Consider the following 71,187-nt stretch of genomic DNA (forward strand, 5'->3'; position numbering starts at 1 on the left):
CATACTATGTTATCTACAATATAAATTAAATGAACAACTACAAACAAATGTAGACAATTTGACCAAATGTGATTCTTTATTCATAATGAATGTTTACAAAGCTTAGGCTTTCAGTATACACTCCAACAATCTCCCACTTATACTAATGACTAAGCTGTCATATCTTCTACCATACATCTGATTCTCATTCCCTCCACATGCCGATCGAAAGCTTTCGCCGGAAGGGCCTTAGTGAAAGGATCTGCCAGGTTATCTGCTGATGCAATCTTGGCGATGACAACTTCTCCTCGCTTCACGATATCTCGTATCAGGTGGTACTTGCGCTCTATATGTTTACTTGCCTTATGGGCTCGTGGTTCCTTCGAGTTTGCAACTGCACCGCTATTATCACAATAAATTGTGATGATTTTGGGCAAACCAGGAATCACATCTAAGTCCATTAGAAAGTTCCTGAGCCATACTGCTTCTTTAGCTGCCTCAGAGGCTGCTACATACTCAGCTTCCATGGTTGAGTCTGAAACGCATTTCTGCTTAACACTCCTCCATGAAATGGCTCCACCTCCTAAAGTAAACACATAGCCTGATGTAGACTTACTATTGTCCCTATCTGATTGGAAATCTGAATCGGTGTATCCCACAGGGAGCAAATCATCTGCTTGGTAAACTAGCATATAATCTCTAGTCCTTCTCAGGTACTTTAATATATGTTTTACCGCAGTCCAATGTCCTTGTCCAGGGTTACTCTGATATCTGCTGATCATGCCCACGGCAAAACAGATATCGGTCTCGTACATAGCATTGCATACATTAGGCTTCCTACAGCTGAAGCATAAGGAACTGCTTTCATGTCCTCTATCTCTTTCGATGTCTTTGGAGACATCTCTTTAGATAGAGCTACTCCATGTCTAAAAGGTAAGAAACCTTTCTTGGAATCCTGCATGCTAAAACGAGCAAGGATTGTATCTATATATGAAGCTTGGGACAAGTACAACATTCTTTTCTTCCGATCCCTTTGATCCCAAGAATGTGTGCACAATCTCCTAAGTCCTTCATATCAAATTGTTTGGACAACCATACCCTTACGTCTGATAATACCTTGACATTGTTGCCAATTAGCAAAATATCATCTACGTATAGTACAAGAAATACCACCACGTTTCCGTTACACTTCTTATATACACAAGACTCATCCGGACTTTGAATAAATCCAAATGCCTGGATTACTTCATTAAACCGGATGTTCCAAGATCTTGAAGCTTGCTTTAGTCCATAAATGGACCGATTGAGCTTGCACACTAGATGCTCTTTGCCTTTTTCAATGAACCCTTCTGGTTGCTTCATATGGATGTTCTCTTCAAGACTTCCATTAAGGAAAGCTGTCTTGACATCCATTTGCCAAATCTCATAATCCATATGAGCAGCAATGGATAAGAGTATCCGGATAGACTTAAGCATGGCTACCGGTGAAAAGGTTTCCTCATAATCGATTCCCTCTTTCTGAGTGTACCCTTTTGCAACAAGCCTAGCTTTGAAGGTTTCTACCTTCCCGTCTGTCCCTCTTTTCCTTTTGTAGATCCACTTGCATCCAACGACTTTTATACCATCAGGTGGTTCTACAAGCTCCCAGACCTTATTAGAGTACATAGACTCTATTTCAGAATTCATTGCCTTTTGCCAAGATGCTGCATCTATATCTTGGAGTGCTTCGTCATATGTTCGTGGATCAGGTTCATGTTTACCCGGGATCAAGTCCGAAGACTCTCCCAAAAACATGAATCTATCAGGCTGCCTTACAACCCTCCCACTACGACGAGGCATTGTCTGTGGTTGTGTATCATGTGTGACACGTGTTGCAGTCTCTTGTGGTACTTCATCTTGTACTGTTGGTACTGAAGTAGACATGTCCTCTCTAAGTTCTTCTAAAATAACTTTACTACTGGGCTTGTAATCCATTATATAGTCTTCTTCTAAAAACTGGGCATTGGTGCTAACAATGACCTTCTGGTCTTTAGGACTATAAAATAAACCACCTTTCGTTCCTTTAGGATATCCTACAAACATGAACTTCATGCGGATTCTAACTTATCGATCTGGTTTCACATGTCTTGGACTACTAAATCGAATATGTCTTAGGCGGGTTTCGCCCATTCCACAATTCTATGGGAGTAGAAGAGACGATTTAGAAGGTACTAAGTTTAGAACGTATACTTCTGTTTCAGAGCATATCCCCAAAGCAATTTGGTAATTCGAATAACTCATCATCGATCTAACCATCTCCATGAGAGTCCTATTCCTTCGTTACGCTACACCATTCCATTGGGGTGTTCCAGGTGCAGATATTGAATCCCGGCCTCTGATAAGCAATTCCTAAACTCTCCTAAGAGGTATTCGCCACCACGATCAGACCGTAGTGTCTTGATACTTTTACCTAGTCGTTTTTCCACATCAGCCTTGTACTCTTTGAACTTATCAAAGCACTCGGACTTGCGGCGCATTAGGTAAATATATCCGTATCTTGAATAATCGTCTATGAAAGAGACAAAATATTCAAAACCTCCTCTTGCCTGGACAGACATAGGACCACACAAATCAGAGTGAACCAATTCTAACACTTCTTTGGCTCTATACCCCTTTGCCTTAAAAGGCCTCTTGGTCATTTTACCTTCCAAGCAAGATTCACAAGTTGGAAAATTTTCCAACTCTAATGAACCCAAAAGTCCATCGGCTATAAGCCTCTGAATCCTACTTAAGTTAATATGACCAAGCCTTAGATGCCAAAGATATGCTTGGTTCATTTCTGAAGGTTCTTTTCTCTCATTTGAGTTAGAAGATGAATTATAAATTTCCATGTTTTGCTTTGTGGAAGAAATTGGATTTAAAGTATACAAATTGCCAACTAATGCACCAGAACATATAATCACTTTATTTCTTTTAATAACTACATCGTTACTGAAAGAAACTGAATATCCATCTAAAAACAGTTTAGACCGAAATTAAATTCTTTCTAAAGCGGGTACATAAAGACAATTTCTTAAAATCAAATTTTTATTTCTACTAAAAGATAAGTAGCCGTCTCCCAGACAACCGCCACCTTAGTAGCATTGCCCATGTGACGGTAATCTCTCATTCATTAGTCGTCGGGTTTCCTGGAACCCTGCAGAGAATTGCAGACATGATCGGTGGCTCCGTATCTACACACCAGGTGTTGGTAGATAACACCGCTAAACATGTTTCAACAACTAGAGCATGAGATATACCTTTGTTGGTCTAATTCCTACGAGGACAGTCCGCCTTCCAATGCCTACTGTTTGCAGATGAAGCACTTGCCCTTCGGCTTCTTCACTCCAGCTTTAAATCCCGTACTCTGAGATTTATTCACTTTCTTTGCTGAGCCAGCTTGTTTCTTCTTCTTCTTTCCTCTCGGTTTAGAAGTAGAACCATTTTCAGCAAAGTGAATTTGAGAATTATGACGAAATAATCCTTCTGCTGCTTGAAGTTCTGTCAGTAGTTCCCCTAATGAATAAATTCTCTTATTCATATTATAGTTCAGGCGGAACTGCTCAAAACTTCTAGGTAGCGTTTGGAGGATCATATAGATCTGGGTTTCCCCAACAATTTCTCCTCCAAGGATCTATATCTCGTTCAGATAAGTCATCATCTTTAGGATATGATCCCTTACAGGAGTACCCTCTTGCATGGTGGCTGTCATTATCTTTCTCATAGCTTCTTGTCTAGAAGCCCTATCCTGATGACCAAAGAGTTCCTTGAGATTGTTCATAATATCATAAGCTGTTGGTAAATCTTTATGCTGATGTTGCAATACATTTGACATTGAAGCCAAAATGTAACACCGCGCCATCTCATCTGCCTTTACCCATCTCTTATGATATTCAATCTCCTCTTGGGTAGATTCACCAGTGGGTGCATCAGGACAAGGTTCAGTCAGTACAAATTTATAGCTTTCAGCAGTCAGAACAATATCCAGGTTTCTTTTCCAATCTATGTAATTTGGTCCAGTAAGTCTATTTTGTTGAAGTATGATGGACAGTGGGTTGAAAGTCATCCTAAGAATCACAAATAACTTTTGGTCAGAACTCTAAATTTAGAATAATATTGATTCCTCAAACAATACTATTTTAAATTAACCAACACCTTATAACACCGTGAATTTTGTATGCCACGTTAGTGTGGACGTATACAATTTCAACATTTGTAAAAGGAGGGTTTTAACCCATTAATTTTATTATCTTGTCAACCTAACTTTTTGACAAATAAAATTAAAAGTTGGTATTATTTGGTCACACAAATAATAGCAGTGACTCCGTTGGAGAGGATACTATTAGATGTGTCTAAGTGTATACCATTACTTGACACTAAGTCCATTAATAAGATTATGCCCCTTCCGTTGGGGAAGATCACACGCTCTTAATTAACTTCCTATAGTCATCCAAAAATGGAAGTCTGTTCTAGTGATCCGCAAACAAGCTCATCCGTTATGGAGGAAGGCACTCAGAGCCAACGCGCAAGCTTGTTTGCATCACTTACAAACCAGTAATGGAGACCATGGGATTTACTTAAAAAATCCCTCTCCCACTTAGTTATTTATAAATGAGGAATTTTAACTATGCTAGCCTACTAAACTTGTAAACTAACATGCACACACAATATAAAAGCAATAAATAGAAAATCTAATTTTCAACTATTATGGCTTTTATCTTTAATTATCCTCCGTGTGTTGTCATCCGAAGCTGCTGCCATATTTGGCCACCGCCTGTCGCATCCATCTTGCTCCTAGTTCCGCTGCGCCTCTGGTCCTTAGAAGGTTCCACGCTTTGCAAGATTCGATCCGCGACATAAATAGAATTTTACATTTTGATCCTATATTCCATAAAAGGAATGTACATGTATCTAGATCAAAAATAAAATCCTAATAAAACTAAATACAGCTCCTGCTATATTTTAATACAATCATGCACACACATATAAATGCCCTTGACATGTCCAAGGGTCCAATCACACACATAATAACTAAAAGCCATAATAGTTGGATCCTGCATCCACAAAGTTAGCACATCCTACTATTAACCTGCCTAAATTATGTATGACATGTGCATAATTAAACTAAATACCAAATACACAGAGGCAAAACCCTAGCTCTGATACCAATTTTTGGTTGCTACTCGGAAAACCTATAGGTTCCACTGTACAAAAATTTTGTACAAAGGTCTGAACCTTTTCCTAGCTACCATGTGTTCTTTTAAATTAAATTTTGGATCGCCTGCGGAACTTAACACGTTTAATCCAAAACTTAATCTATTTGTTCTTTTAGGTTTTGACTTGGATCTCCTGCGAAACTTAACACGTTCGACCCAAGACTCCTTAAGTTATTAATTCCATTAAATATTAATTTCCATAAAAGGTTCCCAGTACTGACGTGGCGAGGCACATGGTCTTCTTGGATATGGGAGCAACCACCACCGACTAGACAACCTTTAATAGAAAGCTAATATTTAATTTCCTAAAATAACTTTAGGTTAACCAAAGAGAACAATCAAATCACAAGGAAAAGAAAGAAACAAAAGAACACAACATCGAAAAACATATTCGAAATACTAGAACGTAAGCCTCTTGTATTTGGTATTATTTCCATAAATAACTAGCATGATGCGGAAAAGGAAAAAACTACTAGTTATACCTTCTAGAAAGACCTCTTGATCTTCTACCGTATTACTCTTCTAACCTCGGACGTTGTGTGGGCAACGATCTACCAAGATGAGAAAACACCAACCACCTTCTTCTCCTCCAAGCAAGGTTCGACCACAAAGGAAAAACTTCACCAAGGAGGAAAACTAAAATACTAACCAAGCTCCAAGAGATGCTAGCTTTCTCTCCTTCTTCTTCTTCTTCTCCGAGTAGTATCCGGCCACCACAAGAGCTCCAATGGAAGAGGGAGATTCGGCCACCACAAGAGGAAGAGAGGGAGAGGTTGGCCGGCCACACCAAGGAACAAAAGAGGGAGAGAAATAATAGATGTTGTGTCTCATGAAGGCACCCTCACCCCTTCTTTTATATTCCTTGGCCTAGGCAAATTAGGAAATTTAATTACAATAAAATTTCCTCAATTTCCTTGATATGATTTAATTGAGAAAAATAAAATAAAATTTCCCCAATTACAATCACATGGCCGGCCACATCATTGGAGAACAAATTGGACAAGTTTTAATTAACAATTAAAACTTCCTAATTTGTTTCCGGAAATTTTAAAAAATAAAATTTCTCTTTAAAATCTCTTCATGGTTGATAAAAGGAAATTTCTATAATTTTAATTTTATCAACATGTGAATAATTTTTAAAGAGAAAATAAAACATCTCTCTAATCTACAAATAATGAAAGAGATCTAATCTCTTTCTTTAATCTTTTGTAGATCTTTTATAAGAGAGATATTTTAATTTTAATTCTCTTTAAATTATATCTTCCACATAATAATAAAAATTAAAATTAAATTTCTCTTTTTTTTAATTTAATTTGGCCGGCCCTACTAGCTTGGGTTCAAGCTAGGGCCGGCCACCCAATTTTATACCTAGGCCGGCCCTAGCTTGGCCGACCCCTATTGGGTGGGTATAGAAGGTGGGTATAGGTGGGTATAGAACTCTATAAATAAGAGGCTACGATAGGGACCGAGAGGAGGAATTGGTTTTGGTCTCCCAATAAAATTAAGTATCCCGTGTTTGCCCCGAACACACAACTTAATTTTATCAATGATAATTCATTCCACTAGAGAACTATCATTGAACTACCGCACCAATCCCAAATTACATTTTTGGGCTCCTTCTTATTATGAGTGTGTTAGTCTCCCTGTGTTTAAGATATCGAATATCCACTAATTAAGTGAGTTACTGACAACTCATTTAATTAATATCTAAGTCCAAGAGTAGTACCACTCAACCTTATTATCGTGTCGGACTAAGTCCACCTGCAGGGTTTAACATGACAATCTTTATGAGCTCCTCTTGAGGACATTATCAACCTAGTATCTCTAGGACACAGTTTCCTTCTATAATCAACAACACACACTATAAGTGATACCATTTCCCAACTTATCGAGTTTATTGATTTATCGAACTAAATCTCACCCATTGATAAATTAAAGAAATAAATATCAAACATATGTGCTTGTTATTATATAAGGATTAAGAGCACACACTTCCATAATAACTGAGGTCTTTGTTCCTTTATAAAGTCAGTAAAAAATAAACGACCTCTAATGGTCCTACTCAATACACTCTGAGTGTACTATTGTAATTATATAGTCAAGATAAACTAATACCTAATTACACTACGACCTTCTAATGGTTTGTTCCTTTCCATTTTAGTCGTGAGCTACTGTTTATAATTTATAAGGTACTGATAACATCATCTTCTGTATGTGACACCACATACTATGTTATCTACAATATAAATTAAATGAACAACTACAAACAAATGTAGACAATTTGACCAAATGTGATTCTTTATTCATAATGAATTTACAAAGCTTAGGCTTTCAGTATACACTCCAACACCCGTGACCTGGATCCAACGGTGGAGGCCGCTCGGCCTCTGCCATATAAAATCTTCGTTCTCCCCTATTCCCCTCATTTGCTTTCGCGACTTCTACCTTCGTCCCCGGTGTTTCGGTGCTCCGGCGATTCCATTCCTGCTCTCCGACGCTCTCCGGCGCCTCTTCCTTGATCCTTTTCCTCGCAGTAAGGTTCTATATCTTTTCTTCCTTGTTTCCGGTGTTTGCTCCGCATTTATTTCCCCAGTTTCAATCCTTGGGGCCTCTTTTTGCTTGCTGCCGTCTTTCTTCTACCTTTCTGCCTTTTTGATTTCTCCCACTCGGATCATGGCTAGTTCTTCTCATCCTGAAGACTAGTCCCTCGGCCCATGGTACACCACCATGCAGTCCCGATTCGACCAGCGTGATTTTGATGTTCTGACAGACAATTTTGACATCCCTGGTGATTTTGAACTTCTTTTAGCCGGTCCCTCCGCTCGGCCATACAGGCCGCCGCGCGGAGCTTTCTGTGTCTTTCGCGATCAGTTTACCGCCGGTCTGCGTTTCCCTGTATATCCCTTCATCATAGATGTTTGCAACTTTTTTGGTGTTCCGCTCGGCAGTCTAGTACCCAACACCTTTCGCCTTCTATGTGGTGTTGTTGTTTTGTTCAAAATCCACAACATCCCCCTCCGACCAGACGTCTTTTTTTATTTCTATTACCCCAAGCAGTCCGAGTCGGGCACCTTCATGTTCCAAGCTCGGCCCGGCCTAGTCTTCTTTAACAAACTGCCTTCTTCCAATAAACATTGGAAGGAGTATTTTTTCTATATCCGTATGCCCGAGCAGGCCAATTTCCGGACCAAGTGGCAGGTCGACCTACCCCCCACTCCTGAGCTGAAGAAATTCAAGACCCGACCGGACTACCTCCATGCTGCAAATATGCTAGCCGGTCTACGGCTCGACATCAATAAGCTTCTTCACGAAGGAGTGATGTACATCTTCGGTCTGAGTCTCATGCGGACTCCCCTTCCGAGCAGCTTCGGTAAGAATTTAACTTGGGCATATACTTTGATTGCTAACTGATTTCTCTTCTTTCCTATGCAGCGGACATCGTCATGGAGTCGGTAATGGTCGGCATTTTGAAGAGAAAAGCGGCGGCGCTCGAAGCCGCGGCAGCCAAGGAAATGGAGACGCTCGGCATCCAGCCGGTCGGCTCGCACGAAGAAGAGAGCGGGACACATGCTGGGGAGTCGGCCGCTCAGGCTTCTCTCCCAGAGCCAGCGGCTGGGGCAACCCTCAGCCAGGAGCCCTCCGCTCGGGGTGATGGCTCAGCTCCAGAAGAAGAGCAGCCTCATCCGAAAAGGCGCTGAGTGGAGACTCCAATCCGCTCAGCCACATCTGTTGTTCAACCCTCCGCCCGAGCCACTGCAAGTGCTCGCGGAAAGGCTCCAGAGATCGAAGTCATTTCGTCCGATCGGACTCCTTCGGAATGGGACGAGCCGGAGGCCCCTATTGAGGCTATTCCGGTCATCACCCTTCCGCCCCCTCAACCAGTCAGGCGTTCAACCATCCACTCTCAATTTTCGGCGCCGGCCTCTGATCCTCTTCCGGAAGCCGGTCGGACGACCCAAGGTCATGGCCGTACAATACGAGTCAGTCTTCATCTTCCAACGGAAGAACTGCTGCCAAAGGCTGACCAACCAACAGCGCCCGAGCATACCATCACTTTGAAGGGTCCACTAGCTGAGATGTGGGCCGACGCTCGGGCACGCGTCGCGCTAATCCCCCTCCAAAATTTGGCCAATAGCCATATGCAGCAAGCCACGGGGGTAAATTTATTTTCTCTTTTTTGTGTTTTGTATGCATTCCTTCCGATCGGCTAATAACAACTTCTTATTTCTTTTGTCAGAGATGGGTAGAGGAGATTGCTGTCTCCAACCGCCTGGTCTTAGTAGATGAAGAACTAAGGCAACTGAAGGCGGCCGTCGGTCCGTCCGGCTCTAAAGGCCCCTCCTATTCTGAGCTGCAAAAGGAGCTGAAGAGAGCTCAAGATTTATTGGCGGTCGAGCAGAAAAAGACGGCCGATCAGGCCCATGCCTTGGCCGAGTCCGAGCGACAAGTCAAGTCGCTCGACACAAAAATAACCTTGGCCACCACTCGAAAAAACACGGCCATTTCCGACTTGGAGAAGAAGAACGTGGAGGCTCGGGGCCTGGAGCTGAAGGTAAAGGAGCTGACGGAGCAGCTTGATAGAGAGAGGGCGGGTCGTTCGGCCGACGCGAACAAGCTTCAAAATCTAAAGGATTCCCTTACTGCGTCCCAGGCGGCCCTCAAAGAATATCAAGAGGCCGAGCCGAGTCGGGTCACTGCCTTAAGACAGAGCTACATCCGGTCGCCTGAATTCTCGGAGAAAATCTGCGAGCGGATGTACACAGCCTTCGACTTGGCTATGACCGCCACCACTACGTATCTGAAGTCTAAGGGTCTTCTTCCGGAGTCCACTACTATTCCGGCCGACGATCAAGTGGCGCTCCTGGACAACATTCCCAAGGATCTTTACGATTATATAGAGTAGATATTTTTGTATGTAACTCGACCGCTCGGCCAAAAATGATCCTTTTTTGTACTTAGGTTGCTCGGCCTAAAGTTTTATTTTTAATGCAATGCTTTCCTTTCGCGTACTTTATCCTTTTGCTAGTCAATGTGTGTTGTTCGCTCGTCTCTTATCACACCTCTAGTATCCGAAAGGGATTTTTACGAAGTAATTGGCGTGACCCTTCCGCTCGACTAAATATGTAATACTCCAGATACGTAACATTCCGCTTTGATAGCAGAGATCATTCGTTAGATGCTAATGAAGTACCTTTGGGTACTGAGCCGAGCGAAACGCAGAGACGGTCGAACAATACTGACAGCGAGTTCCTTGGACACTCGCATCCTTTTTATTGCCCTCCTCCGCTCGGTGGGTTTATAGACGCCGGCTCGTCTCTCGATATTTAACGTCGGAGCTCGAGGGTCTTCCGCTCGGATGATTTATAGACGCCGGCTCGTCTCTCGATATTTAACGTCGGAGCTCGACGGTCTTCCGCTCGGATGATTTATAGACGCCGGCTCGTCTCTCGATATTTAACGTCGGAGCTCGACGGTCTTCCGCTCGGAGGGTTTATAGACGCCATCTCTCGATATTTAACGTCGGAGCTCGACGGTCTTCCGCTCGGAGGGTTTATAGACGCCGGCTCGTCTCTCGATATTTAACGTCGGAGCTCGACGGTCTTCCGCTCGGAGGGTTTATAGACGTTGGCTCGTCTCTCGATATTTAACTTCGGAGCTCGACGGTCTTCCGCTCGAAGGGTTTATAGACGTCGGTTCGTCTCTCGATATTTAACGTCGGAGCTCGACGGTCTTCCGCTCGGAGGGTTTATAGACGCCGGCTCGTCTCTCGATATTTAACGTCGGAGCTCGACGGTCTTCCGCTCGGAGGGTTTATAGACGCCGATTCGTCTCTCGATATTTAATGTCGGAGCTCAACGGTCTTCCGCTCGGAGGGTTTATAGACGCCGACTCGTCTCTCGATATTTAATGTTGGAGCTCGACGGCCTTCCACAGACGGCGCCAAATTGATCCTGTCCGAAAGCTGAATCAACGGACGCTGGGCACGTGGCACTCCCCGAGTCACTGACGTGGATCTCCGACCGGTCGTACGGTCCTCCGACGAACCTACACAGAAGTCGGGCCGGGAAGGGGTTCCCGGCGGCGACCCTCCGACGCTCAAGTCAGGCAAAGCTCAACAAGAAAGTGGCTCCAAGAATCGTAGAATGCGTACCTCCGTCGAAGGATGAGAGCCTTTATATAGGGCTGTGGAGAAGCGGGTGCACACATACCGAGGTGTACACGTGTCCTTAGCCCATACCTAAGTAAAGGCTTGTCAGTGAGCTTACCTGACCCCATACTGCTACAGTCCAAGCACGTCTTCGATGGGACAGCGGAACCCCTGGTCGTAAGATTTGGAGTATGGCCGAATTATAGAGCATGCCCGCTGTCAGAAGATGTCCCTTGTCCTTTTCTCCTTACTCCTTGTCGGGCGTCCGACCGGCCAGCATTCGCCTTACGTCCGGCCGGTCATATATAGTGGTCTACTTGGGAGATTCTTGATAACGTGTTCTGTGGAGACTGTTAGCGGTATGCTACCTTACGTCTTTGGCCGAGCGTGACATCCGCTCGGCCCTGCGATCCCGTTCAATGAGCGTCGGAACCCCGACTCCTGCCGGGGCGCCTTTTGTCATCAGTCAGACACCGGTCGATCGGCCGGACGGTCGGTCCACCCTTATCCGGTCGGCCTATCGATCCACCCTTTTCTTGGACTTCCGGTCGGGCCACCCTTCTCCGGTCGGCCACCTGGCCTTTTGACTTCCACGTGGCGTTGACTCCCCAGAACGGGGGTCCCCTGTTCTTACCGCCGGATCACCAATGATTCTCATGCTTTTTTGCTAACCACTCATATGCATTACGATCAATCTCCTTTAACTCTTGAATCCTCTTACGAAATTCATGGACTGTTGTCGTCTTTGCAGCATCCCACAAAGCATTTTTAATGGCTACACTTTTATATCCATCGTTTTTCATGTTGCTATGCATATGTCGTACACAAAATCTGTGCTCAGCATTTGGAAACAAACTGTCCAAAGCAGGAATCAATCCTTTCTGTTTGCCTGACATAAATGTTCATGCACAATCATTTCCTAAGTTTATGTCAACAGCTAACAACTGCAAAAATCACATCCAAGTATCTTTTGTTTCTCCCTCTACTAAGGCATAACATATTGGAAATATATTATTATTTGGATCCAATCCAACAGCTGACAATAACTGTCCACCTATTTTTTATTTCAGAAAACAACCATCAACACCAATGACAGACCTACATGTATCCTGGAATCTTAACTTGCATGTAGAAAAGCAAACATACATTCTTTGAAACCTCGGTCTAACTTTATCCTCAGTTAACTTCAAAATAATAGTGACATTTCTATCAGTCCATTTCAACTCAGCACAATAATTTCTAATTTTACCAAATTGCTCCTCAACACTTCCCTCGACCAAACTCAATGCCTTTCTCTTCGCTAAGTAAGCCACTTTCCTAGAAATCTCTGCATTCATCGATTCACGAATCTCATTCTTGAACTCAAGTCTTCCTAACTTGGGATTTGACATGAATTTTTTGACAAATGTTTTCCCTAACCAACTTGAGGTAATGCATTTATTTTCAATCGTCCAAACACAATTGTTGTGTTTCTCTTCGAAAGTTTTAACTTGCCAGCACGTGTCATTGGTCATCATCGAAACATGAATTAACTGTTGATACAGTCTGACCTGGATGTTGTTTTGCTGTTAACACTGATTTAAGTTTGTATCAGATATTTAACTCAGATTGATTACTAATCTAGGTTGACTTGGTTGACCTGATTGAGAAAGTCCTAACTGGGATGTTAGGCAGTTGGAAATCCTGGTGAGTGAAGCCAGGTAAAAACCCTAGTGAGTGAAGTTAGGTGAAAGTCCTGATGAGTAAAGCCAGGCAAGGGAAATCTAGAGGGTCAAGACATCTGGTGAAAAGTCCAAGCAGGGAGCTTGGCACGGGAAAAGTCCAAGTATGGTGACTTGGCACGGAATGGTCAGAGAGGGCTCGGTAGCTCGTTCTCTGGACCGGACGAAGTCGGAGAGGGCTCGGTAGCTCGTTCTCCAGATTAAGTCAGAAAGAGACTTAAGTGGACATTCCATGGCACATTGGATCGGTCGGTAGACCGATCCAGTGACACATGAATCAGTGGATCAGTCGGCAGACCGATCCAGTGAAACTGAGTTCCATGGATCGGTCTGATGACCGATCAGATGACACTCAGTAGCACACTGAGTGCAATCTGATCGGTCAGGGAGACCGATCAGGAGAAGAGCCTGCAAAAGAAAGAAAGAGGTGGATCGGTGCGTGGACCGATCCACTCAATCGATCGGCGGACCGATCGAGAACACTCGATGCACCGCGGTGCAATCGATCGGAGACCGATCGGAGAAGAACTGCGAGAAGAAAGAAAGAGGTGGATCGGTGCGTGGACCGATCCACACTCAATCGGATCGATCACTCGACCGTCGAATGGCCTCGCCGTCGGTTAGGTTGTTGTTCGACCGTGATCGGTCCGGTGACCGATCCACACTCGATTATTTGTTCAGCGATTCCTTCACTGCTTTTGATATATCTCATTCATTTATGTGATGTAATCCTCTGTGCTGTTAGCTTTTGAGTTTGCAGGTTAACAGGTATCATTCCAAGCCTAATTTCAAATTAAGTTCATAAGAGGAATGCGACAAATGGTCTTTCTGCTGGTTTCAGCGGCGCATGGTGCATTTCAGGTATCAACGGATACTGCTGTGATCTGGCTGCGATCTGCTTGACTCCTGGGGATTGGTTCGAGCTCAGAAGACGCCAGTGTTGACTGTGATATCATTGGTGTGAATTCAGGGAACCAGGTAAGGAGGAAGAGGGATTGGCTGCAGCGCTGATTTGCGCAGTTTGGACCAGATCTGTGACAGTAGAGATCAGGTTTTGAGAAGCAGTAAAAACAGCGAGAGGAGAACAAGAACAACAACAAGAAAGCTTGAAAGAAAAGGCTGTGCAGTTGTGCGAAGTTCTTGAGCTCTCGGGTGAACTGCGATCTCTGTTTTCTGCTACTAATCCTCGCGTGGTTGTAAGCATTTCTATTCTCCTTTGCCACCGAGCTTCTGTAAGTCTCGTGCTTTAACTTAGATCTTTCTTGAGACGTTGTGGGGAGGTTGCTCCACCGAGAAGGAGGATTTGTAGCCGGAAGTTATCCGGGGTGCGATCTACCGAAGATCAAGGAGTCGTCCACCTTACGGACACGCCGAGGAGTAGGGGCAAGTTATCCCCGAACCTCGTAAATCCTAGTGTTAGTGTGCTTGAGTTTTTCCTTTCTTTAGTTGTCTAATTCCGCTGTGCTAACAATTATCTGTGTAGAAGTTTTGGTTTAAGTTTTTCAAGGGGCTATTCACCCCCCCCCCTCTAGCCATCTAAGATCCCAACAAGTGGTATCAGAGCAAGGGGCTCTTTGATTCGGATTAACACCCAAAAGAGCAAACAAGGATGGCTATGAAGGAAGGCTTTAGCACAAATCGACCACCCTACTTCGAAGGAGCAGATTTTCAATATTGGAAGGGTCGCATGGAGTATTACCTCAAGACCGACATTGACATGTGGTTCTCAATCAAGGAAGGTTTCACACCACCAAAGGATGAAGAAGGTAAGGAACTCGATTCGTCAAGATGGTCTACCGAACAACTCCGTAAAGCACAAGCCGATGCCAAGGCTATGGTCCCCTTGCAATGTGGAATCGCCAAGGACCAACTCGTCAAGGTAGGTCCGTTCTCGAGCGCAAGAGACCTATGGAACAAACTCATCGAGCTCCAAGAGGGAACTCGAGATTCTCGGATTGCCAAGAGGGACCTATTCTTGAATCAACTCCAAAATCTAACCATGAAGGACAATGAAACGGTAAGTGAGCTTCATGGGAGATTCAAGGAGATCATCAACGGTCTACACTCTGTGGATGAACTAGTGGAGAATCGCGATCTAGTAAGGTATGCTCTTAAATCTTTTCCTAGGAATGCCTTGTGGTCATCTATGGTAGATGCCTACAAGGTATCCAAGGATCTTTCCATTGTTAAACTAGATGAATTTTTCTGTGAGATGGAACTTCATGAGCTTGCTAACAAAGGTCAAAAAGATAAGGGTATTACTTTATTTGCAGGACCAAAGAGCAAGGAGGGAAGAAGGAAGAAGGAAAAGGAGATTTCCTCATCCACCTCTTCCTCCGAATCCGATGATGAAAGTGGATCATCATCAAGTGAGATGGCGAACTTCGTAAGAAGGATTATGAGAAGAAGCCGAAGATACAAAGGAAAAGGTAAAACTAATGATCAAAATTTTGATAAATCTAATGTTGTGTGTTATGAGTGTAGCAAGAAAGGACACATTCGGAGCGAGTGTCCGAAATTAAAAAGGAAGGAGGAACGAGCCAAAAAGAAGGAGGAAAGAGGCAAGAAGAAGAAGGCTCTCAAGGCCACTTGGGATGAGTCCTCATCAAGCTCATCGGAGGAAGAAGAGAAGATGGAAAAGAGCACACGACAATTAGCACTCATGGCAAGGGAGGTTTCCGACTCTGAAAGTGAGGGAGATTCGAGCGACGCTTCAACCGCGGCTTCATCATCGTCGGATGATGAAGAGGTAACCTCTTCTCATATAGAAAAGTGTTATAAGACTATCACTCACCTATCTACATTGCTTAAAAAGTCAAAAACAGAAAATAAAGTGTTAAAAGAAGAAGTAAAAACCTTAAGGACCCTTAGGGAAGATGAGGTCGATGACCTACATCTAGAAGTCCTTGAGGATGAGAACAAGGCATTAAAGGGTGAGGTTGAAAAACTCAAGAAAATGCTTGAGAAATTCTCAACTAGTTCTAAGACTCTAGACATGATTCTAAATGCCCAAAGGGCAGTCTACAACAAGGCCGGGCTAGGGTACCAACCCAAGGAGTCGAGTTTCATTTCTCTAATGTCTAGAACTCAACATAGTAGATCACATGTTTCTAGGGCTCATGGAACTAGGAAAGGTATGACCAAGGCATGGGTTCCTAGGTCTTTCGTTGTAGAAGCATTAGGTCCCAAAATTTGGGTACCTAAAACCTCTATCTTCCGTGTCTTGTAGGCATTGGTCGAGGGGGAGCATCTATCAACTTGGTTTGTTGATAGTGGATGCTCCAAGCACATGACTGGGGACAGATCACTGTTTACAACCATTCAAAACAAAAGTAGAGGTAATGTGTCTTTTGGTAATAATGGTAGCCTTAAGGTTGTAGGAGTTGGAGACATTCATATATCCGAATGTCTCCATATCAAGAATGTCCTTCTAGTCAAGGGGATGACTTTTAATCTCCTAAGTGTCAGTCAATTGTGTGATACGGGTTACACAATTGAATTTCATTCAAATCAATGTTTGGTTAAACACATTGACACACTTGACATGGTACTAGTAGGCACAAGGGTTGATAATATTTATCAAGTATCGTTTAAAAGTGCTACTAATGCTTTGATTAAGCGTTTCATGTCAAAAGAAGAAGAGTCTTGGCTATGGCATAGGAGGTTGGCACATGTAAACATGAAGAACATCCGGAAGTTGGCCAACCAAGGATTAGTGCGAGACTTACCCAGCATCAAGTACCACAAGACCAAACTATGTGATGCATGTCAAAAGGGTAAGCAAACAAAGGTGTTCATAAAGGTAAAAGCACTGTAAGTACATCTACTGCTTTAGATTTATTGCACATGGACCTATTTGATTGCAGTAGTGTAATATCATTGAATGGAAGTAGATATTGCTTGGTAATCGTTGATGACTTTACTAGATACACATGGACTTTCTTCTTGAAACATAAGGACCAAACTATAGATATTTTTATTTCTTTTTGTAGAAGAACTGAGAATGAAAAATCGACAACAATTAAAACCATTAGAAGTGATCATGGTGGGGAATTTCAAAATCATAGGTTTTTAGAGTTTTGTCAAGAAAAGGGATATAGGCATGAGTTCTCTACTCCAAGGACCCCACAACAAAATGGGGTTGTGGAGAGAAAGAACCGAGTCCTACAAGAGGCTGCACGAAGCATGCTCAATGAGTACTCACTACCGAGCTACTTATGGGCTGAAGCTGTGAATACAGCTTGCTATGTGCAAAATCGAGTTTTAATACATAGGTTTTTAGGAAAGACTCCCCATGAACTTTGGTTTGGGAAACCACCTACAATTAAACATCTTAGGGTGTTTGGTTGTAAGGTGTTTATTTTGAACACCAAGGACCATCTTGGGAAGTTCTCGGCGAAGGCTGATCAAGGGATACTGGTCGGGTACTCTCTTACCAGCAAAGCCTATTGAGTCTACAACAATAGGACTAAATTGATTGAAGAGTCCTCTGATGTAGCCTTTGAAGAAATCCCTAACTTAAATGATCAACCAAGGGATGTAGGAGAAATTCAATTTGAACTTAGAAATCTAAGTTTGAATGATCAAAATGAAGAACGAGTCGAAGTTGACTCTGATGTTGATGAGCAAAGGCAACAAAGAACTCAATCTGATCCTTTGCCTGATATTGAGTCCTTGCCTGTGCCGAGTGAGACCATTCATGAGGCACCACCAACACCAAGGCAGTATAGGTTAGCCACTAGTCATCCCCAAGACTAAATTGTGGGAGACATCCAACAAGGGGTTAGGACTAGGTCATTCTTTAGAAATGAGTCTAATGAAGTCGCATTGATTTCAGAGATTGAACCAAAAATAGTTGATGAGATATTGCACGATCCTGATTGGATCTTAGCTATGCAAGATGAGTTAGGTCAATTTGAAAGGAGCCAAGTGTGGGACTTAGTTCCTAGACCTAAAAAGACCACCATTATTGGAACTAAATGGGTCTTCAAAAATAAGTTAAATCAAAAGGGAGAAGTTGTAAGAAACAAGGCAAGACTTGTAGCCAAGGGCTATAGTCAAGTCGAAGGTCTCGATTATGATGAGACTTATGCTCCCGTGGCCCGATTAGAGTCCATTCGTTTGATGTTAGCTTTTGCTGCACATAGAGGTTTCAAGCTCTATCAAATGGACGTTAAATCGGCTTTCTTAAACGGTTTCATCAAAGAAGAGGTCTATGTTGAGCAACCACCGGGGTTCGTGAGTACCGAAGCGCCAAACCACGTATACAAGCTCAAGAAAGCTCTTTATGGGCTTAAACAAGCACCTCGAGCATGGTACGAAAGGTTGTCAACTTACCTATTAGAAAAGGGTTTTGTAAGAGGCCAAATAGACCCAACACTATTTCTACGAAGAGATGGTGAAAATATTTTTGTAGCCCAAGTATATGTCGATGACATAATTTGTGGCTCAAATAACAAGGGCTATTTGAATGAATTCATTTCTCACATGGAAAGTGAGTTTGAGATGAGTCTAGTAGGAGAATTGACATTCTTCCTTGGACTTGAAATCAAACAAACTCGAGATGGAATTTATGTCCATCAGACAAAATACACTCAAGAGATGCTTAGAAAATTCAATATGAGTGACTCTAAGGAAGTGTCCACTCCAATGGCGACAAACACTCGCCTTGACAATGATGAGAGTGGAAAACCAATTGATCTAACGCAATATAGAAGCATGATTGGTAGTCTTCTATATCTCACAACTAGTCGACCGGACATACTCTTTGCTGTGGGCATGTGCGCTAGGTATCAAGTCTGTGCCAAGGAATCTCACTTAATTGCAGTTAAGAGAATTCTGAGATACCTTAAAGGCACAATTAGAGTAGGTCTTTGGTACCCACGTACTGAGTCTTTTGACTTGATAGGTTATACCGACTCCGATTATGCTGGGTGCAAATTGGATCGGAAAAGTACTAGTGGGGGCTGCCAATTTTTAGGTTCATCTTTAGTTAGTTGGTCAAGTCGGAAGCAACATTGTGTTGCTCTCTCCACGACCGAGGCCGAATATATTGCCATGGGAGAGAGTGTATCACAGTTGTTGTGGATGATACACACCCTAGAGGATTATGGACTTTCTTATATGGGTGTACAAGTGCTATGTGACAACATTAGCACGATCAACCTAACTAAAAATCCAGTCCATCATTCGAGGACCAAACACATTGAAGTGCGTCATCACTTCATAAGAGATCACGTAGCTAGGGGAGACATTGCACTCACATATGTTGAGTCAAAGTCAAACCTAGCTGATATTTCCACCAGACCCCTTCCGGAGAATGAATTTAGTCATTTAAGGAGGGAGTTGGGAATGTGTTTGGCTCCTTAGGTCCTTAGGACTTCATCATGATCAATAAGGACAAATTAAAATGACAAGAGAAATTGGGAATGATTTTGGTCAACTTGGGAACATCTCACACAAACTATAAGGTTTAACAAAATATTTTTGTTTGCTAGAAATGGGGTGAGATGCTAGGTACAACCAAATTATTCAAAATGTATCATGCATCCCTTGAATAATTAGGTTGAAGAGACATTAATTGAGTATGGGGAACACCATTACATAATTCATGTGTAATTGGTTCCTTGATCTTACTCATATATTCCAATCAAGGAATCTTGATTGGGCCTTTGTCTAAAAAGTGTCTAACTATGGGTGATTTGTTGATTGATATTTTTGATTGATACTTAACATGCCTTGATTGAAAATTAGGACAAGTTGTTTATATTTTGACAAATTTGAAACTGATCATAGCAATCCTAAGTCTTAATTAATACCTTGTTTCACTATATGATTTTATAAGGTTTTCTGAGATTGGAATTCTAAGATTCCAAATGTCTGAGTTTTTGGATTTAAAGGCTGAAACTTTCGGGCTCTACACAAACTAAGACCATAAGAGCTCATTTTTTTTTATATACTTGTGGGTGTTGATTCTAGGTTATGAATTTGGGAGATTCTGAATTCTTGAATTCTGAACTTTTCAAAATTCCCGATAGATAATGGCTCATATTTTCAGTTACTGAATAATATATCAGACACTGATCGGTCCAGGGACCGATCAGGATGATGCCTGATCGGTCTCCACGACCGATCAGGACATTCCTGATTCACTGATCGATCCAGGGATCGATCAGAGACCGATCAGCGCACGATGGATGCACCCTGATCGGTCCGGGGACCGATCAGGAAGATCCCTGATTGGTCCCCGACCGATCAGGTGTCGCCGATCACTCGGGGCGTTCTGATCGGTCAGGATTTCTCTGTCGAACAGCCGTCCGATCAGATCACACTGTGCACTATCCTCATTAAATCCTCCCGACCTCCTCTCTTCCCGATCTTCTTCCTTCTCAAAACCCTAGCCGACCGACTCATAACCTAGCCGACGCCCCTCTTTTCCTCCCGTCTTCTCGACCCATCATCTTCTAAAAGCCGAAGCTCACAATGGCGCCCAGGTAACTCTTCTTCCTCCCGAGATTTGTTCATTCTTAGCATTTTTAGCTTCTTTTCACAGGTTCTCTATGTGTGTTGTCTCGGTTCTCTCTGTGTGGCTCCCGTGGACTCCCATTTGCCCCGACCGTGTCCAAATCTTTATCTATTTAGGAAGAAAGCAGCCGGTGAGGGTTCTTCTAAGTCCCCAGCTGAGAAATCCAAATCCAAAGCTCCTGCTCCCTCTCGACCCCAACCAGCTAGTTCTAGTAGATTCCCAAACCGCCAGTTTGAGCTAGCATTTCAACAGAGGACATTCAAGCTGCTTCCATGTCGATCTGTGGATCGAAAGTGGATGGATGAATTTTGTCCCTCTGTCTCCGAAACCCTAGCCTATTATAAACTTGATTCGGTAGTCTACCTAGAAAGGGACATCAATCTTGACCTCATATCTGAATTCTATAACAACCTTCATTAAAACCATGATGGTATTTATAACACTCGAGTCGCTAAAAGAAGTATCGATTTCTCCATCAGAGAATTCTTTGGGTATCTAGGTTGCCGTATGTGTTCAGGAAATCCTTTTTCCTTGTATCCTGATTTACGAGTCACTACCGCCTCCACTTGATGTATCACCTGACTATATTTATGAGTACTTCTTAGCAACCTAGACCGGATGGACTAGATGAGCTAGATGTTGACTTCCCTACTTTTGCAGCCTTGAGATTATCTCCTCAAGACTACATTCTTTTTAAGATTGTCACGAACTGCCTTCTACCTATCACATCTAAACCATTATCTGAGATCCGATCATTTCATTGTCTTATGCTTTATGGTTTGCGTCGACATCTCGATTTTGAAATCATGTCGAGCATCTACTCCTCGATCATATCATATTCTAGGCCTAGCGGCTCCACTATTTATATGCCTTATGGGCATATAATTACTGATTGGCTCGAGACCCTTCAGGTTGATGTCTCTAAGGGTAGAATAGTCAAAATGGTCAGGCAGGATTGCCGACTTGGGAAACGGGCATTTTCCAAGTCTGGCATCATAGGGCAAAATGGGGATGTTCGGTGGAAGGATGGGCGAGCACTGGGTGAGTTACCACGGGGACCTCCAGAGCCTTCGCGGTGGTGTTGCTCCTCCTGCTGGCGGCGACGATGGCTGTGCCGATCCACATAGCGTTGAAGGCGATTCACAGATCGGGAGGGTGCAGGGAAGACGATGCAGATGACGGAGTAAGTGAGCCATTGCTTGCAGCAGAGACAGAGATGACGGAGGCAGAGGTGGCGAATATCGGTGGTGACACAGCAGTTGCTACTCGGATGGATGGCACGCTACCCGCCTCCGTAGTCTTACCCAGGCTATCCATCCTCCAGCGTGCCGCTTCAGGATTTCACCCCTCCTGCCGATGATGGTGATGTTCCTCAGTGTGAGGATGTTGATTGATACAGTTTGTTTGTTGACTGTCTGTATTTTGGATGTTATTTGTTAGTCTTTATGACTGACCTGGATGTTTGCACTTCTGATGCTACTCCTGTATTTATGCTACTCAGTTTTATATTTGCTTGCTCTTTATTATGCTTCATTTTCTATCGGTTATTAATATGCTGTTCACTTGCATGTCTTGTTTGTCCTTTATTTCCTTATTACTGTCTTATAATACACTTAGAGGGAATTCTAAGTGCTTTAAGAAACAGACAGTAAGGGTTAAGGGGGAGTTCTTTAAGTTATCTTACCTTATTCGCACCTTTTCGGTGTTTGACAAAGGGGGAGAGGATACCTAAGTTTAGAAATGTATGAAAGCTTGATTTTAGGGGAGAGGATAACGGGAAGGATCTTGATTCCCGTCATTGACTTGGTGGTGTATCCGTCTTAGGGGGAGGATCCTGATTTCCCTAAAAATTATGGGTATATGAGCATTTCTGATCTAAACTTAAATCGTGTTGTCAAACAACAAAAAGGGGGAGATTGTTGATACAGTCTGACCTGGATGTTGTTTTGCTGTTAACACTGATTTAAGTTTGTATCAGATATTTAACTCAGATTGATTACTAATCTAGGTTGACTTGGTTGACCTGATTGAGAAAGTCCTAACTGGGATGTTAGGCAGTTGGAAATCCTGGTGAGTGAAGCTAGGTAAAAACCCTAGTGAGTGAAGTTAGGTGAAAGTCCTGATGAGTAAAGCCAGGCAAGGGAAATCCAGAGGGTCAAGACATCTGGTGAAAAGTCCAAGCAGGGAGCTTGGCACGGGAAAAGTCCAAGTATGGTGACTTGGCACGGAATGGTCAGAGAGGGCTCGGTAGCTCGTTCTCTGGACCGGACGAAGTCGGAGAGGGCTCGGTAGCTCGTTCTCCGGATTAAATCAGAGAGAGACTTAAGTGGACATTCCATGGCACATTGGATCGGTCGGTAGACCGATCCAGTGACACATGAATCAGTGGATCGGTCGGCAGACCGATCCAGTGAAACTGAGTTCCATGGATCGGTCTGATGACCGATCAGATGACACTCAGTAGCACACTGAGTGCAATCTGATCGGTCAGGGAGACCGATCAGGAGAAGAGCCTGCAGAAGAAAGAAAGAGGTGGATCGGTCTGTGGACCGATCCACACTCAATCTGATCGGTCTGCAGACCGATCAGAGAACACTCAGTAGCACACTGAGTGCAATCTGATCGGTCAGGGAGACCGATCAGGAGAAGAGCCTGCAGAAGAAAGAAAGAGGTGGATCGGTCTGTGGACCGATCCACACTCAATCTGATCGGTCACTACGACCGATCAGAATGGCCTCAGACCGATCGGTATCGGTCCAAGGCACTGTGATCGGTCTGGTGACCGATCCACACACTCTGATTTGTTCGCTGTATCAGCGATTCCTTCACTGCTTTTGATATATCTCATTCATTTATGTGATGTAATCCTCTGTGCTGTTAGCTTTTGAGTTTGCAGGTTAACAGGTATCATTCCAAGCCTAATTTCAAATTAAGTTCATAAGAGGAATGCGACAAATGGTCTTTCTGCTGGTTTCAGCGGCGCATGGTGCATTTCAGGCATCAACGGATACTGCTGTGATCTGGCTGCGATCTGCTTGACTCCTGGGGATTGGTTCGAGCTCAGAAGACGCCAGTGTTGACTGTGATATCATTGGTGTGAGTTCAGGGAACCAGGTAAGGAGGAAGAGGGCGCTGATTTGCGCAGTTTGGACCAGATCTGTGACAGCAGAGATCAGGTTTTGAGAAGCAGTAAAAACAGCGAGAGGAGAACAAGAACAACAACAAGAAAGCTTGAAAGAAAAGTCTGTGCTGTTGTGCGAAGTTCTTGAGCTCTCGGGTGAACTGCGATCTCTGTTTTCTGCTACTGATCCTCGCGTGGTTGTAAGCATTTCTATTCTCCTTTGCCACCGAGCTTCTGTAAGTCTCGTGCTTTAACTTAGATCTTTCTTGAGACGTTGTGGGGAGGTTGCTCCACCGAGAAGGAGGATTTGTAGCCGGAAGTTATCCGGGGTGCGATCTACCGAAGATCAAGGAGTCGTCCACCTTACGGACACGCCGAGGAGTAGGGGCAAGTTATCCCTGAACCTCGTAAATCCTAGTGTTAGTGTGCTTGAGTTTTTCCTTTCTTTAGTTGTCTAATTCCGCTGTGCTAACAATTATCTGTGTAGAAGTTTTGGTTTAAGTTTTTCAAGGGGCTTTTCCCCCCCCCCCCCCCCCCCTCTAGCCATCTAAGATCCCAACATTAACCATCCACAATCATTATTTCTACATTTTGCTCTAAGCCTCTTGCCATCATTCTTTACGAACATAACTAACATTCCTTTTCTGATGCAATAACTCTCAATTGTAAATTTTGCTTCTTTCTTCGAATTAAAAATCAGCCCAAGCTTCAATTGTGGGTTTTCAGAATCAGTATTTTTATCATAAATAGGAAAATCTCGTATTTCATCATCATCATCAGAAGTTAATGGATTTCCAAAACCATCATCATTCACACAAGCAACATCCCCTTCATGTTGTTGCATCATATGAAGCAACTCATCAGAAATGTGTTTATCATAGTCATGTCTTTCTCTTTACTGACTCCTGCATTATAATCCACAAAAGTTTTAAACAAACTATCATTTTCATCAAAATCATAATCACTTTCTTCAAATTCATCAACATCTTTGTTGATATTATCTATCTTAGATTCCCTGACATCTTTCTCCAGACTAATCAGTATGCTCCCCAATCCCGTCTGACCATCATTCTGTTCAATGTATATTTCAACCTCATAATTACTAGGAATATGGGGGATAATATCCAAAACATCTGTGTCATTTTCCAAATATCTTCCATCTTTCAATGTTTCTCCAAATTTATGCCAAAATTTGATAGATTGCTTGTCTTTATAGCCTATATCCTCCGCATAGCCCCACAATTCAATCATCCCTAAAATATCCCTATCAACATAGTCAAAATATTCGAATTGTCCACCGATATATTTTTTGTCATGAAGACTAGATTTCATCTCCCCATTATAATAAAACTTAATTGTAAGAAAATCTGGTTCACCACAAAGTCCTAGAAAAATATGCACAATTAATAATTAATAACTTAATGAATTAATGAAAATTATGACATAGTAAATTAGCAAAACATTAAGTACTTCATTTGTATAGATCTTACCATAATTTGGAGTGTGATCCAAGCAAGTTTTACTACGTTGAGTCATTAAATAAGGGGAGAGCCAGTGTGATATCAACAAATCTACTTCACGGAGGATAAAAATACTTTACAATGTATGGAAGCTTAGCTTGAGTTCTTCACTAGCCTTTTATCACTCTGCTTGGAAAAGAAAATAATGGAATTACATTACCCTTCATATCATTGAGTATGACTAGAATCATTTACAAATTCAATTTCATTCAAATACAAATTGAGTGAATGAAGTTTATATTTTACATAATCTCAACAAACGAAGTTTGGAAATGCCATTGTCGAAAACCTTTTGTTTTCTATGTTACAGAATTGGAGGAGCATACCTGTCGTGAAGAGCAAACACACAACAAAAGTTGCCCTAACTTGTCGGAGTTGCTCCAAAATCTCCAGTAAGTACCAAAGGAGGGGTTTTTGATCTAGCTGTATTTGCGTAGTTATATCTGTATGAATGATAAGCTAAAATCAAATAACAAAGAGAGGTGAGAGGGGAGACCTATTGGAGGGTGAAATGGAAGTAGAGAGGAGAAAGAATGATAACAGTAGCAAAAATACACTACCTCTCCTTACATTGACGAACAATGCGTGAGTCTCTGCGATTTCTAGGGCAACTCCAGAATTAGGGAAATAGCACAAGAATATGTCACTTCCACCGGTTAAACAAGTCTTCCCGTCATTTTAACAGAGATTTGGAAGGAAGGATTGATTTTGGAAAACGTTCGAAAAATGGAGGACTAAATTTGGTCAATTGAAAAATTAGGTACGAAATCGAGACTACGTCAAATAATGAGGGACTAAATTAGGAATTAACCCAAAAATAAATCTTTTTCATTTTTTAAAACAAAGTGCATAGTGGAAAAATAATGAAATTAAAAAGAGCAGAGACAGACATGATCAATTTTACTTGGTTCGGAACCTTCAACAACTTTTACTCCAAGACCCAGGTCCCGTGGATCTATTGATGGGTAATCCACTAAAATTCCTCTTCCGGTACCTCCGGAAGAGGGAATCAAGTGCAAAGATAATTCGAAACAGGTGCAACACACTACACTTTTCCTTTTGCAATAATTAAGTGTACAAAATAAAAGATTACCAAACACTCTTTCGAAGAAGGTCGGCTTGAGCTTGGTGTTTGGGAAGCTTCTTAGCGGTAGACGAGCATGGCAGCATCGTAGCAGAGTTGTAGCAGGAAGTTGGAGCGTTTGGTGGCTTGATCGTTAGAGTGAGTTGTTTGATGGCTTGAAGGCGCCTTCTAATGCTTGAAGGCACCTTCTAATGCTTGAAGGCACCTTTCATCCCCTGAAAGGCGCCTTGGGTACTGTTCACCCAAGGCTTTTTGTGCTCTACTTACCCTGCAAAGAGTGTTAGTCCAATAAACCAAATAATAACCTGCAAGACAAGTGTTAGCACAATAATACTGAGTAGTAATTAGACCATGTCTTCCCGAGACCAAGATCTAGTTAAGGTCTTAGTTTAGGAGTCCAAAATATACCTAAACTGGATCGATGTCTACTGTTCCTCAACCATGATACATCCTTACTGAGTCACTCTCTTCCAGTGACTTACCTTTACTTGCAAACTTATAGTTGGTTGACTAGTCTCTTGACCCACCAGGTCTTCATGCCAATTGTCAGGTCCGCAGATCCAACTGAACTTCTGCCGGCTGTTAGGTCCCGCGGACCAAACCAGACCTTCTACTAGATATCAGGTCAGCCCGTTGACCTATTTGGACTTCACACCAACTATCTAGTCTCTCGGACCTAGTTGGATTTTAGCCTAGTGTCAAATCCTTCAGATCCATTAATTCCTGTACACTTGGTAAAGTACTTAGATCACGAATACACCTAACTTAACTCATTTGTCATTCATCAAAACCTGAGTTAGTGCAAATTACACTAACATGGCCAACACTGACCCACTTGAATTTCTTCTTCTTCCAATCTTCCCGTTGGTGTTGTCTTTGCCTAACCTCTAGTTAAAACTTCTCAGTCAAATATCCTATCAACGTTGATCTACTTGACTCTTCTGGTCAACTTTTGACGGCCAACATTTCATATGGATAATTATACTTGTAATTTTCATATATTATTAAGCATCAAAACTCAAATATTAAGAGTTAAGTTTGAGTCAACTCAAGTTTAGTAAATCTGGCCCACCTTGACTAAACTTAAACGAAAAAATAAAATTATTTGATATTTTAATTTCAAAAATTTTAAAATTTAATGATAACATTAATATTGTAAATAAAAATTGTAGTTAAAAATTGATGAATAATATATTTGATACTTTTATATTTTTTTAATCAAAAAAGTTAGAAAAAAAATAATAAATTTTAACCGAAAGAATTTGTGCATATCGGAGGAGAAGAAATGGCAGAGAGTGCAAGAGACATAGTGTGCTGGATAATAAGTCGGAGAGTTAGGTTTGTAACAAACTGTGGGAATAAGATGGGGATTAATAAAAATATATTAGCATATTCTATAAAAGAAAATTTTTAAAATAGTAAAATCTAGGGTTCTTATTTCCATTCCGGCCGTTTTCATTGCCTCCCTCCGCACTCCGCAGCGGCTCCTCTTCCTTCGTTTTCCTTTCGTCCGCCGCCATGTCCTTCTTTCGCCACCTCCTCCTCCGCTCCCTCCGCGGCAGCTCCGTCTCCGAGCTCCGCAGCCCACGACACCTCGCCACCATCTCTACCCCCTCCCGCCACTTCGCTTTCTCCTCTGCCGAGGAGGCAGCTGCCGAACGTCGCCGTCGCAAGCGCCGCCTCCGCATAGAGCCCCCGCTCCACGCCCTCCGCCGCGATCCGAACGCCCCTCGCCCTCCGCGCGATCCCAACGCCCCCCGTCTCCCTGACTCCACATCCGCCCTCGTCGGCCCCCGCCTCAATCTCCACAACCGCGTCCAGTCCCTGATCCGCGGCGGTGACCTCGACGCCGCCTCCTCCACCGCCCGCCACGCCGTTTTCTCCTCAGTCCGCCCCACCGTCTTCACCTGCAACGCCATCACCGCCTCCATGCTCCGCGCTGGCCGTATCGACGACGTCGTCGCTCTCTTCACCTTCTTTTTCAACCAATCCAACATTGTACCCAACGTCGTCTCCTACAACATCTTGATTAACGCCCACTGTAACGCTGGCCGTGTCGATGTGGCCCTCGATGTCTACCGCCACATCCTGGAGAATGCCCCCTTTTCCCCCTCCTATGTGACCTACCGCCACCTCACCAAGGGCCTTGTCGATGCTGACCGCATGCAGGACGCCATCGATCTTCTCCGTGAGATGCTCAACCGCGGCCATGGCGCCGACTCCATGGTTTACAACACCCTTATGGCTGGCTTCATCGACCGTGGAAACATGGAAAGGGCTCTTCAGTTCTTTGATGAGCTCCGCGATCGCTGCCTGGTCTACGACGGTATCGTACATTCGACCCTGATGGAGGCCTACTTCAAGCGTGGAATGGATAAGGAGGCTATGGACTCGTATCAATCATTGCTAGACCGGCAGTTCAAGATGACCCCTGCCACCTGCAACGTCCTCATCGAGACCTTGCTGAGGCACCACAAGCTGGTTGAGACAGAAGCAATGTTTGAGAGTATGCTAAACAACCACTCCCCGCCTAGCTTTACGGCGATCAACACCGACACCTACAACCTGATGGTTAACCAGCGCTTCAAGGAAGGGAAGATCATTGAGGCTATCGAGACATTCCACCGGCAGCCCAGGAAGCCGGTCATCATGGACGTTGGCTGCTTCAATAACATCATCAGAAAGCTCTGCGCGAATGGGCTGCTTCCAGAGTCAGAGAAGCTGTTTGGTGAAATGCCTGAGAAGTCAGTTAACCCGGATGCAACAACTTACAGGACTCTTATTGATGCTTGTTTCAGTGCTGGAAGGACAGACAGTGCATTGGAATACTTTGAGAAGATGATCAAGAGTAGTGGCGAAAGCCCTGGCTTCAGAGTCGACGTCGGACTCTACAACATGATGTTCCATGGATTGGTGAGCGCAGGACGAATCAACCAAGCAATGGAGGTTTTTGGCAAGATGTGGGAGAGGGGAATCAGACCTAATCAGTCGAGTTACGAAGTTTTGATCACTGCAATGTGCAACGAGGGAAACCTCGATCGAGGACGAGAGCTGTTTGAGCAGATGTTGCGAGACCGTATAAATGCTACCCCTGAATTCAGTGCTTTCCTACTGGATGCTTTCGGTAAAGCAGGTCGAAGCCATGAGATAGAAGGGCTAGTTGCCGGCGGTTCAAGCAATCCTAATTCTCAAGCACAGCAGGTAGCTATTTCGAATTAGATACTTATTTGCAACTCAAAAACCAAAAGAGAATTGATCTTTTAAACTGTTGGAGGGAATTCCAGTTTAAGATATTTGTATGGGCAGTTTTGTTTAAGATAATGTCATAAGGCTATAGCCTGATTTGAAATCTACCATTGTATGAACAAAGAATATCTATTCATGGTGTTCACTTATCTATTTCTCTCATCTGGGCACCTGACCAAGATGACACTTGTGAAATTTGTTTAAGAAATTGACTGGATTTCAAATCATTTTATCTAGTTCAGTAGTTCCTCATTGGCTGAATCATGCTTGATGAAAACTTGAAGTAATCCTTTGAGGCCTCCTACAGTTTGTTTTTCTCCACCCTTTGAATGTAACTCTTTGGGGTGTAATGGATTTTGAGGAATCTAATTTCTCTTTAGAAAAATCAATTATATAAATTCTTTTTAGAAAAAAAAAATCTCCCAAAATTTCATGACCGCAAATGTTTCCTCTTCTATTAAACATTTTTAAAATATTCATTTTAAGTTAAAAGAATACATTTTGGAATAATAATAATTATTTAAAAAATAAGCATTTGTTAGTCCAAATCCAAAACCGACACACAGAACCACAACTGAATCCGATTGGGAGCTGTAACAATTGGCGGAACGGAACGGCCTAATTTGCCGCACGCGAACGGATTCACTTTTGTGACAACGATTCCTTTCCTTCTGTCGACCGCGACAACACGACGACTCTCTTCGATCTGCTTCTCTTGTGATCTCTACGTTCTCGTTCTCCTATCCGTTCCTTGGAATTCAATTCTGATAATCCGATCTCTCACATCGTTTCCTTGGTGGTTCTCCGCCCTCTGCCGACGGATCTCCAGCGCCGCCTCGAACGCCCCGCCTCACGTATCTGGATCTGACGTAGCCGCTGCATGCGCCGCCGCCCCCGCACCAGGATCTAGCGGCGGGGGGCCGTCTGCGTGCCTGTCTACTAAGCCGTCACTGCGGCTGATCTCGTATAGCGGTTGAAGTGAGTTCCTGAGTAGTTCGGGAAGGGCGAGGTAGTAGCTAGGGTTCTTTTTTGGTGTTCGAGATGTCTCCCGCCACTGCATCGTCCGGCGGGAATTGGGTCGAGTCGTACACTGGAATGTCCTCAGATAACATCAAGGGTTTGGTACTCGCGTTGTCCTCTAGTTTGTTTATCGGTGCAAGTTTTATCGTCAAGAAGAAGGGGCTGAAGAAGGCCGGGGCTTCGGGACTCAGAGCTGGTGATTTTTTTTTTCTTGCTCTCTCTCTCTCTTTCTCTTTTTTTAATATTGTCTCCCAAATTGTTGATCTGCTGATTGCAAGTCTTAACATCAGTTAAGTAAATATAGTTTTAAGTTCGGATTTTCGCTTTTCTCCTCTCTCTTGTGGTGCTTTCTGCTCCTTTTCCCTCCTGCTTGATTATCAATCTGAACTGTATGATTTCTGTGATAATAGAATGTAAACTGATGTTTTATTGTCCTTAATTAAACAACATTTCACCTGATCACTAGTGCGATTAGGACATTTCTCAATCGATATTCTTTAGACATTTCTCATATTGGACTTCCTTTCATTTTTAGCTTGTGGTAGAAGTTGATACAACAGAGAGTTGGACACATCTCCAGTTAGTCTACTTTAGAAGCCATTCTTTCTCATACCTAAAAAAATATAATTTTTTATTTTATTGGGAAGCATAAAACGGATTTAACCAGATACCAGAACAGCCAACACCATTCTCAAGCCTAGATAAATAAAAGGAGAGTTATAGTAGATTATTACTTGGATCATAAAACTAAATCAACAAGCCCCTGAAAATGTGTCTTAACTTTATTTGGTGGAAAGCAAATGATTTTAGTAGCCATGTTGCCTGCTAAACGGAACGATAAGACTCACATTGTGGACCTAGAATAGTTGCATTGATTCATATGTGTGACCATTTAGTATATACCTATGTGGCTATGTCCAAGATTTATAACTGAAATTCATGGAGACAATTAACCCCCAGAGATTATTTGTGATCAATAAGGGGGTTGCCTAAACTGTGAATAGCAACTGCCATAGAATTATGTAGTTAAAATTGCACCAATATATTTTGACTATCTAATGTTTTACTATCATTCAGATTGCTACTCTACTTCTAGTTATGGTCCTGTGTGCATAATTCAAAATTCAGATTCACGAATATTAGATATGGGTGCATGATTGAGAATGTGAAATTTACTGTCTACGTCAAAATTTTCCAAGAAGTCTATTTTTCTTATTTGATTGTTAAATGTGGATTATGGAATATTTGCATATTTTTTGGCTGGCAAATTTAATTGTCATATGATGCTCTTATTGCAATTATCCTGCAATTTTTCAAACATTTGTTTCTTTGTTCTGTGAATAATTTTTGTTTAAGTTCTTGCCTATTAGAAGAAGATTCAAGTGATTTGTTTTTGTCAAAATATTTGTTTATGCTTGTATTATACCAAGTAATGTTTGATGTAAAAGGTTATTGATGCAGAACTCTGCACCAGAAAGTAAAATTTTTTAAAGAGAGAATTGAATTAGATTTACTGCCTGTATGATTGCTATATGTCACAGGTCAAGGAGTAGTTCTTTTCTTTCAGGATTTAAAAGAGTAGTAAGTTTAGAGGACCTATGGCATTTGATAATGTGGGTACTATTTACAGATATAGACAAGTTGGAGAATTAGATTGTGGTATGCAATGCTGGGGTATCAAGCTATTTTTTATATTATACCTTGATGGAAGTGATCTTCTTCAGGTGTATTATCATACCAAGTGGGAATTTGATATTCTAGGTAGACAGCATGCCTGAAAATCACAAGAACATCGTATGACAATTTGAAAACTTTTCTCCCTTTAATTGAATCACTATTGCCAAACTTTTGAAATTCTGATATCTCTCAGTAATTACATGTTTGTGATCTTGTTGAAAGTTGTTCTAGCATTCATAATTTTGCTGGATGCTACATTCTTTACCTAATTTCGGCAAAACTAACTTATTACTGCAATCTGGCTGTTCATTTTTTTGTGCAATTATGTCTTCTATTTATTTTTTAAAAAATTACGTGAAAAAGTACCTAAATCTGTTTAAACTGGCAAACAGGAGCTGGCGGGTATTCTTACTTGTCTGAACCACTTTGGTGGGCTGGCATGATAGCAAGTGAGTACATCTTATGATTTCGGATATTTTGGTCTTAATTGGTTCCTTTAGTAATAAGATGGGTCATCATTTTAATTGCTATAATTAGAATATCACTATTGAATTGTGGCATACAATAAAATACTGAAATCAATCTAACCTGTGTGTTACAATTATTTGGGTTTATTTGGATACTTTTTCTGAAGTTTGAATGATAACAATATTTATCTTTTTGTAACAGTGATTGTTGGGGAAGTTGCTAATTTTGCAGCATATGCATTTGCTCCTGCCATTCTAGTAACTCCTCTTGGTGCTCTAAGCATAATCATCAGGCATGACCTTAATCATCACTATACATTCTGATACCTAGTGTTTCTTTACTCTGTCCAGCAATCATTAACAAAAAATTTGTGTTTCCAGTGCTGTACTTGCATATGTCATCTTACGGGAAAAGTTACATATTTTTGGCATTCTTGGATGTGCTCTTTGTGTTGTGGGGTCGACTACAATTGTGCTTCATGCACCCCAAGAACGTGCAATCGAGTCTGTGACAGAAGTCTGGGATCTGGCAACTGAACCAGGTATTAACCTTTCTCTTTCTGCAATATGTGCGTACTTAGGAGATATTCGTAGTCAGTAATGAGTCGCAGAACTTAGAAGAGCAACTAACATATGTTCATATTTGTACAGCTTTTTTGTCCTATGCAATAATTGTGCTCGTAGCAGCCTTGATACTTGTATTCCGATTCGCCCCTCAATATGGGCAAACACATATTATGGTCTACATCGGCATTTGCTCTCTTGTTGGTTCTCTCTCGGTATAAGACATATTTGCTACTTTTGTCAAAAATTTTGAGTATGGAAAAGAACTAATGTTATTTTATTGGCAGGTTATGAGCGTGAAAGCTCTTGGAATAGCTTTAAAGTTGACATTTTCTGGAATGAACCAATTGAATTATCCCCAAACCTGGGTATTCACAATTATAGTAGTTTCATGTATCAGTACCCAAGTGAACTATCTCAACAAGGTATAAAGAGTGCCCACTGAGCATCTTTTTAGCAATTTAATTTTGTCATGTTTGAAATATTAACTGCTACATCAGCCTCACTGGCACTAATATTAAAACATATTCCAATAGTCATTAAATCTGGTGTAGCAGCTAACTTCTTTAGCACAATTAGCACATTTTTAAAAAATTCCAAAAAAATGATAATGTTTATCTCTCTGAAGTTACTAATGTTCTTATCCCTTGTTTATATATTGTCAGGCTCTTGATACATTTAACACTGCAGTTGTGTCACCCATATACTATGTGATGTTTACATCATTAACCATTTTGGCTAGTGTGATTATGTTCAAGGTAACTAACTGCTTTTATCGTAGATGTTGTATCAGAGCTTCTACTTTGACATTTACTCCTAACTTTATTCTCAAGTTCTTGGTGCATTGGATATTGTATTGCTCATCTGCTATCCTTGTTTTATATTTGACTATTTGGGTCGGCACTATCAAGTTCAACTACTCTTATATGACTTTTTGGAACCTTAATTTTATTTTTGTTTGAAGTTTACGTCATTATCATTGCCATATAATGGAAAGCTCTTAACTTAAAAGGTTGACGTGAAAACTTAAGTTTTCCAGTCCATATAATATACTCTTTGGTTTAGTTGGCTAAAATAAGTTTGATGAGGTCAATAATTACTTGAAGTCATCAATCTAGGGATTGTTTCAGCTCACATAATCCCATGCAATTAGTATGCAATATTGTGTAATTCAATCGCCCAATGAACCAAAGACCATCTTAGGACTGCATATGCAATATTTGTTCCCTCACCGTGTAGGCCTCTCTCCCATGGAAAAGATGATCTATCTAATTACTACCATTGGTTTTCAACTTATTTTGCATGCACGAAGTTGTATGTTTGCCTCCGTTGGTACTTTTGATCCTTTACAGTAGCACATATAACAAATTTCTTGACCCCACGGGTCATGTGAGTTGGTAAGTAGTGGTTCGTTTGCCACTTGAGAACACGGGGTCGAACCGCGGGGCTGTCGGGGCGTAAATTCCCAGACCCTGTGCACCTCACCCCACCCACTACTTGCCTGCTCGGCTGCTGTGATTTACCTCCCTCGTGATGGCCTGGGGTCGGGGGCGCTGGGGTGAGCGATTTCGCCTTTTGCCACATATAACAGATTTCTTTTATCACATTTCCTTTGGTCTATTTTTGTGTATATCCCATACCAGCCAATCAATTATGCAGGATTGCCGAACGAAACAAATTATATTAAAGTAATTGCCAAAAAAAATTTGAAAAAAAAGAGAAGTAAATGCCCGATTTGAGTAGCTCTTCATGAAATGCTGTAGTTTATGAACTGTAAGTACACAATAGTAAATTGAATCACAATTATTTGGGTCGGCTGTTTTTTAATTGAAATGATCCTTAATTTTTAAACTTGAGATGCATTGAGTTGTTTTTATCATGATCTTAGAGGTTTTTCTAAGTTTCAATCCTAATTTGTAAAGTTAACATTCTTTAGATTTAGCTTTGCAGTGCTAGTTAAATGAACTTGACCATTGGAGCGGTAGGTTTAGATGTAAAAAACATATGCAACTACTTATACGATTGATCCACCATATAATTCACATTGGGTATCATACTAGAGTTGTTATACGATTGACCCACCATATAATTCACATTGGGTATGCAGGTTCATACTAGAGTTGTTATGCTACATTAACCTTTGATTATCCATAATAACACCGGATAAGTACGCTTCAACCTATACAACCCATATAATGTATAAATCACATTGAACAATCTAATGCCTTTCTGAATGGCTCTCCTAGTCATGCAGTTTAGGTGGCTGCATAAGCATACCCATTTCCAAAATGCATATGCATTTGAATCACTTTTTAAAACACTGGTCGAGATGCACAAGTCAATAAGTAGACACTTCTCGTTACAGAATCTCTTCAATGATAAAATACCATTCAGTATCGAGTGAACATGAAGAAAAGTGGTTTAGAATTGATGGGTATGGTTAACTTTAGTTAGGACCTTAATTTACTCTATATAGGATCATTGTGGAGATATAATATGTTTGGAATCATGTCTGATAAGATGTTTATGGATTTCAATTGTTTTGCTTTTGTGCCATGCGGGCTGTATGTGCACGTTAATGTTCTCGACTATCAATTTTCCCACAGGACTGGGATCGACAAAAGCCCACACAGATTGTTACAGAGATGTGTGGCTTCGTTACCATTCTATCCGGAACATTTCTTCTCCACAGGACCAAGGACATGGTGGATGGTTAGTTCCATCTCCAACTCGAATATGATCAGATTAGATTCTCTTGTTGCTGTCTGACTACCAGCTCCTTTATCTTGCAGGTTCGCATCACTCTAGTCGCCTCTCTAAACATGCCAATGAAGATGATGACTATTCTTCAGACGGCATTCCGCTCAAATCTCCAGACTCGTTTTGGCAACCATGACATATCGAGGTGATGCCCATTTTCTGCCGGTACCTCGTTTCATGACGATTAGTGTACCAAGAGAAACGGTAACACGTAGCCACGAAGCAAAGGGTCAAACCCCTTGGAAAAGAGAGACATTGCACATACAATGGGGGTAATTACATTTAGTTATATATGTAATTTTATATTCATTTTCTAGAAAATTAGCTCTTCTGAGACATGAGTTCGAGTAGAATATAGTATGATAAAAATCGTAAAAATCTTCATTAAATGTTTTTTTTTAAATATTTGATTGCAATATTTTCTTCGAGAAGAACAGGGAGATGCTATTGCGTCCAAATAGCATTCATCTTGTCTAATTAATTGTCGACTGGTCAATGTTCCTCTGGCGGTCAGCACCAAGCCATAGCCGTCGGATGAAAGTCTCGCTGCTCTTGATTATAGATGTAATCATTCTTCCGTCAAGCTCCACTAGATGGCCCGTTGTTCAGCTGTATGAATGACGGCTGACTTTTGTAATTACAAATTCATTAATTCAATCTAAAAAATATTATATGCTTTTTTAATTTTATTAGATAATTTTAAATATATTTAATTTTTTTTAAAGATGATCGATTTAGTGTCATAAAAATCAGAATAAATCAGAAAATATTCGAAATCGTAATGTCTTACAGTACAATTAATTGCTGCAGTCGGCCACGCAGCCCCCATTGCCCGGGACATTAGATTCGAGCTTAGCCGCCCCCTGTTGACGGTTTGACCTGTGACCTGATCTGGCTTTAAGAACACACCCTCTTCTTCCCGATCTAGCCGGAACCGACAACTGGCATATCGGCGAAGAATGGGGGCGATGTGGCGGTGCCTGTTCTGTTTCCTCCTTCTCCAGTCTCTTCCGGAGGTGAACATGGCGGTGGCCGCGGAGAGCACCTGCCCACTTAATCTGAGTTTTGTGTCGACCTTCCCCTGGGACGACGCCACCTGCCTCCCCCCCGCCACCAATCTCACCGACTGCTGCCTCACCCTCCTTAGCCTCTTCGGCATGGGCACCGCGCAGCGCCTGCACGACACCGGCTTCTTCCGCCTGCCCGACGACCCCACCGCCGCCGCCTGTCTTTCCGACTACCAATCCAACATCTCCGCCGCCCGCCCTCACCTCTCCCCCTCCATCGTCTCCACCTGCTTCCCCTCCCCCGACCAATTCATCTCCACTTGCGCCGGAATCCACACCGTCCGCGACTGGAACGCTCGCATCGGGAACTCATCCAGCCTTAACGCCGCCTGCGACGGCGACCTCACCGACCTTGCTAGATGCGACGCCTGCGTCAGAGCCGGATTCAACGTCACTGCCGCCCTCACTGCCCTCGACGGCAACACCTCCAGCGCTACCCGCTGCTTCTACCTCACCGTCATCTACGCCTCCGGCGTCGTCAACCAGCTCGGCCCCGAGGATCCCCGAGCCGCCAGCTGCATCCTCGGCCTCGCCCTCTCCTCCCCCGCCCCCAACCGTCATAAATCCCACTCCGCTGCAATCTTCGCCTCCGTCTTCGGCGCTCTCGGTTTCCTCCTCGTCGCCGGCGCCATCGCCCTCTTCGCGTGGCGATACCGCTTCAAGAAGAAGAAGAAAAACAGCATCTCGACCTTGTCGGGGAAAAGCTCGAGATCGTACCCGCGGCCCAACACCGGCTCGATCTGGTTCGACATCCAGGAGCTGGAAAAGGCGACCGCCGGCTTCTCGCAGGGCAACTTCATCGGGCGCGGCGGATTCGGCGTCGTCTACAAAGGCACCCTTCCAGACGGCACCATGGTCGCCGTCAAGAAAGTGCTGGAGCCGGACGTGGACGGCGGCGACGAGGAGTTCCGCAACGAGGTGGAGATCATCAGCCATCTCCGGCACCGGAATTTGGTCTCTTTGAGAGGGTGCTGTATCTCGCAAGACGTCAACGCCGAGGAAGGCAAGCAGAGGTACTTGGTCTTTGATTACATGCCCAACGGGAGTCTCAACGACCACATCTTCGGCAACTCCGGCAGGATGAGGAAGCCCCTGACGTGGTCGCAAAGGAAGAGCATCGTACTCGACGTGGCCAAAGGGCTGGTGTACCTCCACTACGGGGTGAAGCCGGCGATCTACCACCGCGACGTCAAGGCCACCAACATATTGTTGGACGGCGAGATGAGGGCGCGGGTTGCCGACTTTGGATTGGCGAAGCAGAGCAAGGAAGGGGAGTCCCACCTCACCACCAGGGTCGCCGGAACCCACGGGTACCTGGCACCGGAGTACGCGCTCTACGGGCAGCTCACGGAGAAGAGCGACGTCTACAGCTTCGGCGTCCTCCTGCTCGAGATCATGAGCGGCCGGCGGGCCTTGGACATGAGTGCGCCGGCGAATATGGTGTTGATCACAGATTGGGCGTGGACCTTGATCAAAGAGGGAAGAACAGAGGAGGTTTTCGACGCGGCGTTGACTAGGAACGAGGACGACGACGGCCGACCACGGCAATTGCCTAAGGGAGTGATGGAGAGGTTCGTGCTGGTCGGCGTCCTGTGCGCGCACGTGATGGTGGCCGTCCGGCCGACGATACTGGAGGCGCTGAAGATGCTGGAGGGGGACGTGGAGGTGCCGGAGGTTCCGAACCGGCCTCCGGCCATCGCTCTCGTCTACGGCGACGGCAGCACCTTTGCCGCTTCTCCTGCCTCGACCGGGCGTTCCCTGGACACCAGAGAGATGCTCAGGTAGCTCAATTGGGCTCGTCAAGAACAGACATTTCTTCAGCAAAAAAAAAAAGAGGAAATTTGCGTTCCCAAAGTTTTCAATTTTATCACCTTAAATTGTGAGGGAAAAGTCAATCATTCTTCTGAAAAATCCTTTTTACTCAAATCTGGTTGTTTGAAATTCTTTCATGTCTTGATGCAAATCTTTATCCGTAGCCAAATTAGTAGAATCTATCGGACAAGCAAGTTCTTGTTTCTCTCCTCTGATCTTCCCGTTGACATTTTTAGCATTTATGAAGCAGAGATAGAACATCACTCCATTATAATTCAACGTCGCTATCAATTGTTGTAAGATTTTATTTTTCTTAAATCTTTTAAGATTCACTCTGTCAAACCAGTCCGATCTAGAGTTCTAGACTCCCGATTGACTTTCAATCGACGAAAAGTCAAACTTCAACTGCTCCACCGGCGGGATAGCGTAAACAACCGCGCAAACTGCCCGTTCCTTGCCCTCTTTCCCAGCAACTTCTTGAAGAGCCTAAACATAAATTTTCTAAGCCATTTTTTAAGGTAAATATTCATTTAAATTTATACGTAATCTATCTTTTATATTTCATTCTTTCATAAAAGATCAAAATTAATGAAATAGTTTTACAGACTAAAGCCAAACAATGAGCGTCTGATGTTCAAGGTAGGGGTGATCATAAATCGGGTTAGTTCAATTATTAGAGTAAAAAATTATCCGACCCTACTAGATTAGATAATACAAAATCGGGACCTACATCCGGCCCTATATCCGGCGGTTCTTATGTTTCAGATATCCGACGAATTGTCAGTTATTTAGATATCCGACCCTATATCCAATGAAATATAAATATAAATATAACAAAAAAAATAAATTTTTTAAAATAATAATAGACATTACTCATTACACGTTATAGCAGCTAATCGGAAATAATTATTACAACATGTAGCAGCTTATCGGCAGTAGTTGTTACAACGTGTAACAGCTTATCAACATTAGTTGCTACAAGTAGGGGTGATCGGATCGGGTTGGTTCGGTTATTGGGATAAGAAATTATCCGACCCTACTAGATCAGATAATGTAATATTAGGACCCTACATCCGGCCCTATATCCGGCGGATCATTTTTTTTCGATTCAATTCGGATCGGTATAAGCGGGTTGGTCGGTTTGACGAATTGACTGCTCACCCTTAGTTCAAGGTGACTAATGCTAAAAACATTGAACATAGCAATTCATTGTAAAAACATCTTATTTCCCTCTCTAATGTAACCACCATAGATCGCCACATTCATTAACTTTGATCGATTCAATCAATACTTTGTTTCGACAATAAGCTGCCTTTAGATCAAGTGCACTTTGCAACAACAAGGAGAGATTTCGAATGCCCAACACAAGGATCACCTCCAAACATGCTATTAGTTACGAAAATTGCACATTCTTCTCTACCGAGACAAGCCTGTTAAAACAATAGAGTATCGTTGAAAAAACATCGATAAGATACAAGAATAATGTAACACGGTTGCGAGTAGCCTACCTTTTTGACGATAGCTTTTGATTCCGGAGAATGGCAAGTACCTATGGCATAATTTCTTCTTACACAATCTCCAAAGGGAGTCCCATAACTCGCAAAATCTATCGATGAAATTCGTCTCCCTTGTTGACATTGAAGTTGAACATATGGGTCCTTGCTCTTCGAAAGCACTGATGGATAATAGGATTCCGATACTCGGCCACAAACACTAGAAATGGAGATGGTTTCGACTGTAATTGTTCTAGGATCACCACCGAGTTCCTCGAAGAAGACAAGGAGGTTGTTTGATGATTTTAGAAACGATCGAGGAATATGATACCTGAAAAAGTTTAGACGATTCAAAATTAGGAATGTGATAGAAATTTAAATAGTAAGTGTTGTTGTTCTTACAAAGATTGTGTCGGTCTTCCACTTGGAGCTTTGAAAGACACCCAATATCTTCCAATGCTTTCTCCATTGATCCAAACCTCTCCCTTACCCATATTACCGAGATTGAGCACCACCGGATCATTGCCTTTCGGAGCATCAAACATCGTCTGCGAAGCGTAAGGTGAGTTAACATTGATCGGTAAACCATTTATCGAGCAACCCGACCCAAACCAAACCAAACATGAGTTGAACTCATAAGTTCATATACTAAGAACATATTGTTACCTTGTACCATATCAAAGGTCTATTTGTATAGCCTGATAAAGAATTCCATCTTGCTGTTTTGGAACCTTGTTCAGAGAAGATGAGCATATCCTCTCCCCGTAAACCGACCTTATAGTGCCAAAGCCAATTTGTTAAATCTATCAAAGAACCTTGTGATCCTCGAATTCTCACGCGTCGAAGTCCCACCACCCTCTTCTCAAGATATGCTCCTGAGTCCTTCAAACCGATCGATATTTCAAAGCACAGATCATATCAGTTCACAGCATCATGGACATTCGGCTAACTAGTAGCAAGTGTATTGTTCTTACAGGAAGTCCAACCATAACACTAAGCAAAGCGATATCGTTCTGCCCTTCCTTAAATTCGATGTGTTTATCGAAAACCGGTAGTGCTCCATCAGGATTCCCATGAACTGTGCCTGTTCATATGTAAAGGCATAGTTCTATGTTCATAGCAAAAAAAAAAAGAAGATAAATGATGAACAAGTAACAAAAATTACCTACTAATTTGCCATTTACAAAGACATGTAAGACATGTGCCCGAGAATCCACATGGAGTGTTTGCTGATCATCGAAGTTCGAGTGGTTATAGCTGCAATTCAGATAAAGATTGAACTCATTCAGAAGAAGAAGAAAAAAGGTTACAGAAATGATCAAGTATCAGAGACTTACCTTATGGTGTACCAAAGGTAATCGGTCACATCTTTCGTGGTTGCCATTTGTTCTAGGAGACCTTTTGCGGCAAATGAAGCCTTGTTTTGGTCACACACTTGGTCTGCAAATGCTTGCCATTGCTGATCTTGGTTGAGATACTGAACAGGTGTCGCAGACCGGTCACCGAATTGGGCACTCACCTAGCAAGAAAACCATCTTTAGTATAACTGAGTTCATAATAAACATTAGTGTATGAGACATGGATCACCTGTCCAGTACTAAAGGCAACATCCTTGCAGTTTGGTAACACACTGATTGATCGGGCCGGTATGCGATAAATAGTCTTGCGGAAATGCAAAGCAGCAGCATTGCGTTTATCAGAATTTACAAGGAAGGCAACACACTGTCCTGAATCGGTTTCGAACACATGTGCCTGTGAAAAAGTTTTAGGCATTTTACTCAATCGAAGAAACAAAATTTTGGTTGTGTTGTTCTTGTAGAAGTCTCACCTCTTGTTGCTGGCCAAGCGAAGAATTCGTATACATTCCCCAAAGTAATGCCTCTTGAGACTGCTTGATCACAGCATGAAGTTCCCTAAGGTGCCCCCAAGTGGGCATCCATATTAAGCCTAGATGCAATGCATGAGCATGGATGATCATGTTTCATTTTGAAGAAAATTGAAGTAGTACCGTATTCATCGAGAGGAGCTTGATCGTAATAGTTCGTTGTAACGAACGATGAGGCAGATTTCCCAAAGTTTGTTCCTCCGTGATACTGAATTCAAATTTAGGAGGCATGTAACTGATAGCACTTACCATGTAACTTAGAGAATAAGAAGAAAGTTACCATGTAGTAGTTCACAAAGCTTCCATTCTTTTTCGCGATAAAGAGTGCAACCGAAAAGGCAATATCTTCAGCAGATCTTGGCCTTGGATCCTTTCCATAAACTTGATACCTATGCATCGTATGACACATATATAGAAATGATTCTGAATAGGATGTATGAATTAAGAACTAGTGCACTTACAAGAAGGTCCAGTTTTCAGTCCATAGTGCTGGTTTTCGAGGGGAATTAGGCCCCATAAAAGTCGATCCACAATTCAATCCATTGCAAGCATTGATCTATCGAAACAAGATGTAAAACCATACCGAAAACAGATTCATCTTGCTTTACAGTGACAAGAGGACTGACCACTGGATCAGGAGCATCATCTTGCTTGCACATCATCCAGGGAACACCGGTATTGAGGCCGACCGCCATTGATGCGGCCCAAGTGACATACGAAGGTCCCTTCTCATGGAATGCAGCCTCAACAGTCTTGTATTCATTTTCAATCTGCAACACCACCAAAAAATACAACAGAGTATCATAGAAAGTGTGCTCATGATTCATTGAGTGAGCACATTACCTGAGAAATTATAATAGGGCCACCTTGAGAGGCAAACAACCTCTCAGATTTTAGAAGATTCACAATCTTTGTCACAAATTTTTGCATGTAGAACTGCATTTGCAGAAACAAACTTAGAAAGATTTTCACATTGTGTAAAATTCTTATGGAAGAAAAAGGTGCATTTAATTTGCCTTGAGCACCTACCTTGAAAGGATCATTGTTGCACCTATATACAATGTCAGGAACATCATGCAGCCAAAATGGCAATCCTCTGCACAGTTACAATCAAAAGAAATTCAGCATTCAACTCAAATATTGAAGAAATGAGATTACTAGATGAAAAAAAAAAGAGACAGAGAGAGAGAGAATAAAGCATTTCATACCCATATTTCCATTCAGCTTGTATAAAAGGTCCAAATCGAAGGCTCACATAGAGACCTTGAGAATGAACTTCTTTGATGAATCTTACAAGGTCAAATCGCCCACTAAAATTATACTAAAAAATGCATAAATAAATTGAATTTAGTTAATATTCCTACTTAGTACAATAAATTCAATGGATAAAATAAGACTTGCTTGTCCTTGTATAGGTTCATGGACGTTCCAAAATACATAAGTTTGTATCACATCGAGCCCTCCTTGCTTGGCTTTCGCAATTAGGGATGGCCACATCTACGAAGAATTTACTCATACTTAAGAATATTTTTGAAAACTTAAACCAAAACATAAAGACATGAACTATATTAAGCTCCTATATTAAGAAAAATGAAGGGGAATTAACAATGCCATAAAGGTTAAGTGCTTAAAAAAATAGAGCATCTACAAATACTAGTCTATGACAATTTGAAGCTTTATGTGCCTCTACTCCTCTCCTTTTCTCTCCATCTCTTCTCCTCTTGAGTGAACTAATCGACAATTTTATCCATAATTGGTGTTCTTGTTCTTTTGGCATATGAATGCAAATTATATGCTCACTTTATTCATTTCAAAAAGAGAAAGAAACCCATATATTGATGCAATAATTTAGAAAGAGAAGTGTACAAGCAAAAATTAAAGAACAGTTTTTAAATTAAAAATAAGGAATAAGAAATTTGGATCACTCATGTAATTAGAATTGCATTTATTCATCTGTTTCGACTGATTTAGTCTGTGTTAGGTGATAACCCCGTTTATGTTTAATTATGTTTCAGTAAAATATTAAATTCTAACAGTGAATTTTCCCTTAATAGTAGTAATATGCAGAAAACAATTTCGACTTTTCACTAATAATTTGGTTTTAATATTTTCTATTTTCTTAGTTTGATCACTTCATCTTGAAAATTCATAATATAAAAAAATAGAAATTTTCAGAAATTTTTTATTAGGAAGCTTCAATTAAGATATATCAATGGACTATTCAAAGTTTTACTTATCAAATAAAAAAGAACTTAAAAAAAAAAATCATTTTTAACGTATAATTATCCATTTAGTTTATTTGATTAAACGTGTAAACCACTCATCTGATCATTAAGTTGAATTATTCCAATCATTGAAAGAGAGACAACGATCGAATCAACTAATTAAAAACACAAACAAAATATACAATTCATATATCTCTCTTTCATATACAACGAAGCATGCACGCTAACTTAATCTAATATCTCTCAATAAACAATTACATTAATCTTCAATTAACAATTAAACAGCCTTTTTAAGACAAATTCAAAAACTAATTACTATTCAGGAAGTCTTCGAGGGAAATGGATGGAGGCTTTAATTTAGTCATTCACCTGAGGAGTGCTTCGTGGGTAATGGATGGAACCAGAGAAGAGCAACCTACGAGTTCCATTGATGATCAAAGCCCTTCCATCGTAGCTTACACCATCATTTCCTCCGCCTGCAGAAGCTATAGCCCAAGTCGACGCCAGGAAGAAGAACACCACCTTCTTCCTCAGATCGGCCTTCGTCTCCATTTCTGATCAATCTGCAAAATTATGTTTTTATTTGAACAGAAAGTAAGCAAAGATGGTGTGAGTGCATATATATATTATATATATATATGGAAGGACTTGGACTGTATATATATAATATATTAATTCCCAAATAATATGAAGGATATATATGGACATTAAATATGTGGGAATATTACTTGCCTTAAGTTTATGGAGAGGGGAAAAGAGTGATATTTTGATGACGTCTGATGAGTTGGTTGTTATATTGTTATATATGGAAGAGACGAGTTAGCTGAGAAGAAGAAGAGGAAGAAGACGACTATAGCAATATGGAAAAACTAGAGCGAAGAGAAGCCCCCTTTGTACAGCCGTCCAATGGGGAACTGATCTAATCCTGACCGTTAAACAGAAGGGAGAGAAGAAAAGTAGGTCTCGATTTTATTTGATGATGCCTTTATTTAGACCTATAGAATTTTATCCGAGTTAAAGAAGATTAATTATTTAACTAAAGAATAATTCTTAATTAAGTAATTTACATTTTAATTAAAAATTCTATGTAATTATTTTAATTTTAAAATATTGAATTTTGTAATAATTCCCAATAATTAATTCAGATAGACTATCAATTAATTATCGCTTAATTTCACTTTAAAATATGATTAAAAGCATTCTAAAGGTTTAGAAACTTTTCAATCCTCATAAAATTATTTTAAAATTATATTTATTTATAAAATTAACTTACATCCATTTATATAAAATCTACATTTAGGCGTGTTTGGTGAGAGCAAGTCAGCCTTGTAATCTAATTCTAACAAGATTGATTAATTTATTTGGTATCATTTTAAATCAGTAAAGATTACAAAAGACAATAAAATTTTACATTCTGTATTATAAAGCTAATAGTATGTAATCCGGATTACATTCAAACTCTAAGATTTAATATATCAAATATATCCTTAGCCAATTTCTTGCACCAACTAATTGTTGTTGCCGCCATTGGTCACCGACGCCGCCGTCGGTCGTCACCGCCGTCGTCGTCGACCACCGCTAGTCGCCGCCACCACCATCGGTCACTGTCCGTCACCGTCGTTGGTCGTCGTCACCGCCACCACCATCGGTCGCTATCCGTCACCGTCGTTGGTCGTCGCCGCCATTGATCGTCGTTGCAGTCAGCCGCCTCCGGTGCTACTATCGCCAATCATCATCATCGCCGTCGATCACCATCGACCGGCCACCCACCGTCACCACCAATCGCCTACCGGTCACCACCATCATCGCCGTCGTCGGTCGACCGCCGTCGATTGGTAGCCTCCAGCAGTACCACTGCTCGTCGTGAGCAAAGGTCATAAGATATTTTTGTCATTTTATAATAATATGAATTACATTCTGTTGGTGCAATTGACCTTTAGGGGTTCGATGTTTGACAGTGCACCCAAATCTGGTCAGTTTGACCAAGGGTTAATCCAAACAGAACTTGATGTTTGGAAGAGAGTGGTCTAGTTAGACTAAATGACTAGCAAGGAGAAGTAAGTCCTAACCGGAGGTTAGGAAAAGTGGAAGTCCTGGTGAGTGAAATCAGACCCTAATAAGTAAAGCTAGGTGGTGGAAGTCCTGGTGAGTGAAGTCGGACCCTAGTGAGTGAAGCTAGGTAGTAGAAGTCCTAGGTGGTGGAAGTCCTGGTGAGTGAAGTCGGGCCCTAGTGAGTGAAGCTAGGTGGTGGAAGTCCTGGTGAGTGAAGCCGGGCCCTAGCGAGTGAAGCTAGGTGGAGGAAGTCCTAGTGAGTAAAGTCGAGCCCTAGCAAGTGAAGCTAGGTGGAGAAAGTCTTGGTGAGTGAAGTTAGGCAATGGAAGTTCTAGTGAGTGAAACTAGGCAACCCTAGGGGGAGATAACCCTAAGTTATATGTGACCGACTGATTTCCGGTCGACCGGACCAGCGAATCTTGAATTCTGTTAACACTATTTTACTATACTATTTTATCTATTGTGCTAACTCAATGTTGTAGGGAAGTCCAGCTAGATCAACGGGTTGACTGGATGTCTGAAAAAAGGTAAGTAAAGGTAAGTTACTGGAGGAGAGTGACTGTGAGAATGCGTCCCAGTTGAGGGACAATAGGCGCCGATTCAGTTTAGGTCCATTTGGGATCCCTAAACTGAGACCTTGACTAGTTCCTAGTCCTGGGAGGACATGAACAAATTACTTTATTTATTATATTTGTGCTAACACTTGTCTTGCAGGGTATTTGGACTAACACATTTGTTGTAGGGCAAAAAAACAAGTAAATAAGCAAGCTGTCTTCGGGTGAACAGTACCAGAGGGCGCCCTCTATGGCTATGGAAGGCGCCTCGGTACTGTCCATGGAAGGCGCCCTTCGCGGAAAAAATTTGACTGGTTCACAGATAAGGCGTAGCGAAGTCGAGATAAATTTTATCCCATTAGAGGCACCTTCCATGCTTATAGGAGGCGCTCTCCAAGCCTTTTATAAGGTAGTCTCGAGGAGGCATTGGAGAACAACGATATACAAGCTACTGCGCATCCATTTGAGCTTCTGACTGCTCCAGGCTTTTGCTACGACTACTGCAAAGCTACGGGGTCTGAGGACTATTCCGAGAACTTCCGATCACGACCGATAGATTGACACCGACACACGAACACTTCCACTTAGATCCTTAAGTGTCAATAACCTTTTTCTTGTAATTAATTACTACAAAAGAACAAGTACAGTGTGTTGCACTTGTTCAATTTTCTTGAACTCGACTCTTTCTTTCGGGAGTACCGGAAGAAGTTTTTAGTAGATTGTCCATCGATAGGTCCTCGGGACCTAGGCCTTGGAGTAAGAGTCGCTGAAGGTTCCGAACTAAGTAAAAACCGCCTGTATTTTCTTGTATCTTAGTTCTTGCTTTCTTACTACGTACTCGAGTTTTTAAAAAACGAAAAAGAAGAGTTTTTAAAAACCACATTATTCATCCCTTTTCCCATGCATCATGATTCAACACATTTCTTATAAAAAATAATAGACACTGAATAAAAGAATATACTCATCCTTGAAAAAAAATTAAACGCATAGTTTGACTCTTTCATCAAATATAATAATGTAATATTAATTATATTATAAATTTAATTACATTACCAACTTAGATTATATAATGCCTGACTAATAAATTGCTAACTAAAAAGGTGGATAAATTACATTACAAATTTAATTACCTTACTAACTTGATTATATTAGGCCTGAGTAATAAATTGCTAACTAAAAAGGTGGATAAATTGTAGGGTGTATTTACTCATCCAAAATATATATATTATAAGTACTATTAAATTATTATATATATTATTAAAGTTTATTATAGAATGCTACTAAAGTATATACTAGATGGTATTAAATTAACAAAAATAATAATTTGATATTTATTTATGTAGAGATTCATTTTAAAATTGTGAATAAGGGTTTAGTGTGAGTTCTATTTTAAAAACTGGGAGGTCAAAGAATGAAGGTCGCTTACATATGGTTCTGGAGCAGTCACATTCAGTATAGCTTAAGAAAATTATTGAAGCTTTCGTGCATTTAATTGTGGATAAAAACAAAAACAAAAATAAAAAATAATAAAATTGATCTTGTCTAAAAGTTGATGTGATAAAAAAATTAGAAATGCATAGAGCCGGCTCAAGACATAGGCCTTAAAAGCTGATCAAGATATAGGTCATTAAGGTCTATGCCTAGGGCCCTTATTATATTGAGGCCCACAATAAATATATATATATATATATATATATATATATATATATATATATATATATTAATTTAAAAACATATAAATTTAGATATTAAATATTTAAAATTATGACTAAAATTAGTCGAGATTTATTTTCATCAGTAATTTTAATTTTTTACTAGTTAAATTATATTTGATCAAAAATTTTAAATTTTTTATAGATTAAATTTGGATTTTTTTTTTATTTTTTTACTCGTGTTAGATAATTGATAATTACTATTAAAATATTTGTTTGGTAAATTTTTTTATTTTTTATTAAAATTTAATTAATAATTTTAAATTTTTTACTTATAAAACTTTAATTTATTAATCAAAATAAATTTTATTAATAAATTAAAAATATTTATTGGTTATACTTAATTAATATTTTTTATAAAAATACTTATAAAAGTCAAAAGCATATTTAATATTGTAGTATTATTTCTTTCTTAAATTTTATTTTTCTTTCATTATTTTTTTAATAATTCATCATCTATATTTTCTAACTAAATATTTTTGGCTAAATAAATTTTATTAATAATTTATCAAAGTTAAAATTGATAAAAAGACAGTTTAATTCACGAAACTCCCGTCAATACGAGTGATCCTGTCCAAGAGTCGAGGTGATGGATGCTGGGAATGTGGTGCTCTTGTTGACCGTGCGTGGACCTCCGATGAGACTAGCCTACAAGTACAAAAGCGTCAGTGCCGAGCCAGGGAGTAGTTCTCCGACGAGGACCCTCCGACGCTCAAGTTATATCTCCGGCGACAGCAGCAAGCAAGCAAAGAAACGAAAGTGGCAGCGTAACTATAGCTACAATAGAATAAGCATACCTTTGTCGAATCTTGGTGTCCTTTATAATAGGGCTCCCAGGGGTGTGTGTGCACGCTCCTCGAGGCGTGCATGCATCTTAAAGCTTTCCCTGACAGGATGTGTCAGAAAAATGTACCTGACACCATATCTCAACAGCCTGAGCATATCTTGACAAGACAATGGAAGCTTCCGTCGTACGCTTCTCTGCCTGATCATACCGCCAACCATGCTGTCTGTCTGCGGCATGGGTCTCGAGAAGGATATCAGTCGATCCTGCTTTTGTTTGCTAAGGGGTCGAGCGGGTGGGCCGCTCGGCTACTTCCGCTGTCTGGGCCCTACTTCCGCTGTCTGGGTCGAGTGGGGAGGCCGCTCGGCTACTTCCGCTGTCTGGGCCGAGCGGGTCGGCCGCTTGGCTACTTCCACTGTCTAGGCTTGCTAGGTTGTGTTTCCGTTTCGTTGGCTGTGATATGATCTTTGGCGGATCGGGATGTCCGCCTGGCACATGTCCCGTCGGTCGACACCTACCTTAGTGATACTGGGCCTTTGAGCGTCAGAAGTTTGGTGCGAGACCGAGCTATAGTAACACCAGTCCAGCCATTCCTTAGTCCGATCGACTGATAGGGTGTCACGCCCCAGAGGAGTCCCTGTCCGAGAAAATTTCGGTAGCATCTCCCCTGTACGGTGGACAATCTGAAACTTTTCTACATCACAAATACCTCAGCCACAGGCGGCTGGAATAATAACAGAAAATAAAATCAATCACCACGTAGTTTATATATATATTCAGCCTCTGGCTGTCACAACCACGCAGTTAATAAAATAAACAGCTTAGTAATACTCTGACTCGAAATCAACCCTACTCAACTACACTCGTAAAGCCCAAATCCGATTTTTCTTACCTCTTCTGCCGTCCAGGCAGGCATGTAGTAGAGTAAATCCAAATCATACTAAAAGTTCATCCAACGGAAAGATTCCATACAATATCCATATGTAAGTCCAAAACAAAACTAACACAAAGTCTGATAGCGAAAAGCTAGAATGAAACTACAACTCAAAAACCAGCAGAGGAGTAGCACTACGTGCAGTGGGGACTAGCGACTGGAACTCCCTCCTGACAGCATCAACCTGAAAATAACAACAATGGAGGCAGGGTGAGTCCAACACTCAGCAGGTACAATTGATATGCAAAGTAAAGAAACAACACCTAGCACTAATCATGCGTACAGTCTCCTGATAAGAAAGATAAAAATGCATCTGAAGTAAACAGGAGAATGTTGTACTAACCAGGTCCTGAGTATAAGGTCAAACAGTCCGAGGGATAAGGAAATCCTGTATTCATGTCAAACATAGGTATCCAAACAATATGCAACATATAAATGCAGCAACCACAAACACAAGCAATAAATGCATCATGCATATGATGCCAATGATGCGTCCTGGTCACCCCTGACGCCAGTCGATCATCTCATACAAAAGTGAGGCCGAGTGGGTAGGGCTGTGACAACCGTGCACTCTGTCGTCACTACTCCTGATGAGTGACCGAGTGGACGGGATGCTGTCAGAGTACACCTATCCTCCTACCCCAAATCATAGATGGGGGAGCGCAATGCTCTCAACTCCCGGTACACGATGACGGGGAGGAATCCCTGCCGGATAACACGTTGTGTCACACTACCCATGAGCGGACCAACGGTGCCTAACAGAGTCCCTGCTGCAACACACTCTGCCTGAATCGACCACTAACCCATGAGTGGTGGTGTGTGCAGATCCATGTAACTGGCGATGTGCTCAGCAATAATGGAGCGGACTATCGCACAGCATGCAATCATGCAAATGATACATGGCAATAACCATATAAACATCCTGACCTAATCCATATATATAGAAAAGTGCACCCTAGGTCAACGAATCATATTGAATCAAAGGTACACAGAAGGTATAAAAACCTAGGTCCTGAACATGGTGAAGCATGGTATATCACTACCCCCTATAAGCATGTATAAGCAAATAAAGTATACATGGGATGCAAATCAAGCAATCAATCAATCATGTATCAGATATTGGGTAGTGACTAACCGAAACAAACAAAGGACATAATTAATGCAATATGTTAATTTCATTACTAAGCATATCAAAGACAAAAAAAGTCAAAAGTACCCGCCTCCGATAAAATGGTCCAGTCCGACAAATCGAGATACTCGTCTCGCGTCAAAGTCCTGAAATTGCAATAAGTATATTTTTATTTAGCTAAAATTCAATTGAATTGCTAAATAAAACCCTTGAAACTATTTAGGGCAAAACCCTAAATCATAATCAACCTAACCTCATCAATTAAACTAAAACCTAAATCAACCGAATTTAACCTCTTACCTCAAACGCACAACCTTAATTGTACTGCCTGAAGGAGGTCCTGTCGGGATCCAAGGTGCTGCTGAATCAAAGAGCAACCCACAGCACACTATACCTCTACCTCACATCCCTCCACAACCAATGATCGTTGTTGCTGGAACAAGAACCGAGCCGCTGCTGGAAATCAAAGAGTTGCCAAAACCAAACTTCTGTTGACGCTTAAACTGATCAGAAAACCCAAAAGTAGTCGGCTGTGGAACAGCACCCCGAGTATGTGGCTGAGGCTTCGTCGCCGATGGCAGCAGGCTTCCTGATGGCAGGGCTAGGTCAAGCATCGGCGGCACTTCGAGGGCTCTCGGTGGCTGGCGGCTAGGGCACAGGGAGTTAGCTGGCGATGAGAGCTCGGGTGGCTAGCGACCTGCCGAAACGCTGTGGCGTCGAAAATGGGATGTCGACGCTAGGGCAAAGGGGAGTCGACGGCCAGAAATTGGATGGTGTTGGGCGGTCTAGTCGGCGTCGCTGGAGGGGAAAGGAAGACAGCGGCGCGATAAAGATCACGGTGTGAGCGGGAGGCACCGACGCTCAGATCAGAAGAGGGGGAAGAAGAAGGAACCGCCGGCCGGCGGTTAGGCCACGCCGGCGGTTAGGGCAAGGTGGATCGGCAGAGGAGTGTCGGGGAAGAGAGGAGATCACGTGAGGGCTCCGGGGGAAAAAGGGCTCGGGGGAAAAAGAAAAAGAAAACAAATAAAGGAAATAAAAGGAAAAAGGAAATGTAATTATAAACATTTCCTCGCTTAAACGGGGTAACCTAAACAGGCTTTTCCGGACCCCATCTTTATCCCCGTTAACTCGTTCGTACGAGCTCCGAAAAATTCCCGAAAAATATCCAAAAATTCCGGAAAATTTCCTTATTAATATTTCCTATTTTTCAGTATTTTACATTCTCCTCCACTAATAAAAATTTGGTCCCCAAATTTCAGTATCTACCATCAGCAAGTACTAATAACCGGTAACGATTATAAATGCTGAACGGTGAATTAAATCACACACCTCAAGTGAAAAGATGGGGACATCGAGCTCGGATCGTATCCTCGAGCTCCCAAGTAGCCTCCTCGTCCGAATGATGCTGTCATCCGACTTTAACCAGCCGAATAGTCTTGTTCCGCAACTGACGTTCTTTCCGGTCTAGAATCCATACCGGAACCTCCTCATAGGTGACGTCAGGCTGAAAGGAGAACTGAGATTATCTATCAACACATGTATCAGATCGGGTACGTATCTCCTCAGCGTAGATACGTGGAATACGGCGTGAACGCCTGCCAAGGACCACAATAGTGCCAACCGATAAGCTACTGCTCCAATCCTTTCCGAGATCAGGAAAGGTCCAATTTATCGCGGAGCTAGCTTACCTCTGAGGCCAATCTCTTCACCCCTTTCGTGGGTGAAACTCGTAGAAATACCTGGTCACAAATGGAGAACTCTAAGGGTCTCCGACTCCGGTCAGCATAACACTTCTGGCAGTCTTATGCCTCTGACATCCTCTGTCTGATAATATGGGCCACTTTGCCTCATGTTGAGCTCTATGAGGTCTCAACAACTGGGTCTCTCGGATTCTCGTCCTGTACGACGACTGAGCAACTATGGTAACAAGAATACCCTGCTCTGTCTGTCCCTGTTCCTCAATGTCTAACTCAGAGAAATCCTGAATCAAATCTGTGACCACAACTCGGTGGCAAGCTAAAGTCCCTCTGGACCTCTAGCTAAGTGCATTGGTAATCACATTAGCTTTTCCCAGATGATAGCTAATGGTACAATCATAATACTTCAGGAACTCCATCTATCTCCTCGGTCGAAGATTAAGTTCCTTCTGAGTGAACAGATATTTGAGACTCCGATGGTCAGTGAGAATCTCAATGTAATATCATACAGGTACTGCCGCCAAATCTTCAGGGCAAAAAAAAAAATAACAGCGGCCAACTCCAGATCATGAACTGAGTATTTTCTTCTCAGGCTCCCTCAACTATCGAGAAGCATATAAGAATACTCTACCGTGCTGCACCAGAACAGCACTCATACCCTGTAGAGACGCGTCGGTGTAGAGGACAAATTCGTCCTCTTCCGAAGGTAAAAACCAAAAATCAAAGTCGACACTTGTCTCCGCTTCAGCTCCTAGAAGCTGGTCTTGCAATCCTCAGTCCAAGTAAACTTCACGCCTTTCATGGTCACGCGTGAAAGTAGCATAGCTATGCGGAAGAAACCCTCGACGAAAGGTCTGTAATATCCTGCGAGTCACAAAAGACTGCGGATCTCCTACACTGATTTCGGCTGCTCCCAATGGTAACAACCTCTATCTCCTGTGGAACCACGGTACACTCCTACTGGTGACCGTGTGTCCCAAACATCATAACAAAAGACAATCCAAACCAGCACTACTGATAATCACATATAGATGTTCTCGTCGAATGATCTCTAGATCTATGCAAAGGTAGTGTACGTGACTCACCTCGGATCCGTAATAGATCACAACATCGTCCACAAAGATAATGGACACCTATCCAAACATCCTCGACATACCAGGATCATCGAGTCCCTGAAAACATCTAAGGCACTGTAAGCCTATATGGCAAAAACCAATACACATAATGTCCGTATCACAGACATTCCTATCCATAAGATCTTCAATAATAAATCAAAAAAATCTGATCATCAATAACATAAATCACCAAAGAATAAATCCTCCAGGGTGAGAGCAACGCTCCATCACAGAGAAACACCACATATGTGGGAGCAACGCTCTACCACAAGAAATCCTCAATATGTGGGAGCAACACTCCACCACAAATAATCTGAAATATGTATCTGCATAAATATATGAGCAATGCTCCGCTACCAGTAATCCGTAATATGTGGGAGCAATGCTTCACCACAAAATAATACATAAGTACCCCAAGGCACCAAACTATCCAGCTAGAGATTGTACAAGATCTCTCTACCACAAATCACTGTGGTTAGCCTAGGCTATAACTACCTAGTAACTAATCAAATCCATCATCAACTCTATCAGCATCCTAGTGGGTCATCCACTGATAGGAAAATTAGTTGATGGGTTAATCCAACAAACGACATAATGCAGTCACTCCACATTCTGCATTCAGTATAAGTAAAATCATCATACTGCTACCAATGTATACACCTAGCACACATGCTCACACAACATATGTATGATCAACAAAATCCTCCAATTATTATACACCAAACATACTCACAACTCAGGTATATTCAGTATGATACATCCAACAATACATACCGAACATGTGTGCAAAAATCAACATAGGTAAAATCAACAATACACCTCAAACAGCACTCACATAACATATCGTATAACCGACATATGCTTCCAATAAAACATACTAAACCCAGGTGCACTCACAAATCAAACCTAATCAAAAAGATACCTCAGATACCACACCAAACACATATGTACATATCACAACTCAGATTAAATCGACAAAATGCCTCCATCAAAACACCACCGATGTACTTATACTACATCTCGGATTTAATCAACAAAATATCTTCAATAATACATCCAGATACATACACCGAACTACATAGCTATGATCCACAAGGAAACTTCAAACCATATCAGAACATGGATACATATACTACTTGCAAATGGGCAGTCTACCACATGACTCCTACAACACATAACAATCATAATATACATGTAACATAGGCATGCAAAATCAGCACACCAGCTCAATCAAAGAGACCAACCTTATGCTACCAACACTCATGGGTTACCGGTATATCTAAACAAAATTCATGCATATGTATCAAGCATGAATACATCAATCAAATGCAACCCAAAATAAAGCAGTATAATCATCCAGTAACAACCCTGCTCTAGGTTCAAAGGAACTGGTATCGGACAAGAAAAATATACACACCGTGGTATAACATTGCCAGTCAATGTCATACACTACCAAGACTATATCTAATGGGGAAAATTTTATCATCATAAATCCAAATGTACTCTCCCAGTATACACTAGTAACTATTGTATCTCATAAGTGTTAAGCAATTAGCTCTACACTTCCTTACATCAGCGGGGTCACATATCCCAAAGCACCCTCTAAGTTATCCCACCAGGTATATACAATCCACGGTCAAAATCTTCATGGAATAGGATACATCGATTCTTTATAACCTATCCAAGCCGATAATGATATATGGCTAAATCAGTCATTTTCACGTCAGTACAAAACATGTACTCAAATGTGCTCTAGATACATAACTAAGCACAAATAACCTAAAGGTTCGAACCTCTAAAAATAGAGTAGGGCAATCCTTTACTGATCAACCAACAAAACTAAATTATTCATCTACTAACTAATCAATAATACCTTAATCCTCCACAAGCAACTAAGGTATATCCAAATGTGCGACGAGAGCTCGGGTGGCTAGCGACCTGCCGAAACGCTGTGGCGTCGAAAATGGGATGTCGACGCTAGGGCAAAGGGGAGTCGACGGCCAGAAATTGGATGGTGTCGGGCGGTCTAGTCGGCGTCGCTGGAGGGGAAAGGAAGACAGCGGCGCGATAAAGATCACGGTGTGAGCGGGAGGCACCGACGCTCAGATCAGAAGAGGGGGAAGAAGAAGGAACCGCCGGCCGGCGGTTAGGGCAAGGTGGATCGGCAGAGGAGTGTCGGGGAAGAGAGGAGATCGCGTGAGGGCTCCGGGGGAAAAAGGGCTCGGGGGAAAAAGAAAAAGAAAACAAATAAAGGAAATAAAAGGAAAAAGGAAATGTAATTATAAACATTTCCTCGCTTAAACGGGGTAACCTAAACAGGCTTTTCCGGACCCCATCTTTATCCCCGTTAACTCGTTCGTACGAGCTCCAAAAAATTCCCGAAAAATATCCAAAAATTCCGGAAAATTTCCTTATTAATATTTCCTATTTTTCGGTATTTTACATAGGGTCGCCCGATTAGATGCTAGCCTCGGGGCATTGACCGTCTTGACTTTGACCCTTCACATGGCGCTGACCCCCTGCAGGGCGAGGCCCCACCTTACCACTGGATCACTTGTCTACCCCTTAAGTCTAGTCGAAAGAGGCTGCAAGTCCGACTGACTGGACAAGGTAGTCTGGTGATTGGTTGGTCGATCGGCCAGTATGCTGGTTGGATCCCGATCGATCTATGTAGGACCGATATTTAAGGTCGCTCGGCGTTCTGAGGGTTTGCACTTGCAAGATTCTTCCTTCTGCGTCTTTGGATGAGTGCGAACTGCACGGTCAATGCTGACGTAATCTAAATCTCTTCGGGGTTCATGCAAATCACCCCCAGTAAGGCCGAGCGCGCACCCACGTCTAATAATGGCACCCATTAAATGCCGCCCTGTGAGAGCGCGCCACGTGTCGTCGTCGCAGTCGTCGTACGTCTGAGGCGACAGACGTCGATGTGATGTTTGGCGGTTTGAATTCAACGGCTGGATCTACGCTCCGATTACCGTGACCTAGATCGGACGACTCCAATCGACCGAGCCTAACCTTTATAAGGCCACTGCATCCTCCTCCTTCACTTTGCATCTTCTTCTCCGATAGCTGTCGACAATTTTGTACATGCAACCAGTGCTCCGACGTCTTTGTGCTCCTCTCCCGCGACGACTTTTCCTTTTCGTAAGCTCTTTCAAACCTTCTTGTCGTTAACTTCTCGCCGTCCTTTTCTCCGCGCACCACTGTTCAGGCGCGTGTTTTGCGTTTTTCCTTTTCGTCCCTTGAGCTTTCTGCTTTTCCCGCTTCCAGCCATGGCCAGTTCTTCTCAGCCGTTGGACATTGCGCCCGGACTCTAGTACACTAATATGGAGACCAGGTTCAACGCAGGCGACACTGCGAGCCTCGTAAATGCCTTTGACCTTCCATCTGACCACGAAATATTCTCGCCTCCCCGTTCGATTGGCCCAATGACCCGCCGACCGACACAATATGTTTTTTCCGAGACCAATTCATGGTCGGTCTTCGATTCCCCATCCATCCTTTTAAAACTGAGATTTGTAATTACTTCTATGTCCCTCTTGCACAGCTCGTCCCCAATTCCTTTCGCCTCCTGTGCGGTGTGGTCGTACTATTCAAAGTGCACAGTATTCCCCTAACCCCTCGAGTATTCCATTACTTCTATTATCCCAAGCAATCCGAGCTGAGCACCTACCTCTTCCAGTTTCGGGTCGGTTTGGTCTTTTTCGACAAAATGTTATCTTCCAATAAACATTGGAAAGATTACTTTTTCTACATGCGACTCCCCGAGCGATCGAGCTTCCGCACCAAGTGGCAGGTCGGACTTCTGCCTCAACCAAACCTGAAAAAGTATTGGGGCCGGCCGGACTACCTTCACGCGACTAACCTGTTGGCCGGCCAAAAGTTCGACATTCACAAACTACTGTCAGAGGGTGTGATGTACATGTTTTGACTGAGTACGACTCGAACGAGAATCTCGAGCAGCCTAGGTATGGAATTTCCCGACCCTCATATCTTGAGTCTAACTTAATCTTTTCTTCTTTTGTAGCCGACATCATGTTGCGCGCCCGGGCAACCGATATAATGAAGCTTAAGGATGCGGAGATCGAGACAGCCGCAACTAAGGAAATGGAGAGCCTCGGCTTGACTCCTATCCGCTCTCACGAAGGCATTATCGGGGAGAGTGGGGGAACACCGACCGTGGGCGAAGGCGCCACCAAACGAACGTCCAGCGTAGACGTGGCAACCGACCCCCTCCCGACCTCCGAAGCGCAACATGCCGCCCGAACCGAAGGCTCGGGGTCTTCAGGTGATGGGGTTCCCCTTTTCTGGCACAAGAGGCATCAAACGGCCATCCCCTCCCGCTCTACCTCTTCGGTAGTGCGCGTCTTCGAGCAGGGGGCCACTGTGTCTCCCGTGGTCGTCGCTGAGACAGTGGAGGCTGCTTCCTCCGACCGAACGCCCTCCCTGTCTGCTCTGCCACTTAAGCCCATCGCAGCCCCGCCGCTTGCCTCTCTTCCTCCGACTCGGTGAAGGATTCTACGGTCTAGCATTCTTCCTGCCTCGACTACTCAAGCCTCCAGCCCTATGGCGGCCTCCCAATCACCTCCGAGCGGCCGCCGATCCGTGACGGCCATTCTCCACCTCCCAACGGAGGAGTTTTTGGTGGCCGGTGATCAACCACTAACTCCAAAACATCAAATACTCATCCGCGGGTCGTTCACCAAGGTTTGGGAGGAGGCCCGAGCACGCGCCACAACCATGCCTCCAGGGTTACTCGCCAACAACCACCTACAAATGTCCACCGAGGGTATGTATACAATGATCCATTCATGATTTTACCTCCGCTCGGCATTAACCTTCTTCGGTTCTGCAGCAGTACTAGGTGGAGAGCGTGGCGATGTGTCGACGTCTTGCCTTCGTGGAGGACGAGCTAAAGAAGCTCAAGCTTTCTGGGGGAGCCTTTTCCTCCCAAGGAACGTCCATTGCCCAATTGTAAGTCGATCTGGAGAAGGTCAATAAACTCCTGGAGATCGAGCGGAAGATGTCTGCTGATTAGACCATCATGCTAGGTCGGCTCGAGACTCAGGTGAAAACCTATGACAAAAAGATCGAGCAGACTGCCAACAGGAAGAATCGAGCCATAGCTGACCTGGAGTTGAAGAACCAGGAGGCTCGGAAGTTAAACGCGAAGCTGAAGGAGGAGGAGAACTTGCTGATCGTCGAACAGGACAGCCGCTCGGCTAGGGAGGTTGATCTTCAAGGGCAAGTGAGGACCCTTGAAGGTGCTCTGGAGTCCTCCCGTGCTGTCCTGAAGACTTACCAAGATGCCGAACCGAACCGCTTCGAGACCATGAAGCAAGAATACCTCCACTCGGAGAAATTTACTGACAAAGTTGTTAATCGGGTCGTCCAGAGTTTCGAGTTGGCCATAACTGGGGCGTTCAACCAATTGCAGGCGAATGAGCATATCTCTGGCTCTCTGACTGACGGTGTCATCGATCGGGCTCAGCTGAACGACTCGATGTCGGACGAAGTCTTCAACTATCTCGACTGAGGAGGGATCTTGCAACCTTTGAATGTTTGACTACCGCTCGACAGCTTTTGGTTTGTTATCCATGAAGTTATTTTGCAGTTCTTCCTCACATGTCTGCTTGTCTATCATAAGGCTTTTGACTATATAGCCCCGAGCGGGTGTCATGCTCGCATTTCAATGATAAATTCATCAAGGTCATACCTCTGGGTTTTAAGGTCGTCACTCAACCCTAGGCTTTATAGTCGTCGCTCGACTCTGGGATTTATACTCGCCGCTTGACTCTGGGGTTTATAGTCGCCGCTCGACTCTGGGGTTTATAGTCGTCGCTCGACTCTAGGGTTTAATGTCACCGCTCGATGATTTTGTGAAGGTTGGAGTTTAAGGTCGTCACTCGACCGTCAATGGAGACCTGAGTTTAATATCGCCACTCAACGATTTGATGAAGTCTCAGGTTTAAGGTCATCGCTCGACCGTCGATGGAGACCTGAGTTTAACGTCGCCACTCGACGATTTGATGAAATCTCGGGTTTAAGGTCGCTACTCAACCATCGGTGAAGACCTGGATTTAACGTCGCCACTCGACGATTTGATGAAGACTCAGGTTTAAGGTCGCCGCTTGACCGTCGATGGAGACATGGGTTTAACATCGCCGCTTGACGATTTGATGAAGACTCGGGTTTAAGGTCGCCGCTCGACCATCGGTAGAGACCTGGGTTTAATGTCGTCACTCGACGATTTGATGAAGACTCGGGTTTAAGGTCGCCGCTCCACCGTCGGTGGAGACCTCAGTTTAACGTCATCGCTTGACGGTTTGATGAAGACTTGGGTTTAAGGTCGCCGCTTGACCGTGAGTGGAGACCTGGGTTTAACGTCGTCGCTCGACGATTTGATGAAGATTCAGGTTTAAGGTCATCGCTCGACCGTCGGTGGAGACCTGGGTTTAATGTTACCGCTCGACGATTTGATGAAGACTCGAGTTTAAGGTCGCCGCTCGACTGTCGGTGGAGACATGGGTTTAACGTTACCGCTCGACGATTTGATAAAGTCTCGGGTTTAAGGTCGTCGCTCGACGATTTGATGAAGACTCAGTTTTAAGGTCGCCGCTTGACCGTTGGTGGACACATGGGTTTAACATCGCCGCTCGACGATTTGATGAAGACTCGAGTTTAAGGTAGTCGCTCGACCGTCAGTGGAGACCTAGGTTTAACGTCGCCGCTCGACGATTTGACTGGCCGTTCAGCACGAAATTTGGCAACCTTTTGCTTTTGATTTCAATCCTGCACTCAAAGGGTGCAGGGATAAAGAAAATACATTGATTACATTAGCGCACCTCTCAGCCGGTTCGGTATGGCTAGAGATGGTTTGCGCTCCACGGGCGTTCTAATCACCGTTCGTCCTCATCCTCTAGGTAGTAAACGTCCGAGCAAAGCTTTTCCACGATCCTGAAGGGTCCGACCCATGGAGCCAGGGGCATGTGATCAGCTCAGCTTTTTGCTCGGCCTCCAGATCAGCCGCAATGAAGGTAGTTGCTTTCGCTCGGCTCGGGTGGATCTGTACTTCTTTCTTCTCCTCGTAAACCAAAGTAGGGGGGTTTTCAGTTACGACATTTACCTCCAGCCGGGGTGCTTTTTTTGCGAACTTCGCCTCCGTCTTGGCCATCTCGACATAGCAACGCAGAGCGGCCAACTGATCACCCTTTACCTCTCCTACCCGATCTTCCACCGAAAACTTAATCTTCTGGCAGAAGGTTGAGACGATCGCTCGGAATTCATTGAGGGTCGGCCGGCCCAAAAGGACATTGTAGGCTGAGGAGGCGTCTGCCACGATGAAGTTTGTGGCCCTCATCCTTCGGAGCAGCTCCTCTCCAAGTGATATGGCCAGCTTGATTTGGCCGATCGGCTGGACCTCATTGTCGGTGAACCCGTACAACAAGGTTGTCATCGGCAGCAACTCGGCCCGATCGATTTGAAGTTGATCAAACGTCTTCTTGAAGATGATATTAACTGAGCTGTCTATGTCAACAAATACACGGTGAATGATATAGTTTGCAATTACCGCTCGGATAATGAGGGAGTCATCGTGCGGCACTTCAACTCCTTCAAGATCCCTGGGGTCGAAGCTGATCTCGGGCCCGCTCGCATTCTCGCTGCTGCAGCCAACGACGTAGATCTCCAGCCGCCGAGCGTATGATTTTCGGGCTCGGTTGGAGTCTCAGGTGGTCGGTCCACTAGCTATAATGTTGATCTCGCCTTGCACCGCGGTACTCCTATTCTCCTCCTCCCGAGCGGACAATCTGCTTTACTCGCGTGCGGCTCGGTCGGGCTCGGCGCTTCTTTGATTGGGCTGCTACGATGATCTCCTTACTTCCTCTCGTCGTTCAGTACCGTGGTGCCCGTGTCGTCGGTCAGGAGAGGGAGACCGACGGTGATAACTTCTGGGCGCCGGTTGGGCGACCGGATTGAATCCGCGATAATCGCGGATGTTGTGAGTTGCTGACTGGTGGAAGGAACAGAACATAGGGGTTCATACCTTCTCTTTTGATTTTGGACGCCTGGAGGCCACGTGCTGAACTGCATGAGGCCTTGGTTCCTGGTGTAGCCGTGTCCCTTCGGCTCGGGGTCCTCGTGGTGGCTGATGGCTGATCAGCGGCCTTTTTCGGTCGGTGTCGATGGTTCGGATGGCGTTTCCTTCCTCCTCGCCGCCTTGGCCTCTTCCACATTTATGTATTCGTTAGCCTTTTTCAACATGTTGTCGTAGTCCCGAGGTGACTTTCGTATGAGAGATCGGAAGAAGTCTCCGTCCACGAGCCCTTAGGTGAACGCATTCATCATGGTCTCGAACGAGACCGACAGGATGTCCATGGCCACCTGATTGAAGTATTGGATGTACGCTCGAAGGGACTCTCTCGGGCCTTGCTTCATGGAGAACAAGTTGACGCTCGTCTTCTGGTATCGTCTGTTGCTTGCGAAATGATGTAGAAAGGTCGTTTGGAACTCTTTGAAGCTCCTTATTGATCCATTCGGCAGCCTTCTGAACCATCGTTGTGCTAAGCCAGAGAGCGTGGTGAGGAAGACTCGGCACTTGACTCCCTCTGTATACTGATGAAGAATAGCAGTGTTATCGAACTTACTAAGATGGTCATCGAGGTTGGTCGACCCGTTATATTCTCCGATCGTCAAGGGAGCGTAGTGCCTTGGTAGCGGATCTTATAGGATTGCCTCGGAGAACTGGCGGTTGATCCGCTCGGGCAATGAATCAACTCGGGGCACCTTGTCTTTCCTTGCGTCCCGCACGGGTGCTTCATCTGAAGAAGAGTTCCTTCTTTGATTGGCTTGAGCAATCTCGGAGGGCGTTTGAAACAAGGCTCGGTGGAATGAAATAGGAGCGGGTGGAGCCTCCCCGTGAGTGTCGGTCGGCCCTTTATTCTGCCCCCAGATGGACAATTGCTCCGGTCGGTCTTCATGGCCCGCTCAACCTCCCGAGGCCGATGTTGCTTGTTGAGCCAGCCGATCGGCTAGCACTCTTTGCTGCTGCTGCTCGACTAATTTTGCCACTCGCGATTGTACAAGTGTGTCAAGCTCCTCTTGAGTGAGCGTCATCGTGTGAAGGCATCCAGCTTCATCCATCCTCTCGGCTCGGATGCAGGTGTCTTCCCACATACGACGCATTTGATCCTGCCTGAGAGTCGAGGTGACGGACGTTGGGGATGTGGCGCTCCTGTTGACCGTGCGTGGACCTCCGATGAGACTAGCCTGCAAGCACAAAAATGTTAGTGCCTAGCCAGGGAGTGGTTCTCCGGCGAGGGTCCTCTGACGCTCAAGTCAGATCTCCGGCGACAACAGCAAGCAAGCAAAAAAACGAAAGTGGCAGCGTAACTATAACTACAGTAGAATGAACATACCTTCATCGAAGCTTGGGGTCCTTTATATTGGGCTCCTAGGAGTGCGCGTGCACGCTCCTCGAGGCATGCACACATCTCAAAGCTTTCCCTGATAGAATGTGTCAGAAAAGTGTACCTAACACCATACCTCAACAGCCCGAGCATATCCTGACAAGACAATGGAAGCTCCGTCGTACGCTTCTCTGCCTGATCATGCCGTCGACCATGCTGTCTGTCTGTGACACGGATCTCGAGGAGGATATCAGTCGATCTTGCCTTTGTCTGCTAGGGGGCCGAGCGGGGAGGTCGCTCGGCTACTTCCGCTGTCTGGGCCGAGCGGCTCGGCCGCTTGGCTACTTCCACTGTCTAGACTTGCTAGGTCGTGTTTCCGTTTCACTGGCTGTGATTTGATCTTTGGCCGATCGGGATGTCCGCTTGGCACATGTCCCGCCGGTCGGCGCCTGCCTTAGTGATACTAGGCCTTTAAGCGTCGAAAGCTCGGTGCGAGACCGAGCTATAGTAACGTCAGGCCAGTCATTCTTTAGTCCGATCGACTGATGGGGTCGCCCGATCGGATGTTAGCTTGGGGGCATTGACCGCCTTGACTTTGACCCTCCACGTGGCGCGGACCCCCTACAGGGCGGGGCCCCACCTTACCATCGGATCAACGAGATCAACAAGATTATGAGGAAGAGTTTATTATACGTAGTGACTATAGTACACGAACCTATTTTCTCTAGGTCACACAATAATTTTACCGATGTGTCGAAACTTTCCTTCCTCGAAATTAAAAATAATTGATAATTTTTAAAAAATTTGTAATTAAAATGTATATTAAAAGTATTACTATAATTTATTACTTTATTCTAAATTAGTTAATATAAAACATTTTTTATTTTTTTAATTTTACTAATAATAAAAAAAAGTGAGGTTTGCCATAAGATAAAGTTATTGCTATGTAACTTAATTGGTCACTACTTCTAATTGTATAAATAATTATAGGTAATATATGAAACTGTCCTTTTAAATTTTACTAATAAAATTAAATGTCACCCACGTGATATGGTTGAGTTGACTAATATGGGTAGATATTGCTACAATGGGTAAGGTGTCGAATCTCGGCAAAGCCAAGAAAAATACTCTCCCCCAGTGGCCAACTGCAGCTTGGTCGTAGGGTCGGTCGTGTTAGGCTGCTAGGGTGGCAAATTCCACCTTTTACTATAAGTAACAAAATTAAATATTTCTAATAATATTTATTAAAAAATATTAAATTCTTATTTTCGCCTAGGACCTCAAGATTTATTTAAAAAATATTAAATTCTTTTTTTCGCCTAGGGCCTCAAGAATGGTTGAGACGGTCCTGATGTGGCACTCATGATGATCACACTTAGACTCCGCTTCACCCTACAAAACATGTGACGTCAGTGCTGAGCCAGGGAAGGGGTCCCCGGCATTGGCCCTCCGACGCTCAAGTCAGTCATCGACAATGATGCAGAAAGCGGAGCAACAAGAATGAATTGTAGCGCAAACAGTGTACATCGCGTCTTTCCGCTGATACTTGGACCCCCTTTATATAGAGATCCTGTAGCGCGCGTGTACGCTTCCCCAGACCCCAGGCGGACACGCTTCTCGAAATTTCTCATGAAAAGACTTGTAAATAAAGTATCTCTGACACAATATCTTAACAAGCCGAGCATATCTCTAATGTGACAGTGGAAGCTTCCGTCGTATGATTTTCCTGTCGACTATGCCTAGTGGCAGCGACACTAACTCCCAAAAGGATGTCAAGAGATAACCCAATGAGTCTGTTGCTGGGTCGAGCGGGTTAACCGCTCGGCCGGAACTTCACTGCGCCTTTGCCGCGTCCGCTCAGTCGAAACTCTGCTAAGCCAAGTCCTGTTGCTTGGCTGATCGGGGTAGCTGATCGGCCAATATCTTACGTGTCATCTCTTCCTTGCGTCCAACACTACTCCATTGAGCGTCGGTCGTTCGACGCCTCCATGAGTCAGAGGCGGAGTCAAACCGGAATCTTCTCCTCCCGATCGATCACCTTGTCGCCTGACCGGCCAATGCGCTTATCCTTCGTTGACCATATAATACATGAACGTTGACCGCCTTGACTCTAACCTCCATCATGACCACTAACTCTCGGGTGAGCCCCTTCTTATCACCGCATCAAAAACTAAGGATGATTAGCCAACTGTTGCAAGATTTTTATTAAAGCAATCGGTTCAATTTGACCAAAAGGGGTGCCCATTACACAATCCTTAGCATAACTAATTTTCCGAAACAAACAAACATCTCTATACTCGAAACTGCGAAATAATAGAACTTTTTTAACATCTTCAATGCAAATCAACACCAAAATGCTAGAGGATAACATGAATCCCCTTGGAGAATTCTTTAAACTCGTCGTCCTCATCGTCCTCCTCAGTACCTATGTTCAAGCTTCTCCTTCTCCTGGTAGTACTGAACATAACTGCATCAAAAGAGAAGATATCCACATAAGAATTTGGATACTACAACATAGGTTTTGTAATAAACTAAATCAGTTGCTACATAGACTATGAGACACATGATATAACACATCCTAATCGCCTTGTCCTACAAGGTGTGTCTTCCACACAAGTCTTTCATCTCCATCTTCCTCCTCCCTCCTCATCATTTCTTGCCACATACAAAGAAAACAATGTATACAACAGGGCTGGAATAAGGTAGGAGAACTAAGAGACTAACATTATCTTCATCTTATGAGTATGTCACTCCTGTACACCATAAGAAAACCCCACAAAAGGAAAAGGGGGCATAATTGTGGAAGTAAAATACCTGATAATCGAACAGATGAACATGTTCAAATTGAATCAAACTTTGGGGATTTTCACTAAATCTGATTATAGCCGTAACATAAAATATTGAAGGCGGATCAGGTGCTGCAACATGATAAAGCATACCATCTGCCATATAAATACAGTAAAGAAAGCCATCTGCTTTCTTGGAAACAAGTTTTGGGAAACTAGAACTTTTCTCTAGTATTGCAAGATTTCCATGTTTGACGAACAGGAAATGGGAATTAGAATTTCATCATCTCAAGTCGGGAACTTGAGAATACAATCTAAATCAGTCAGATTCGGATATGAGAATTCTCAGGGATTCACGATAATAAAGAACTTTTGACAAGTATAACCATAGTCTATGATTCCAAGCATAAGGAATGAAATTTCAATCGTCACTTTCTCACTTTAGATCCAAATATATAAGAATTGAAACCCTAGCTCCTAAAAGTTAGAGATTCTTTTCCAATACGTAATTGGAACTTCTTCCGATAGCAATTGGTTCTAAGCAATCTCTAAACCCTAAGACGATTGTAGGTAGTCAATAAAATTAAAAATTTCCAACGAAAGCAAGGAATTTGCCTCTTTATTGAACCAAACCGACTGAGCAAAGGGAGAAAGACGTGCCTGTATGTTCCGATGAGAGGGCCGAGGAGCAGGGTGGCGCTGAGCCAGTTCTCGGAGACCTTGTGGTGGATCTTGCCCGGGAGATCTTTCCAAAGTCCGGGCATCACCTTCTGCTGGAATGGCGACAAGCCATAGATCACCGCCTTCATCCGCACCGGCGCCTTCCCCATCGTTCCTCTCTGCGATCCGAAGCTCTCGCCGCGCCGCCGAATGATCAGATTGCAATACTGATCGATTCCTTTCCCGACCCACCCAAATATATATATTTGCTTGGGCTGGGCCTCCGAAACGTGGGCTTTGGACCATTTCATAGTTATTATATTATCAATTAAATAATTTTTTGTAAATGCTGAAATATTAATATATACCATATTTAATCGTTAAAGAATATATTATCTCATCAAAATTACATATGATGTCACTAAATATTTGTAATACAATATCTAAAATTATTATTTTTTAATTCAAGTATTTAGGTCTCATGATCCAACTCATCCTAGATATGATTGATCGACTCCATAAAAATTTACCATTGACTAATTAGTTCGGATTTTCTGTCTCCATTTTTCTCTGTCCCCGTGTCCCACTGCCGATCGAACGGGTCAGATTACATTTCAATGCATCATGACATCTTTAAGATGTGTGCAGTATCCTCGTGATGTGTAAGACATCCTTGAAATGTAATTTGACCCGTCCGATCGACAGTGGGACGTGGAGACAGAGAGAAATGAGGACAGAGGATCCGAACTGTTGACTAATAGGGTAAATTTAAAAGTACAAATAATAATTTATGCAATGACTCAACCGTCCAATGATTCAAATGTAAGAGGTGAATTTCTTGAGCTTTAAATCCTAAGTGTATAGAGAATCCCAAGGTATGCTTACCATTACATAGTATTGTGGGGCAAAAATAATACTATTTATTTATTATTATTGATAATTCAAGTACCTAACTCTTCGAACTGATTAATACTAGAGGTGATTGGACCGACCTCATAGAAGTTTTTCACTAACTATTAAGATAAATCTTGAACTGCAAGCGTTCCAAGATTATCTTCTTGTCGAAGGAAATTAAAATTGGCCCATGGAGGTATAATTAACTGTGAAACACAAAATAATCCAATTTATTAGAGCAAAATGTGATATTGCTCATCCCAAATGACCCAACATCACCGGTCTCACGGTAAAATACAGACAGATAAATCATGAGAAGGGCGTTTTGCCCTAACTCAACAAAGCCTTTGTATGAGGAAGGTTAGACATCCAACGAGGTATTTTACACTCATTTAAAATTAATCCTAAGATTTATTGGAACAAATATCCATATAGATACTAACTACACCAACTCAAGAAAAAATAATCCAATTTATTGTAGCAAAAAATGATTACACTATTTCAGATTATGTGAAGGGAGCATGGATTAGTTTATAACCGATAGTCAAATGACTAGAAGAAGGAAAGAATTTTTCTCCGATGACACACACCAAAAGAAGAATTAACCCCTTATACTATTATAATAAATTAATTATTCTCTAATCAACTTGGCACTCCGTGAGACTAAATAATCCAATTTATGAAGTCTATGCAAGAGCAATCAGTACATCACTTTAAATTCAAATTTATTCATCTAACCAAATTGTTGATATTCAAATACTTGCGAATTTATTTCTCTTGAGAGAATCACAATGTTTTCATCCTTGCCAATAAATCAACTACTTTGTCTCTACAAGCAATAAGTTAGACAGCAACAGGTGGTTTAAGTAGAACCATGGCTTCTTTTATTTTCTTCATAGCTTCTTGCAAGGTTGACAGGGATGCAGCATAAGAAATCCGAATGCATTTATCATCTCCGAATGCATCTCCCGGAACAAGTGCAACCTGCCGGTGCAGCGGGAATCATGTTAGATGAGGATAGTGAAGATGACGATGATGACATTGGCAATGAATACAATGGCGATAACCCGCTAACAGATGCACAACTTGGATGACAGCAAACTAACCTGGGCCTTGTCCAAAAGAAACCGGCAAAGGGATTCAGAGTCTTTAATGTTTCCAAAACCTTCAACCACAGATCCATAATAGGAGCTGAAATCTATGAACAGGTAGAAAGCACCCTGTTGTAGGAGAATATTTGTCGTATTAAGACAATCTAGATCAATAAAAATGTGAGAAACCGATAAAAAGAAAAGGAAGAAAAAATAACCTGGGGCTCTGATATTTTAACACCCTGCAATTCCCCAAAGCTTTTAACTAAGAAATCACGTCTTTCCTGGAATGCTCTCACCATCACGGAAACGGCCTCACCACCGGCGTATCCCAAACCTAGAGCTGCAAGGCCAGCTTTCTGGGATATGCTGCTAGCACCAGAGGTAGACTGCAACAGGTACATGATGAGAAAAAAAGAAGAGATAATAACAGTCATATATGCCTGAAATTTAGGTTTAATCAAACATGACCGCTGAAGAAAACTATGGAAACTATTAGCTACTCGAGCAAAGTCAAAAAAAGAAACTTAACAGGGAAAACAGTCCTCCATTTTCTACCAAAATTCTAGACCAAAGAATAGCTTCCAAGAATGCAGCAATATCAAACCAAATTGACCTTTCAGATGTGAATATCATGCAAGTGCGCTAAACGACTAAACAACCAGTTAGGTATAAACCAACCTATCAGTGACTTGAAATTATAGAGGATTACCTATTATTGAAGTGAAGCATAATCTTCATGCTAGACTTCTTTAGGAGCTTTTGTCTATGTTTCATCAAAGATGATAAAGATGGAATCTAGTCCAATGCTTGTTCATCTTAATGTTGGTGTTTTTATTTAACATAGAATTAATAATTCATCTTTTATTGTTATTTAAATTTAATTCTAAATTTTTTATCATAAAAAGACTAGACACAACAATTATATTTGATCGATGTTTAGCATCTGCTCTCTTTAAAAGATAAGCCAATCTATTGCAATGATGCCCTAGTCAAGAGGATAGTATCTTTCATAACACATTACAGTATGTGATATCTATTTCATTCTGGAATCCAACAAAATCTCATTTACTCGAAATCATAGACATATCTCCTTCTAGGTTGGTGGTAACTGCATATATGTTGACAATTTACAGCTATGCAGGTAAGCATAATAATATATCACGTATTGCATAAGATAGGAATCAAGGTTTTTTATTCTCTATTACCTGCATATGGAGAAAAAAAATGATGTGAAACAACAACAGACGATCTAATGCTAACTATAAAAAAAGTATTCTATCCAGAAGTCTTAGTCCTATCAAGAAAATGAAGAATTACCTGGCTTTGAATCTTTCCACAAGCTGCTAAAAAGTGTTTAGGACAGGCAAGGTACCCAAGTCGCCAACCAGTCATTGCGAAGGCCTAAAATTTAGCAACCATCAAATCAGAATTACTTTTTCATTGCTTGCAAGTATTAATGTCTTTAAAATGGTGTTCAGAATATAATGAATGCAAAGTGTTCAGGTAAATTCGGCTGTAACAGAAATGTAAAAGCCTGGCAAATGACTGAAATTTATGAGCCTCTAAATTTCTTTACAGTTAAGATCAGATCAGTGTAACTAATAGATACAATAACAAGAATTTTATTCAAGATTGGTTCCAATTTTACTTACATATATTTGCCGGCATAGCACTTTGAGTAGCTAAAATCTTGAAAAAACATAAGGGTGAATAAAACAAACTAATTACCTTAGAAAAACCATTTACGGTAAGAGTTCTTTCCCACATTCCAGGTAATGAAGCAAAGCTTGTATGTTTGGCTGGTGGATATATTATGTG

General features: G+C 42.6%; 6 protein-coding genes across 6 annotated transcripts in view; 3 read left to right on the plus strand and 3 right to left on the minus strand.

Annotated features, from left to right (window-relative positions):
- The first annotated feature begins 27,738 nt into the window (after nucleotides 1-27,738).
- LOC121984756 (pentatricopeptide repeat-containing protein At1g10270-like) lies at nucleotides 27,739-29,740 on the plus strand. Its single transcript, XM_042537882.1, has one exon. It carries the CDS (start codon nucleotides 27,851-27,853, stop codon nucleotides 29,549-29,551), a length of 1,701 nt encoding a protein of 566 aa, XP_042393816.1. The 5' UTR covers nucleotides 27,739-27,850; the 3' UTR covers nucleotides 29,552-29,740.
- Nucleotides 29,741-30,197: 457 nt separating this feature from the next.
- Nucleotides 30,198-36,451, plus strand: LOC121984757 (probable magnesium transporter NIPA4). The gene is made up of 9 exons (XM_042537883.1): nucleotides 30,198-30,794; nucleotides 32,668-32,724; nucleotides 32,945-33,035; nucleotides 33,124-33,284; nucleotides 33,394-33,521; nucleotides 33,594-33,731; nucleotides 33,972-34,064; nucleotides 35,913-36,018; nucleotides 36,099-36,451. The coding sequence occupies exons 1-9, from the start codon at nucleotides 30,620-30,622 to the stop codon at nucleotides 36,200-36,202; spliced, it is 1,053 nt and encodes a 350-aa protein (XP_042393817.1). The 5' UTR covers nucleotides 30,198-30,619; the 3' UTR covers nucleotides 36,203-36,451.
- Nucleotides 36,452-36,931: 480 nt separating this feature from the next.
- On the plus strand, nucleotides 36,932-39,150 carry LOC121984755 (probable receptor-like protein kinase At1g11050). The gene has a single exon (XM_042537880.1). It carries the CDS (start codon nucleotides 37,026-37,028, stop codon nucleotides 38,916-38,918), a length of 1,893 nt encoding a protein of 630 aa, XP_042393814.1. The 5' UTR covers nucleotides 36,932-37,025; the 3' UTR covers nucleotides 38,919-39,150.
- Nucleotides 39,151-40,183: 1,033 nt separating this feature from the next.
- LOC121987577 (beta-galactosidase 7-like) lies at nucleotides 40,184-45,100 on the minus strand. Its single transcript, XM_042541322.1, has 18 exons — nucleotides 44,918-45,100; nucleotides 43,725-43,820; nucleotides 43,532-43,644; nucleotides 43,353-43,419; nucleotides 43,167-43,259; nucleotides 42,950-43,093; nucleotides 42,785-42,879; nucleotides 42,604-42,712; nucleotides 42,447-42,531; nucleotides 42,267-42,385; nucleotides 42,026-42,190; nucleotides 41,776-41,957; nucleotides 41,604-41,695; nucleotides 41,413-41,522; nucleotides 41,105-41,320; nucleotides 40,841-40,986; nucleotides 40,454-40,769; nucleotides 40,184-40,375 (listed from the first exon to the last, which is right to left on the minus strand). The coding sequence occupies exons 1-18, from the start codon at nucleotides 45,098-45,100 to the stop codon at nucleotides 40,265-40,267; spliced, it is 2,442 nt and encodes an 813-aa protein (XP_042397256.1). The 3' UTR covers nucleotides 40,184-40,264.
- A 21,012-nt stretch (nucleotides 45,101-66,112) lies between these two features.
- Nucleotides 66,113-67,614, minus strand: LOC121987578 (cytochrome b-c1 complex subunit 8). Its single transcript, XM_042541323.1, has 2 exons — nucleotides 67,382-67,614; nucleotides 66,113-66,402 (listed from the first exon to the last, which is right to left on the minus strand). The coding sequence occupies exons 1-2, from the start codon at nucleotides 67,549-67,551 to the stop codon at nucleotides 66,354-66,356; spliced, it is 219 nt and encodes a 72-aa protein (XP_042397257.1). The 5' UTR covers nucleotides 67,552-67,614; the 3' UTR covers nucleotides 66,113-66,353.
- Nucleotides 67,615-68,983: 1,369 nt separating this feature from the next.
- LOC121984758 (bifunctional aspartate aminotransferase and glutamate/aspartate-prephenate aminotransferase-like) overlaps nucleotides 68,984-71,187 on the minus strand; it is a 4,183-nt gene continuing 1,979 nt past the window's right edge. Inside the window, exons 6-10 of the mRNA XM_042537884.1 lie at nucleotides 71,098-71,187; nucleotides 70,687-70,770; nucleotides 69,585-69,755; nucleotides 69,382-69,495; nucleotides 68,984-69,259 (exon numbers count right to left, since the gene is read on the minus strand). The exon at nucleotides 71,098-71,187 is cut by the window's right edge and continues 24 nt beyond it. Coding sequence (XP_042393818.1) covers nucleotides 69,119-69,259; nucleotides 69,382-69,495; nucleotides 69,585-69,755; nucleotides 70,687-70,770; nucleotides 71,098-71,187 — 600 coding nt within the window. The 3' untranslated portion in view covers nucleotides 68,984-69,118. The remainder of the gene's footprint in view (nucleotides 69,260-69,381; nucleotides 69,496-69,584; nucleotides 69,756-70,686; nucleotides 70,771-71,097) is intronic.

This window comes from Zingiber officinale, chromosome 5B (genome assembly GCF_018446385.1).
Source record: "Zingiber officinale cultivar Zhangliang chromosome 5B, Zo_v1.1, whole genome shotgun sequence".
Taxonomy (NCBI): domain Eukaryota; kingdom Viridiplantae; phylum Streptophyta; class Magnoliopsida; order Zingiberales; family Zingiberaceae; genus Zingiber; species Zingiber officinale.

Excerpts from the sequence above, each read along its gene's own strand:
- LOC121987577 (XM_042541322.1), bottom strand. The coding sequence starts at position 45,100 with ATGGAGACGAAGGCCGATCTGAGGAAGAAGGTGGTGTTCTTCTTCCTG. Across the intron at positions 41,958-42,025 it reads TTGCCTTTAGTACTGGACAG|GTGAGTGCCCAATTCGGTGA; the intron begins GTGATCCATGTC and ends TTTTCTTGCTAG. Across the intron at positions 40,376-40,453 it reads CAAAAGCTATCGTCAAAAAG|GCTTGTCTCGGTAGAGAAGA; the intron begins GTAGGCTACTCG and ends TTGTTTTAACAG.
- LOC121984756 (XM_042537882.1), top strand. The coding sequence starts at position 27,851 with ATGTCCTTCTTTCGCCACCTCCTCCTCCGCTCCCTCCGCGGCAGCTCC.
- LOC121987578 (XM_042541323.1), bottom strand. The coding sequence starts at position 67,551 with ATGGGGAAGGCGCCGGTGCGGATGAAGGCGGTGATCTATGGCTTGTCG. Across the intron at positions 66,403-67,381 it reads CCTCTCATCGGAACATACAG|TTATGTTCAGTACTACCAGG; the intron begins GCACGTCTTTCT and ends CTTTTGATGCAG.
- LOC121984755 (XM_042537880.1), top strand. The coding sequence starts at position 37,026 with ATGGGGGCGATGTGGCGGTGCCTGTTCTGTTTCCTCCTTCTCCAGTCT.
- LOC121984757 (XM_042537883.1), top strand. The coding sequence starts at position 30,620 with ATGTCTCCCGCCACTGCATCGTCCGGCGGGAATTGGGTCGAGTCGTAC. Across the intron at positions 33,285-33,393 it reads GGATCTGGCAACTGAACCAG|CTTTTTTGTCCTATGCAATA; the intron begins GTATTAACCTTT and ends ATATTTGTACAG. Across the intron at positions 34,065-35,912 it reads CTAGTGTGATTATGTTCAAG|GACTGGGATCGACAAAAGCC; the intron begins GTAACTAACTGC and ends ATTTTCCCACAG.